The sequence below is a fragment of the Quercus robur genome, chromosome 2 (genome assembly GCF_932294415.1).
Source record: "Quercus robur chromosome 2, dhQueRobu3.1, whole genome shotgun sequence".
Lineage (NCBI taxonomy): Eukaryota > Viridiplantae > Streptophyta > Magnoliopsida > Fagales > Fagaceae > Quercus > Quercus robur.
This window is the reverse complement of record NC_065535.1, coordinates 8,566,741-8,638,829: the sequence shown is the minus strand read 5'-3', so window position 1 is coordinate 8,638,829 and position 72,089 is coordinate 8,566,741. Positions and strand designations below refer to the sequence as shown.

The 72,089-nt window shown below is 35.5% G+C and overlaps 3 protein-coding genes across 3 annotated transcripts; all 3 read right to left on the bottom strand.

The window, feature by feature from the left end:
• Positions 1-26,318: 26,318 nt before the first annotated feature.
• On the bottom strand, positions 26,319-28,361 carry LOC126712188 (anthocyanidin 3-O-glucosyltransferase 5-like). The gene has a single exon (XM_050411414.1). The coding sequence runs from the start codon at positions 28,225-28,227 to the stop codon at positions 26,785-26,787; it is 1,443 nt and encodes a 480-aa protein (XP_050267371.1). The 5' UTR covers positions 28,228-28,361; the 3' UTR covers positions 26,319-26,784.
• A 26,251-nt stretch (positions 28,362-54,612) lies between these two features.
• On the bottom strand, positions 54,613-66,120 carry LOC126694338 (uncharacterized). Its single transcript, XM_050390576.1, has 6 exons — positions 65,921-66,120; positions 59,386-59,440; positions 57,126-59,180; positions 56,574-57,006; positions 56,322-56,416; positions 54,613-56,225 (listed from the first exon to the last, which is right to left on the bottom strand). Exons 1-6 carry the CDS (start codon positions 66,118-66,120, stop codon positions 55,215-55,217), a joined length of 3,849 nt encoding a protein of 1,282 aa, XP_050246533.1. The 3' UTR covers positions 54,613-55,214.
• A 30-nt stretch (positions 66,121-66,150) lies between these two features.
• LOC126694332 (uncharacterized) lies at positions 66,151-67,038 on the bottom strand. The gene is made up of 2 exons (XM_050390565.1): positions 66,828-67,038; positions 66,151-66,596 (listed from the first exon to the last, which is right to left on the bottom strand). The coding sequence occupies exons 1-2, from the start codon at positions 67,036-67,038 to the stop codon at positions 66,151-66,153; spliced, it is 657 nt and encodes a 218-aa protein (XP_050246522.1).
• Between the last annotated feature and the right edge of the window lie 5,051 nt (positions 67,039-72,089).

The window sequence follows — 72,089 nt, the reverse complement described above, 5'->3', positions numbered from 1 at the left end:
TCTTTTCCCATCAATGTGGCTAGGACGTTTGTTGGCGCACTCAATGCGGAGGTGACGTCTTCTCCTTGAACCAATCCCACACTGTACCCCCGTGCGTGTCCCATTCTACTCGTCTTTTCTTCTGGGAGCGCTTTGGAGGTTGCCTTTGATGACGTGTCGTTCTTCCCTTTTAGGCCTTGGGATGCCGAGGACATGGTCATCCTCAGCTGCATTCCTAGACTATTTGGTATTTTAATACTTGTCCTCGGCAACTATTCTCCTCGGCACGGGCCTTAGGCCCTAATGGAAAGTGGGCCGGGACCACAAATTATTTGGCCCCACAATATATAATTTAAATTAAATAAATAGTATATTCATCATCTTTATTTTCAAAAAGATACAGAGGGGAAGAAGATTACCTCTAGTACGCTTCCCTTTTTCAATTTTGAATTTGTTGTGAATTGAAGGGAATCAACAAAGAAAAATTTCAAGCTAGATTGAGTTTATGGAAAAAGATCAAGAATCAAGATGAAAATGAAGAAAATAAAGGTAAGAATATAGATGGAGAGGCAGAGAGATAGAGAGATGAGAGATTTTTATTTTGTTTTTGAAATTTATAATCTCTATTTTAGCATATTTCAAGACAATTACGTTGTATTATTAATGAATTTGTCTGGTATTAATTTTGATTTTAGCATATTTCAAGAATGAGTTAATAAATTTGTCTCCTAAAATTTAATTTTGTTAGCTGAAGTTTGACTATTTTTTGTTTTTTTCCTTTTTCAAAAAGAATGAGTTAATAAATTTGTCTCCTAAAATTTAATTTTGTTAGCTGAAGTTTGACTATTTTTTTTTCTTTTTAATCTTTTGCATTTTAGGATATAATGGGGCCATTTTAATGCATTTTATTGACCAATAAAAGTGCTTAAATTTTTTTTAATTAAAATATATAGATAAATATATTATATATATAATTTTTTTTACAAGTGGGGCCTTCTTTTATTTGGGGGCCTTAGGAGATTCCATCAATTACATCACCTATTGAGCCGACCCTAGATTGGACACGTTTTTTACTTTTACACTTCACCATAGGAGTACAGGCTGGACATCTCACATTTGACTGCATAGGCGCACAACAGCATAGGCTGCATTGCACAGTTGTGCATTGCACAGTGTAACCCACACGCAACACGTTTTCTCACTTTATCAATTATTATTATAAACTAGTCGCACATCCGCATGTTGCACATGATAATTTTTTTAGGATGGTCTCATTACATATTTTATTAATACTATAATCTTAGTTATTAGCCATTGGTTTTTTTTTTTAGTTTTTAAGTTAATAAAAACCTTAAATATACTCTTTTTTTTTTTACCTTTATACATACACATATAGTGAATCTTTACATATACTTTTAAGAAAACTCTATATATTCCACTTTTTTGGATGCGTAAAATTATAGACTACTACTCCATAATGATAGTGGCTAGTTAATTTTATATATATATATATATATATATATATATTTAGTGATCTCATTTGTAACGCTTCTTACTATTATTATATATTTACTAACTAATGATTTGCATAACAAAGACGATAAATGAGAGGTAATTTTGTTCATTAGATTTCAAAACGTAATAGTGTATGAAAATTATATATATATATATATATATATATGAAAATTATATATATATATATATATATTTATATTATAAATAAGGTTAAATGACATGTCAAAAAATGGATTTTTAAATTTTCTAACTTTATTTCTTATGTAATTTCTACCATTATTAGAGAACATCCCTTTTTTAGTTATGATTAATATGGTTTCCATAGTTAGAGTTTGATTAGTTTTAAATTTAAATTTAGTACTATGATTGTATTTAATTGTTGATTGTTGATTTAATTTTTTAAGTGAATTTAACAGTTTATGTTACTATACTATAAAGTTTTTTTTACTTCTCCTTACATCCTTTTTGTTTTCCAATCAACGATTACTAATTGACGTTTTTTTTTCCTTATCTACTCTTAATTACTTTGTATTGATTTTTTTTATACCACCTCTCTCTCTCTCTCTCTCTCTCTCTCTCTCCATTGGCAACCTATCGTTTTCCAAAATTTGATGATGATTCTATAACATTAAATATGCATTATTAGTTTTTTTTTTTTTTTTTTTTTTAATTTAGTGCTTCTAACTTGATTTGTTTTGTATTTCATTTTTCCTTTGATGCATTCGGTGTGAGAATGACTATTTCCCTAGCATTACTCCACTTAATGTGGACAATTTTATTTATTTAATTTAGGTAAAATATTATATTTAAAAATTTTTAAAATAAAAAAAGGAGTGGAAATATAAATAATTTAATGATATATATGAGGGATATGGCTAAATTTAAATGTTAAATAAAATTATATGAGAAAAAAAATACATAACAACAAACACTAACTTATCCAAATAGTTCTATGTAATATAATAATTGTACATTCTTGTAAACTATTTTTAATTATTTATAATGCAATATGATAATATTTAACAATCAAAGTCATAAAAAAATAAAAATAAAAAACTTAAAACACAAAACTAAATTCCATCAACCAAAATAGAGTTCTAAAGAATACAAAACTTTATCAAGCTAAAAAAGAGATGTAAGAAAAATAAAAATAAAAATCCACCTAAAAATTAAGGGAGAAAGAGTGCGAAATAACCATTTTTTTTTTTAGAGAAAATTATGTAAAGAATGGAAGAGTGAATGACAAATTTATACTAAGAGGATGATAATAAAAAGAAACAAAATAAAGTTTGATAAAAGGAAAGAGGAAGAGTGATATCAAGGTAGAATGTTTGTGGAGATGAAAAGGTAAAGAGAAGGAGAAAGGTGGGAGAAAGTGTAAATGTTAAAAAGAAAAGAGTACAATTTGATGAGCACAATTTTCTTTTATTTGAATTTAAGTAAAATATTACATTTTTTATTTTTTAAAACAAAAGGAGAGAGAAAATATAAATAATTTAATGATAAGGAAAATGTGGTTGAATTTCAATATTGAGTTAAATAGAAGAGAAGAAAAAAATAAGAAAAATTAAAAGATATAACAATAAATACTAAATTATCCAAATTATGTTATGTTATGGAATACTATTTTATTTTTATCTACTATCTTTAACTTTTTATAATGTAATTGGATAAAATTTGACAATCAAAGAGTAAAATAATAATAATAATAATAACTTAAAATACAAAACTAAATTGTATCAACCTAAATTAGAGTTCTTAAAAACATAAAAATTTATCAACCTAAAGCAGAGATGCAATAAAAAATAAAAATCCACCAAAACATTTTGAGAGAGAGAGAGAGAAAGGGAAAACCTTTTTGTGAGAGAAAATTATGCAAAGAATAAAAAAGAGTGACAAATTTATAGTAAGAAGGAAGGGATAAGAAGAGACAAATAAAGGAAGATGAAGGGAAAGATGAATAGCAATATTAAAGTAGAGGGTAGTGGGGAGATGAAAAGGTAAGGGAAGAAGAAAGGTTGAAGAAAGTGTAAATATTTAAAAAAATAAGTGAATGTAAAAAAATTATAGGAAAATTGGAAATAAAAAAGAAATATATATATATATATATATATAGATGTTAAAAATGACAAAGATGAATATGTAAAGTCAATAATCTATTTATATATATATATATATATATGTATGTATATATATTGTAAAAAAAAAAAGGAGTAAATTATAAATAATAATTATGTGACGAATGACGTGGCGATGAGGTGGCGCAATAGAAGCTCAGTAGCAATAAATGTCACGTTTCAACTTTTAATAATACTAGTCGCAGACCCGCGCATTGCGCGTGATAATTTTTTAGATAAAATACTATTTTAGTCCCTAGACTTTATAAAGAGTTTTTTTTTTTTTTTTTTTTTTATATATATATATAGTTTTATCATATTTTTCATAATCTTATCTATAACATTTTTTACCATTATCATATATTTATTGGTTGATGATTTGTATAAAATAGACAATTAAATGAGAGGTAGAACTATTCAATAATTTTTTTTAAGTCATGGTGTATGAAGATTGATGGGAGTGACGAGTTTACGTTCCCTTGACGAAGTCAGCACTAATGATGAGGTCATCCCTATTGACGAGGAAATCAGTCATCACTGACGAGGGCAAGAAAATCATTCAATGAAGCCAGCCAGTGACTTGAGCAATTACGAAATCAGCCGAGCAGACCGTTGAGAGCCTATTAAAAGCCACATTATTGGGCAGGAGGCGTTACTAAACAAGGCATTAACACCCCAACGGCTAGCAACCAAAATCACATATATAAAGCCCTCACATTGTTAGCAGAAGGTACATACATTCACAATCTAAGAAAGTATCCATCATTATCTTGTTCTTCCATTTTCATTTCACAAAGTGCTTCTTTGTTCTAACTTTGGCATCGGAGGCATTGTGGCAAGCACCACACCGATGACCCTTATAAAGAATACATTCGCGCTGACAAGGAGTTCAATCTGCCCACCTTGACTAACGAATTCACGCTTTATCAGTTTGGCGCCGTCTGTGGGAACGACATTTTCAGATTCATATTTGAAAACATAGTTTCCATCAACCCTCTACATTCAGATGGAACCCAATCCAGATTCTGCAGCCTTGGCCCAACAAGTCCAAACCCTTGTAGCCACCATTGAAGAACTCACCAAGCAAAACCAGGAAATGAAGCTACGACTCCAGCAGGTCCAACAGGCTCAACAGGAAGAGAACCGGTCCAAGGGTAACCTAGAAGGAGAAGGGGATAGCCACAGGAGGGGTACCCTTTAGAGGCCAACTACTCCGAACGAGCAGAATTCATATCTCCTTCGAGAAATGAGGAAGGAAATGGATGAACTGAGGAGCGCCATTAAGGAGAAGACGGATCGAAGCGTAGACAGAATGATAAGGGCCACGGATTCGCCTTTCACCACGGCGGTACTTGAATGCCCTGTACCGTCGAAGTTTTGCTTACCTCAACTTGAGCAGTTCGATGGACTCAGAGACCCTCAAGATCACCTTAATACCTTCAAGATGACTCTAGGTCTTCAACAGCCACCGGATGAAATACTGTGTCGGTCCTTTCCCACCACTCTCAAAGGAGCTGCAAGGGAATGGTTCACAAAGCTGCCGACTTCATCCGTAGACAGCTTCGAGCAGTTGAGCAATGCCTTCTTGCGTCATTTCATAGGGGGACAGCGTCCAAAAAGGCTGACAGACCAGTTACTCACCATTAGGCAGGGAGAGAAGGAAACTCTAAGGTCATACATGAAACGCTTTACTCGGGAGACTCTAGAGGTGGACGAAGCCGATGACAAGGTGCAGTTGACGACCTTCAAAGCGGGACTGAGATCCAGAGATCTCGTGGCCTCCCTCGCAAAGAATCCACCAAAAACGATGGCAAAAATGCTTCTAAAGGCATAGAAATAGATGAATGCTGAGGATGCTTTGGCAGCCATAAAGGATGTAGGGAAGCAAGAGACAAGGCAAAGAAAGAAGATGACCATAGGGGTCAAAAGAGAGAGCGTCTAGATTGTCGGAACAATGACGGGAATAGGAAGAGAGATGATAAAGGTCCTCGGACGGTAAGATTTACTCCTTTGGTTATGCCTGTTGACAAAATTTTAACACAGATCAAGGACGAGCATTATCTCAAATGGCCAAGACCATTGCACTCATCCCCCAATGTCCGTGACAAGAACAAGTACTGCCGATTCCACAAAGATCACGGCCACAACACGGAAGATTGTAGAGACCTAAAGGAGCAGACAGAGGAGTTGATACAGAAAGGGAAATTACAAAAATATGTGAAGAAGGGAGAATATAGTAAGTTCAGGGACGGTAACAAGAACCAGCATTGGTCCTTTTCCCGAGATGACGACTGCCCATCCCAACCTCTGCAGGATGTGATCGGGGAGATAAAGGTGATTACAGGAGGGCCATTCTCAGGGGGATCATTTAAATCCCTCAAGAAAGCATACTAGAGGCAGGTAAATAGTGTCCACACCATACCTCCGTCTAAGCAGCGACGAATAGACAGGGACATGTCCTTTAATGAAGGAAACGCCAGGGGAGTGAAGCAGCCCCACAATGATCCTTTGGTCATAATGCTAAATATAGAGGGATTCAATACCAAGAGAATCCTCGTGGACAACGGAAGCTTTGCAGACATCATCTACCTCCCCGCCTTCCAGCAACTAAGGTTAGATCCAAGGAGATTGTGCCCATTTGAATCCCCTTTCATCAGCTTCAGTGGAGACAAGGTATACCCCAAGAGCATAGTGACGTTGACAGTAACGGTGGGGGCCTACCCGGTGCAGTTGACCCGTCAATTAGACTTCCTTATGGTGGACTGTCCCTCATCCTACAATGTCATCATTGACAGGCCCACACTCAACAAATGGAAAACGGCCACATCCACCTACTGTTTGAAGGTGAAATTCCCAACAGATAACGGTGTTAGTGAAGTAAAAGGAGATCAAGTCCTAGACAGAGAATGTTATCAAGCTGTCCTGGCTGGGAAGGAGAACCACACATGGATGATTGAAAAGAGGGACGAAGACAAAATGGAAGCCCTGGAAATAGTGGAACTGGCTGAAGGAGAAGTGAACAAGACGACAAAGATAGGGACGATGCTAAGCCCTGAGATGAGAACAAAACTTATCCAATTCCTTAAAGAGAATATAGACGTCTTTGCATGGAGTCACGAGGACATGTCGGGTATAGCTCTAGAAGTCATCCAGCATAAGTTGAATGTGGATCCGGAGCGGAAACCCGTCCAGCAAAGGCGAAGAGTCTTCGCCCCAGAACGAGATCAAGCAATTGCAGATGAAGTTACCAAACTATTAGCGGCAGGGTTCATCTGGGAAGTATACTATCCTGAGTGGCTCGCGAACGTCGTCCTAGTGAAGAAAGCAAGTGGAAAATGAAGGATGTGTGTAGACTTCACAGACCTGAACAAGGCGTGCCCAAATGACAGCTTCCCTCTACCGAGAATAGACCAGCTTGTGGATTTTACAGCCGGGCACAAGTTACTAATGTTCATGGACGCTTTCTCGGGATATAACCAGATAAGGATGGCTAAGGAAGACCAGGAGAAGACTGTCTTCATCACGAGCCAAGGACTCTATTGTTACAAGGTAATGCCTTTCGGATTAAAGAATACCGGAGCTACGTACCAGAGGCTGGTGAACAAAATGTTCGGCCAACAGATCGAAAGAAACATGGAAGTATATGTGGATGATATGCTCATCAAGAGTAAGGAAGAGCTCACACACCTGGACGACTTAAAGGAGACGTTTGCCACCCTCAAAAAATACTAGATGAGGTTGAATCCAGGTAAGTGTGTTTTTAGGGTAGCTTTAGGGAAATTCCTGGGATTCATGGTGTCCCAAAGAGGAATAGAAGCAAACCTAGAGAAAGTACTAGCCATCATCAACATGACGTCACCTAGGACCGTCAAGGAAGTTCAAAAACTCACAGGAAGGATAGCAGCTTTAAACAAGTTCGTCTCCAAAGCTACAGACAAATGCCTGCCCTTTTTCAAGACCTTGAAGTAGGCTTTCACCTGGACCGATGAATGCGAAGCAGCGTTCCAGGAACTAAAGCGTTACCTGAGCAGTCCACCTCTCTTAAGCCCGTCCAAAGAAGGGGAAGACCTATACTTATACTTGGTAGTGTCACCCTCGGCAGTAAGTGCAGCCCTGATTAGAGAAGAGGGCGCGAAGCAGCTCCTAGTTTACTACGTCAGCTAAGCCTTCCAAAGGGCTGAGTCCAGGTATCCAAGGATTGAAAAGATCGCATTTGCATTAATAGTAGCCTCGCGCAAGCTAAGGCAATACTTTCAGGCAAACCCCATCCTCGTAATGACGGACCAACCGATCAAGAAATCAATGAACAAGCTTGAGGCAGCCGGAAGAATGGTCCAGTTGGTGATTGAACTTAGTCAATTTGACATCGAGTACCATCCCAGAATAGCAATCAAGGCGTAAGCTCTGGCGGACTTCATCGCAGAGTTCACCCTTCCGAACGAAGACAGCCTTACTGACGGAGTTGATAGATGGACGATACAAACTGATAGTTCATCAGCCCAAAAGAGGGGGGGAGTAGGGGTTGTCATAACCACCCCAAATGAAGAGGTGCTGAAGTAACTAAAATTTTCGGCTACCAACAATGAAGCTGAATACGAGGGGATACTGACGGGATTGAGGCTTGGAAAGGCACTTGGAGGTAAGAACCTGTTAATTCAAAATGATTCGAAGCTAGTGATCGGGTAGATCAGAGGGGAGTATGAAGCGAAGGAAGAAAGGATGCAGAAGTACCTCAGGTTGATGAAACATCTAACCCGGGAGTTCAATACAGTGGAGTTCGTGCAGATCCCAAAAAGTCAGAATATGGGAGCAGACGAAGTCTCGAAGCTAGCGTCATCAGAAAAAGGGGAGATTAGTATGGATTTGATGATGGAGGTCCAGAAACCCCCCAGCATTGAAGAGGTCCCAACATTTACCATCTAGAGCGCAAACAGCTGGATGACGCCCATAATGTCCTTCCTTAAGGACGGGCACCTCTCTCAAAACACAGAAGAAGCTAAAAAGGTCAAGAAGAGGGCAGCCAGGTTCACGATCCTTAATGACGCCTTATACAAGAGAGGCTTCTCTATGCCTTACTTGAAGTGTGTCGACGAAGAAGAAACTAGATACATACTGGAAGAAATCCATGGAGGAGTTTGCGACGACCACGTTGCCCTCACATCCCTGGTGAACAAGGTATTATGAACAGGATATTTCTGGCCAACTATGCAAGTGGACACTATTGAGATCGTCAAGAGGTGCGACAAGTGCCAGCGATACGGGAATGTGCAACGGCTTCCAGCAGAGAGACTGACGACTATAGCCTCCCCGTGGCCATTTGCACAATAGGGAATCGACATCGTCAGCCCACTACCCCAAGGTAAAGGTCAAGTAAAGTTCCTACTTGTTGCTATTAATTACTTCACAAAATGGGTTGAAGCAGAGGCTCTAGTAACGATCACCGAGGCAAGAATTCGGAGCTTTATGTGGAAGAATATAATCTGTAGGTTCGGGATTCCCTTGACGATTATATCAGATAATAGGAGGCAATTCGACAGCCAAGGCTTCAGAGACTTCTGTTCAAACCTTGGAATCAAGTATCAGTTCTCGTCCCCGGGGCATCCCCAGGCAAACGGACAGACGGAAGTGACGAATCTAACGCTTCTCAAGATTATCAAAACCAAGCTGGACGATGCGAAGAGTGCTTGGACAGAAGAATTACCTAATGTCCTGTAGGCTTACAGAACCACAGCAAGAACCCCAACAGAAGAGACCCCCTTAAGGCTTACCTATGGCACAGAAGCAGTAATCCCAGTCGAAGTGGGAGTAACAAGCGTCAGACAAGGGAAGTTCAACGAAGGGTGCAATGACGATGAACTACGACTCAACTTGGATTGTCTGGATGAGGTAAGAGACAATGCATCCAGAAAGATGACGAAGTACCAGCTGAAGATGGCCGAATACTACAATAAGAGGGTTAAACTTAGACGACTAGACATAGAAGACCTTGTCCTGCGTAAGACCACCACAGTAACTAAAGACCATACCCAAGGAAGGCTAGGTCCCACTTGGAAACCATAGATGGACAAAGACTCCCTCGACCATGGAACATTGAGCATTTAAAAAAGTACCACCAGTAGATGTAACAAACGGATATGTTCATTCTTGAAGTTAATAAAATAATTATTCCTCTAATGTTTTTGTGTAATCAGGTCTAGTCAATCGTAAGGCATATAAAAGCTAAGTAACAAGATTCCACCTTGACGGATGTAAGTTACTGACGATCCCTCCAACGGGTATAAGGCATATAAAAGCTAAGGAACAAGATTCCGCCTTGAAGAATGTAAGTTATTGATGATCCCTCCAACAAGAATAAGACATATAAAAGCTAAGTAACAAGATTCCGCCTTGACAGATGTAAGTTACTAACGATCCCTCCAACGGGTATAAGGCATATAAAAGCTAAGTGAAAAAATTCCGCCAAGACGGATGTAAATTACTGACGAAGCCTAAGTGACAAGATTCCTTAAATGGATGTAGGTCACCAAAAAATAGCTAAGTGACAAGATTCCTTAAATGGATGTACGTCACCAAAAAATGGCTAAGTGATAAGATTCTGCTTTGACGGATGTAAGTCACTAACGAAGCCATAAACGCAACAAATATCCCTTGAATGAGTATAAGTCAAGTAAGAAGACCCCGCCTCGACGAGAACAAGCCACTGACGCAGGCACAATCCTTTAGCTGGTGCAAGTGACAAGATCCCGCTTGACGGGTTCAGGCTACTGATGAATCCACAAAAAAAAGAGGAGAAAAAGAAAAGGGACAAGAACGTTGCAACAAATCAAAACAACACTCAGACTGTATCCAAGCCCTTCTAAATGGTCGTGAGTAAGTAACAGATCATTGACGAATGGAGAGATCGCAACTAAGAAATTTATGCTAAGTACAAGGTATGGACGAACTCAAAACACCACAAACATGTCAGATACCAATAAAAGCACAATCATCCAAATAGGTAAGTGTGAAATCATAAAGTCAATTAGAGCCCAAAAATAGTGGGCAATTATCCTTGTTCTTTCTAAAGACCCATAAAACACTGGGCCAAGAAACATTGTTCTCAAAATAGATTAAAAAAAAACTGCTATCAAAAAGCCCAAAACATAAACGGCATACACAACAAGATAAAATTTTACACAAGTGTTAGGTCCGGGCATCAGTAGGAACGTCAGCAGAAAGATCGTCAGCAACAGGAACGTCACCAGATGGAAGGGAATCACCAAGAGCATCACCTTCAGGGGCCGAGGTCTGGGCAGCCTTGTCCACAACCATCTCTTGATCCACCACTTCAAGGTGCAGGCTCGGCAAGTCAACTCCAATAGGATGCTTGACAAGGTACCTCCGTATGAGCTCGAAGCCCTTGAAGTACCAACTGAAGAGCACTGTGGAGTACTCCTTAGTTTGCTGGAAGGCTTCGACGGACCTAGCAGCAATGGTTTTAAGCTTTTCTTTGGCTGCCTGAAGCTGGTCGTCCTTCTCAAGGTTTAGCTGACGCTCAACCCTAAGATCGGCATTCAAGGCCTTGGCGTTTTCCTTTAGAGTGGCAGCTTCATCCATTGAGTCGATAAGCTTCTTCTTCAACGTGGAGTTCTCCTTCTCTAAAGCCTCCATCCTGGAAGCCAGAGACGTCACCTTAGCCTCTTGAGTAAGGCACTCCGAAGCAAGGTGAAGGCTCTCCCCCAACACCTGATGAAGGAAACTAAGTCCGTCAGTAAAAAAAAAAAAAAAAAAACATAAGGGGAACAAAGAGAATGCAGAAGTGTTTTTACCTGGACGATCCTGTGCATGTGCTGACTCTCAACTACATTGAGGGGCACTCCGGAAAAGACGTTAAGGTCCCCAACATTCACAACACCATGTGCTCGCTCCACGGCCACACCCTCGTCATCCCAGACGGACGAACCCATTTTCTCCTTCTCCTTCTCCTTACCCGACACTCGTTGCCTTTTGGAGGAAGGGGTAGGGATTTCCTCAACCGAGGTAGCCGGAGAAGCTGTCCGTACGTTCTCAACTCCAGAGGCGATGGGAGTGGCGTCTGTAGCTAGGGGAACGGACGGACCCTTCCCCGTGATACGAACCCCCTTCTTCCCAATGTTCACCAAAGGTTCGTCCTTCTTGGACCTCATCTTAGCGTACATGTCCTTGTTAAACCTGGTTGTCATCTCTTTAAAAAAAAAAGAAAAAAAAAAACTCAGAGATCCAAGCATAGACGAGAAAATGAATACTGACGAAGTCAATACTTACTCTTCTTTTCCTCAATATTGATGCTGCGCAAGACGTAGGGAGATGGGTTCGGGCCTAAGCAATAGAATGCAAGCGTCTGTGGGTCCACGGGGTCCTCCCAACTTTCAATTGATTTGGCGTATTCAATTGCCTTCTCAACACAACCCTGGTACTTGCTCTTTAACTTGGGGCGTCTTTTAACTGCCAAAAGAAATGACCAAAGGGATTAAGGACGATCACATATGCAAAATGAAGATTAACAGACGAGGAGAAACATTGACGCACCTAAGTTTGGGGTCCCCCACTAACGAAGCAACTTTGGGATATCACCCCAAACCTCGCTAGAAGGGGTCTCAAAATCGTCCCCGGACACGAAAAAGAAACGGGACTTCCAATACCTGAATGACAAGGCTAAACCCTTGACGATTCTAGTCCTCCTCGCCCAAGGGACTAACTCATAATACCCATACTCTTTTGACTCTTTTAGGCGGTAAAGGTAGACAAGCTCACTCACCTTGATCATATCCTCGTTAGCGGCTAACCATATCTCCATACAATTGATCACTATCCTCCATGAATTTGGCATAAGTTGCCCGGGAGCAATACCAAAATAACCTAAAAGCTCCATCACCAACGGATGGACGGGTAGTCTAAGCCCACAAGTGAAAGTAGCCTCGTAGAAGCATACTTCACCAGGGAAGAAATGGCAGGCCCGATCCTCAGTACCGGGTCGACGAACACAGACCTGCACAGGAAACTGAAACCTATCCTTGAACCTAGCCACGGTGTCAGGGTCCAACCCACACTCCTCCCCAAGGGCGTAAAAAGCCCTAACCTGACGAGGGACGGAGACGGCTGTATCGCCTTCCACCGGGCTTTCGCTAGACAACAACCCAGTTTCTAGATCGCTAGATCTCACCTCCGACATCCTTTTCGGTTCGCCCTCAAACCAAGCAAGTGACTGGCCTAATATTGGAGATAGTTCCCCTAAAACTACACTCAACCCACAACCTTCAAAAATATAGTCCCCAACCAAAGGGAAAAAGTCACCGGAAACACCCAAAGCCGCCCCTAAGCGAGCAAAAAAGAAAGAGACTGAGGGGCAAGCTACCCTAACCTCAGCAGAACTGACCATGAAAAGGGAATACAATCCTAAAAACCCAAAAATCAAACACAAAAAATAGCAAAAGCAAAGGGCAAAAGAAAAATCAGGAATTCATAAGAAGATTATTGAGGAAAGGGGAACAGAAGAGGAATAAAAGAGTAGTGTACCTTGAAGAGTAAAACGATTGAAGCTAGGAAAATTCGAAGAAGAAACGTCGCCGGAGCAAGGTCGGAGCAATCGCAAGAATAAACGAGAAAAATAATACTCAGAGCAAAAATTAAAGTGAAGGAAAAGAAAGTTTTTGAAACCAAAAATCCAAGGAAACTGAAAAATAGCTAGAAACCCAAGGGTCATGCCATTAACGTCCTCAATCAGCACGTGCCACGTGGCCACATTGTGTGTTGTGCCGCCACCATGCATTAAATTCGGAGCAGAACCCCAAGAGTCACAGAAACTCAGGAAAACTTTTTATCTTCTATGGTCCTCAAGACACGTCACATACGACCATAGAACCTGGGGGGCAACTGATGGGAGTGACGAGTTTACGTTCCCTTGACGAAGTCAGCACTAATGACGACGTCATCTCTATTGACGAGGAAATCAGTCATCACTGACAAGGGCAAGAAAATCATTCAATGAAGCCAGCCAATGACTTGAGCAGTTACGAAACCAGCCGAGCAGACCGTTGGGAGCCTATTAAAAGCCCCATTATTGGGCAGGAGGTGTTACTAAACAAGGCATTAACACCCCAATGGCTAGCAACCAAAATCACATATATAAAGCCCTCACATTGTCAGCAGAAGGTACATACATTCACAATCTAAGAAAGTATCCATCATTATCTTGTTCTTCCATTTTCATTTCACAAAGTGCTTCTTTGTTCTAACTTTGGCATGAGAGGCGTTGTGGCAGGCACCACACCGGTGACCCTCATAAAGGATACATTCGCGCTGACAAGGAGTTCCATCTGCCCACCTTGACTGACAAATTCACTTTTCATCAAAGATTATGATTTTATACACACACACACACGCACACACACACACACACACACACACACACACATATATATATATATATATATAATTTCCCTAGTTAGAGTTTGATTAGTTTTAAGTTTAAATTTTGTATTATTATAATTAATTGTTGATTTTATTGCATTATAAAGTTTTTAATGTCCTCTGTATAGCCATCTCTATTTTATTTCTTACTCCTCTTTACCACCATTTTATTTTCCAAATAACAGTTATTAATTGACATTTGATTTCATTTCTTTTTTTCTTCCTTCATTTATTCTTTATTACTTTGTATGTTCCCTTGCTAGTTGTAAATTTTACAGTTATTAATAAGAAATAGATATCATGGATGGCTTAAATAGTTATAGATGTAGTTATGTTAGTGGTATGTCAGAGGTTTTTTTTTTTTGGGGGGGGGGGGGTGCGGGGATGTGGCTGAATTTAAATGTTAAATAAAATGATATGAGAAAAAAAATAAAAATAAAATACATAACAATAAACACTAACTTATCCAAAATAATTTCTATGTAATATAATAATAGTACATTCTTATATACTATTTTTAATTATTTATAATGCAATATGATAATATTTAACAATCAAAGTCTTAAAAAAAAAAAAAAAAAAAAAAAAAAAAAAAACTTAAAACTCAAAACTAAATCTCATCAACCAAAATAGAGTTCTAAAGAATACAAAACTTTATCAAGCTAAAATAGAGATGCAAGAAAAATAAAAATAAAAATCCATCAAAAAATTGAGGGAGAAAGAGTGGGAAATAACCACCTTTCTGTGAGAGAAAATTATGAAAAAATGGAAGAGTGAATGACAAATTTATACTAAGAGGATGATAATAAAAAGAAACAAAATAAAGGAATATAAAAGGAAAGAGGAAGAGTTATATGAAGGTAGAATGTTTGGGGAGATGAAAAGGTAAAGAGAAAGAGAAAGGTTGGAGAAAGTGTAAATGTTAAAAAAAAAAATGAGTACAATTTGATGAGCACAATAAAAAATTACATTTTTTTTAAACAAAATGAGAGAGAAAATATAAATAATTTAATGATAAGAAGAATGTGGTTGAATTTCAATATTGAGTAAAATAGAAGAGAAGAAAAAAAAAAGAAAAATTAAAAAAAAAATATAACAATAAACACTAATTTATCCAAATTATGGTATGTAATGGAATACTATTTTATTTTTATCTACTATTTTTAATTTTTTATAATGTAATCGGATAAAATTTAACAATCAAAGAGCAAAATAATAATAATAATAATAATAATAATAACTTAAAACACGAAACTAAATCGTATCAACCTAAATTAGAGTTCTTAAAAATACAAAAATTTATCAACCTAAAGCGAAGATGAAATAAAAAATAAAAATCCACCAAAACATTGAGAGAGAGAGAGAGAGAGAGAGAGAGAGAGAGAGAGAGAGAGAGAGAGAGAGAGAGAGAGAGAGAGAGAGAGAGAGAGCCTTTTTGTGAGAGAAAACTATGCAAAGAATGGAAAAGAGTAACAAATTTATAGTAAGAGAGAAGGGATAAGAAGAGACAAATAAAGGAAGATGAATGGCAATATTATAGTAAAGAGTAGTGGGGAGATGAAAAGGTAAGGGAAGAAGAAAAGTTGAAGAAAGTGTAAATATTTAAAAAATAAGTGAATGTAAAAAAAATTATAGAAAAATTGGAAATAAAAAAGAAATATATATATAAATGTTAAAACCGACAAAGATGAATATGTAAAGTCAATAATCTATTTATATATATATTTGTAAAAAAAAAAGGAATAAATAATAAATAATAATCATGTGGCGAATGACGTGGTGATGAGGTGGCGCAACAAGAGCTCAGCAATAATAAATGCTACGCTTCAGTTTTTAGTAATATATAGATATAGATTATTATATCAACTAGTCGCTAACCCGTGCGATACATGGGATTGTTTTAAATCAAATATTAACATGTTCTGGTTTAAACATTTCTCTAATTTCAATTATTGAAAGCTATATTGGCTCTAATATAAGATGAAATATGTAATTATAATGAAACTATCAAAATATTACACATAAAATCATTAAAAATGAGATAAATACAAATATTATGAAGTAATATATTACAATAATCATAATGTGCTCTTACATTTGGTTTAATAAGTATTACAAAAGAACCACTAAATAGAATAAATATACAATTGTGCTTGCATCTTCAAGCTTTATATGATGCTTTTCAAGAATCTATTTCCTCCCTTTCTTAGGCTCTCCTCTTTTCTCAACTTCTTCAAGCTACTTAATTTTTCGCCAAATTAGTATCAAGTTTAACACCAAATTATACTAATTCATCAAAGATTTACAATGTAACACCAAACACTCTTAATGTCAATAAATTTCATAATAACCCCACTCCAACTATTGAATTATTAAAAAAATTCAATATGTCTATAATCTTCATGAAAATAAGTATTCCATTGGCTTTCATCATGAAATTCAGAAATAAATAACAAAATAGATTATTCACATACAAAAGAACTTCAATATATCCAAGTTATAAATAAAATACCAGTACGAATTGTGCTAAGGTGAAAAATGGTATCATCTTTTGCTATATATAAATACAACATAACCTAAGACCTCAAAAGCTTATGTGAAACATGTTTAAATTGTACTATATGGTTTTATTCAAACATTAAGAATACAAAAGCCACAAATCTAGATATTTTTGGCATTTGTTTCAAAATTTTATGCCAAACCAAAACTAAAGGCATGCCTGAGTGCAGTTCACAAAGGCTTTGTGGCTTGGCAATGTTGTCAAAATTTGTGCAGTCTTCCAAACAAAAAAACAATTCCCAAAAAAAAAAAAAAAAGTCAAAATTTGTGTGGTCTTCCAAACTAAAAAACAACCCTAAATAAATAAGGATGCATATAATATGTAAAAAGATGGGTATTTAATAATGAAAATTAAAAGGGTGTGAGTTAAAAGGGAAAAAACCTTGGGGGTGCCTACTATATTTGCCATTTATTTTTAAAAAGTCACAAATTTTGGCCAATAACAAATAAAGTAGAAAACTTCTAAAAAATTAGTTCAAGCATTGCACAATGTAGGGATGTGTGATTAAATAATGCATATATATTTGTATGTTTCAAGAAGTTGCAAGGGTACCAAAAAAAGTAAAAAATAGTGATGCCAATATCACATTGCACAACTTATTATTGATAGAACCACCAATATAGAAAAATAGAACTCTGTTGCTCATAATTTGGCTAGACATGCTATTAATATTCCAAACTTTTTAGTGTGGATGGAGGACATTCCACCACTACTTTTTTCTGTATTTTAGGCTGATTTAGTTGATCTTTTTTAATAATATCATTTAGCTTCTTTCTCAAAAAAAGAAAAACAGAACTGTGACGCAACTTTGATAAGTATAGTTTACAGCTTTTGTCATGTTAGAGAATGAATAGAGCATCAAGCATAATTGTAATCGATCTTACCAACACAAATTAAGTTTGACTCCATGACATCTAAATTGTAGTCAAATAGCACTAAGAAAAGAATTGCTCTAAGTCTCAAAACACTGACTAAATTTGAGAAAATATTATATAATAAAGAATTTAATACAAAACATTACCTTGTGCAACATTAGTGACAGAGGCAAATTGAGAGTGGTGATGGATTTGGCTAAGATTAAAGATAGAGGATAGGGTCTGAGTTTGAGCCCTGAGAAAATAAAAGAGAAACAAATGAAACAAATCAAAGAGAGATTATAAGCACTGGTTAGCTACGTCCTCTAATGCTGAGGTGAAATTTCAAACATGATACAATACCTCTTTTAGGCATTTTGTCATATAGATGCGTGCCTGAGCATATAGGGTTCGATAATTCAAATAAATTACTAACTATAAGAGATATTATAAGGTAAAAAAACAATTTAACATATGGGAATCGAAATTTAACATACCTCCACTTTTTGAAATTCCAATAGAAGGTTTATCAGTTCCAAAGCTAGTCTTTATTGCAACAATGCAAGAATTAGTGCTGGAATATGTCATGAACAAACTCATAGGATTCTTTTGTATTTAGATTTGGACATGTAAATATGTAACGAACAATACTATGAAACCAAATAATGTTGTACCTAGAAGGAGTAAATATCTAAACCTTTTTCCTCTCTGTTTTGCACAATTATTGCTGCTCCTCCTCCTCTAATGAAGTGGTCATGATGTGCACATTTACTGATAACCCGCAATCATCAAATCACAGCTGATAGCCAAGCCAATAATTTGAACAAATTACAAAGTTTATTATTACAAACGTGATACAATATCTCTTTTAGGCATTTTATCGAATAGCTTCCCCTACCCAAGCATAAAGTGTTCACATAATTCATATAAAATACAAACTATCTGACCTAAAATTCAAAGTGCCATAAGTTTAATTGTTAAAAGAGGGAAAATAAATAAATTTAACATACCTCCATGTTTATAAATTCCAATTGAACGTTTAGCAGTTCAGAAGCTAGTCTTCGCTGCAACAATGCAAGAATTAGCTTGAGTTAGTGTTTGAATTATTAAAATCGTATTGTTTAAATACAAACACAGAGGATCCATTTAACAAACAAAAAATCAATTGAAAGATCTAAACTTATATGTATGTATATTATTACTCATACCCAAAGAGACAACAAAAACATGGGTAGGTATATAAGAGAGAGAATCAGATCAAACATGTATTTCTATTTTTGCTTACTTTGAGATTGAATTCCAGGACTGAAACTTAAAATCCAGAATTCCAACAACAAAAACACACAAAAACCTCTTTATCTAACAGATCAGAAAATAGAAAATCAAAATTTTTATATATAAAATCAAAATTTTTGTTTTTTTTATAAAGCAGGGTTTTGATCGCTTACCGTTGCTGGGAAAAGATTGTCTTAGGTGGGAGTGGCAACCAAGGAGAAGGATTTGAGTGTAGGGTTTTCAGTTTTGGGTTTCCTGCGTATTCTCTTGCACACTCCAATTGTGTTTCCAAGCTGAGTTTGTGTTTGTGCCAAACGCTTTTTTATTTTTTTTTTATTTTTTATTTTTTTTTTAACCAGGTGAGTTTGTAATTGTGTCTAACGCCTTTTTTTTTTTTTTTTTTTTTTTTTGCTATTAATATTCCAATATTGCAAAATAGAACTCCAATCGTGTTTTCAACCCTAGAGTTTTTAATTTTATTTTTTAAATTTATCAAAAAAAATTATTTTTTAAATATTATGCTGACATGGAAAAATTATTTTTTAAATATTGTGTTGACGTGGAAAATTGTGGGAGTTTCAAAAGTTTCGGTTTTATATATATATATATATATATAGATTAATAATTTGATGTGTATCATATCAACTCATTTGTATTATAGTGACACTAATTTATTGAACCATGTAATCAATTAATTTTTATTTGTGTACGTTTATAATTTAAAATGGTCATGGCATTAGAAAAATTACAAAAACTTAATTAGTAATTTCGCATCTCAAAAAGTAAGAAAAATAGATTTTAAATAAAAAATTCAATATATATTATTTGATTAATATTTAAATATAAAAAGGCCCCACTTAAAATATTTGCCTAAGGCTCCCAAAGTTGTTGAGCCGGCTGTGGGTATAATTTTTTTTTTTTAAGAAACAAACACACACACAAGAGATTCTAACACAAAAGTACATTACAATTCCACTCAAAAGTCATGGTGGCCGTAGGTATAAATAGTAGTTCATGTTCATTTGAAAACTAATTTCTAGTTATTTTCTCTCCCTAAAATAGCTTCTAAAAAACACAAAAAATTCTGTGAATATTCTTAAAAATTATTATTTGTAAAACCTAATAAATTTGATTATATCCCAAAAACAAATATTATCTAAAGATAATATTTAATTGTGTTTCTAAGTCAATCATAATTTTTATTTACTTAATATGTTATTTTATCCTTTTATTATTACTCACTGGTTTGGTAAAATCCCAACAAAAGTACGTCACAATAATGCACCAAGTTATCACTCTCATTTTAGCCTAAAAAAAAAAAAAAAAAAAAAAACAAAAAAAAAACAAACGTAGTACTAAATCTATCAGTAAAAGTGGGTACCCAATGCCATAAGCATTAATTGAATCTGACATACGGGACAAATAGCCCTGGCTTTATCTTATCTTCTCATAATTGTGAAATTTTCATATGCTAAGATGCATGTGATAGTGAGAGGGATGTCTCCCGCACAGAGTCCATAAGATACCTCTTTTTTTACCAACCAAAAAAAAAAAAAAGATACCTCCTTTTATAAGTACGTAATTATTAATTATGAAAAATTCTAAAGTTACATTTTATACTGGTAAATAGTTATTGATAAATAGAAAAAGTAATAGTAGTATTGGACAGCAAAAACTTGCCCTGTTAATAATGTAAAATAATTTAATGTAAAATAATTTATAGAGAGTAATGTTATAAACATAAACTATTTTATAATATTTTTATAAACGGTTGATGTGGCAAATTCTTACTAATTCTAATATGAGTCCATTATTAACATCACATTTTTATTTAGCACAACTATTTAAAAAATGCTAAAGCCACCTCAACAGTTTATAAAAATATTATAAAATAATTTATATTTGTAACATTACTTATTTATAGGTAGTATTGCTTATCAACTATTAGAGCATTCAAATTTGTTTTTATAAGTATTTTTTATTATCTATTTTAGTATTAAAATCTATTTTTTTTATTTAACATAATCACTTCTCAAAAACACTCCTATGTATCTATTATACACATTATTTTATTTAAATAATATATTTTTTTTCTATTTTCATTAATACTTTCATTTAGTACTTTCTCTCTCTCCTGTCTCATATCTCAAAACCCTCATATATGGCCTCTCACCTCCACAGCCTCACGCCTTTCTCTCTTCACCGTTGTTGCTGCTACTGCTTATTCTTCTTCTTCGTCTTTGCAATTTGGGTTTGATGATTCTTGTATATGGGATTGATAAGTTTGGGATGAGTTTGACAAAGGAATAGAGTCAAGGAAGATGGTAGAGGAAGAGAGAGAATCTAATGGGGAGAGCGTAGGAGAAGAGAGAGAAGCTTTTAAGGGAGAAGTGAGAGAACAAATAATAAAAAATTAAAATAGAAAAGTACATTAACCATGCATGTATATTCATTATTGTAGCAAAAATGTATATAAAAGAGAAGTGAGAGAAAGGATAATAAAAAATTAAAATAGAAAAGTACACTAACCAGGTTGTTGATGTGGGCCGTATGGCTTGTATTGCCAAGCCCATGTCAACACAAGTTGACCGTGTTATATTAGGAGACTAATGTGGCCGACTTAACATATATTTCTATATATATGTTATTAGTTACGGCAATAGTGATTATTCCTAATAACCTAGCAAGTGCAGCCGTGTGAGAGAAATTCCTAAAAACCTAGCAGCCGCAGAAGAAGAAGAATAGAGTTTTTTCTTGTCTTGTGGGTGAGAGAGAGTTAGGGTGTATTGGGATTTGGATTTCTTGAGAGTGTTATTGTGCACTATTGTATCTCCCTAATTTTATAGTGAAATTTCTCCGTCGTCTCCGTGGAGGTAGGCAGTTTGCCGAACCACGTAAATTCTTGTGTTCTATTGTGTGTGCTTGTTATTTAATTTCCGCTTATTTACTGTTATTGATTTGAGTCCTAGGGTGCTATTTGCACAACAAGTGGTATCAGAGCCAGGTTAGGATTCAATCCTTTGAATACAGTAAAGATGTCAAGCACAAAGTATGATGTAGAGAAGTTTAGTGGTAAGGGAAATTTTTCACTTTGGCAAAGGCGAATGAAGGATCTCCTAATTCAACAAGGAGTTCATAAGGCCTTGCTTGGGAAGGAGAAGAAACTGGAAACGATGAAGGATGTAGAATGGGTAGAGATGGATGAGAAAGCAGCTAGCGCTATTCGTCTTAACCTAGGTGATGAGGTCATTCACAACATCCTAGAAGCAAAGACCGCAAAGGAGGTTTGGGAAAAACTAGAAGGTCTTTATATGAGAAAGAATCTAACGAACAAGTTGTACGTGAAGAAGCAACTGTATAGTTTGCATATGAAGGAGGGTTTTGATCTGTTGGAGCATCTCAACACGTTTAACATGTTGAACACCCAACTGTCAAGTTTTGGGGTGAATTATGAGGACGAAGATAAAGCGTTACTCTTATTAGCGTCGCTTCCTACTTCTTTTGATCATCTAATGACTACGTTGATGTACGGGAAAGAGACTATAGTACTCGAGGAGGTGACTAGTGCTCTCTTGTCACATATAAAGATGAAGCAAGATGGTAATGGTTCTCAGGCTGATGGACTTATTGTAAAGTCTGAGTTAAGCAATAGAGGTAGAAGCAGGTCAAAAGGACGGAACTCCAACAGGAACAGATCACAGTCTAAATCACGTGCAAAGAAAGACGTAGAGTGCTTTTATTGTCACAAGAAAGGGAACTATAAGAATCAGTGTAAAGAGTTGAAAGAGCATTTAGAGGAGAAGAAGAATGGAAAGAAGCCCCTAGAATCAGCTAGTGTTGCTGAAGAAACATCAGATGATAGTGAAGTTGGTGCAGATTTACTTTCAGTTTCATCAAGTAACAATGTTCTACTGGAATCTTGGGTTTTAGATTCAGCATGCTCATATCATATGACTCCAAAGAAAGATTGGTTTGACACGTATAAGCCTTACAATGGTGGTATGGTCCAAATGGGTAATGATGCTACATGCCCGGTTATTGGGATTGGTACCGTGAAGATCAAGATGTTTGATGGAGTTGTGAGAGTTCTTAGTAATGTCAGACATGTTCCAGATCTTAGAAAGAATTTAATTTCTTTAGGAGTGTTGGATGATTTGGGTTATTCATACTCATCAAAGGGTGGAATCATGAAGATTACCAAAGGTGCTTTGATGGTGATGAAGGGACAGAAAATAAGCACGCTTTACAGATTGATTGGGAACACAGTTGTAGGAAGAGTTGCAGTCACCACTCCGGTGGAGTCCAGCACTGATGACACAAAATTATGGCATATGCAACTTGGCCATATTGGTGAACGTGGTATATTAGAGTTGCACAAGAGAAATTTATTGAAATGGGTGAAGACATGCAAGCTAGACTTCTGCAAGTATTGTGTGTATGGGAAGCAGTATAGAGTTAGTTTCAAGATAGGCTCTCATACAAGTAAGGGTGTTCTTGACTACATTCATTTAGATGTTTGGGATCCAGTATCAGTTTCTTCTCATAGCGGTGCTCAGTATTTCGTCAGTTTCATTGATGACTACTCTAGAAAGGTATGGATTTATTTTATGAAGCATAAGTCTGATGTGTTTGGCATATTTAAAAGGTGGAAAACACAGGTTGAGAATCAGACTGGCAGGAAAATAAAATACCTTAGAACAGATAATGGACTAGAGTATAGAGATAAAGAATTCATAAGATTTTGTGAATTAGAAGGCATTACTCGTCACTTCACAGTTAAAGGAACTCCACAACAGAATGGGGTTGCAGAGAGAATGAACAGAACCTTAGCAGAAAGAGCCAGATGCATGAGATTGAATGCAGGGTTGCCTAAGGTGTTCTGGGCAGAGACAGTTAACACAGCAAGCTTCATTATTAATAGATCTCCATCATCAGCCATTGATTTCAAGATTCCAGAAGAGGTTTGGTCAGGTAAACCAGTTGATTATTCGAGTCTAAAAATCTTTGGTTGTCCAGCTTATGTGCATGTGCAGAGTGGAGAGCGTTCTAAATTGGATTCGAAGTCAAGAATATGTGTATTTCTTGGTTTTGAAAAAGGTGTTAAAGGCTACAGGCTTTGGGATCCAATCTCAAAGAAAACGGTGACCAGCAGAGATGTCATATTTGATGAAGCCTTTATGTTGAAACAGAATGAAGCAGAGACATGTGATGATAGTCCACAGGAGAAATTAACTGTTGAGGTGGAGCTTGACGAGAATAGTTCACCTAATGATAAGGGTGATGTTGAGATTGATCCACAGCAGCAACAAGAAGAGTCTTATTCAATTGCTAAAGGTAGAGAGAAGCGGGTTCACAAAGCACCACAGAGATATGGCTTTGAAGACATGGTTAGTTTTGCTCTCGTAACCAGCGGTGGAGATCCATTCACTTTGAAGGAGGCTACAAATAGGAAAGACAATGATAAATGGCTTGTAGCAATGTCAGAAGAGATGGAGTCACTACAGAAGAATAAGACTTGGGAATTAGTGAAATTGCCCAAGGGAAAGAAGGCTATTGGTTGCAAGTGGATATTCCGTAAGAAAGAAGCATTGTCAGAAAAGGAAGGTGAAAAATTCAAGGCACGGTTAGTGGCAAAGGGTTACTCACAGAGAGAAGGAATTGATTATAATGAGATTTTTTCACCAGTTGTGAAGCACACCTCAATTCGAGTAATCCTAGGATTTGTGACAATGCATGACATGGAGTTAGAGCAGCTAGATGTGAAGACTACATTCCTCCATGGAGATTTAGAAGAAGAGATTTACATGCAACAGCCCGAAGGCTTCAAAGAACCTGGCAAGGAAGATTATGTTTGTCTATTGAAGAGATCATTATATGGCTTGAAGCAGTCTCCCAGGCAATGGTATAAACGGTTTGATTCATTCATGGTCACACATGGGTACATGCGTTATGAGTATGATTGTTGTGTTTATTTTAGAGTACTTGCTGATGGCTCTTATATATTTCTTGCTCTATATGTTGATGACATGTTAGTAGCTGCAAAGAGTAAGCAAGAAATTGTGAAGTTGAAGTCTTTGTTGAGTAGTGAATTTGACATGAAGGATCTTGGAGCTGCCAAGAAGATTCTTGGGATAGAAATTCACCGAGATAGAAGGGCTGGCAAATTATGGTTATCTTAGAAGGGATATCTTAAGAAGGTGTTAGAGAGGTTTAGTATGCTTGATGCAAAACCTGTTAGTACACCGCTTTCTGCCCATTTTAAACTGTCCTCACAGTTGTGTCCAATTTCAGATGAGGAGTCAGAGTATATGTCTAAAGTGCCATATGCAAATGCAGTTGGGTGTCTTATGTATTTGATGGTGTGCACAAGGCCTGATATTTCTCATGCAGTCAGTGTGGTTAGTAGGTATATGGCAGATCCAAGCAAAGAGCATTGGAATGCAGTAAAGTGGATCTTTCGATATCTTACAGGCACTCGTGATTTCGGTATCCTATTTGATCAGAGAGCTAGTACAGAAGCTGTGGGTTATGTGGATTCCGACTATGCAGGGGACCTTGATTCTAGAAAGTCCACGACAGGCTATGTGTTTAGGTTTGCTGGTGGCCCAATTTGCTGGAAGTCGACACTACAAGATGTAGTTGCTTTATCCACTACAGAAGCAGAATATATGGCGATGACAGAGGCAGGAAAAGAAGCTGTTTGGCTTAGTGGACTGGTTAATGAGCTTGGTTTCAAGCAGGATAGCATGGTGCTACATTGTGATAGTCAGAGTGCAATTCATTTGGCAAAGAATCAGGTATATCGTGCAAGAACAAAGCATATTGCTGTGCGGTATCACAAGATCAGAGAATGGGTTTCGTCTGGTGATATTTCTTTGTCGAAGATTCTCACTAGTGAGAATGCCTCTGATATGTTAACAAAGCCAGTTCCCGCAGACAAGTTCAAGCACTGCTTGGACTTGATTGGTGTTTGCAGCTTGTGAGCCCTAAAGGGCTAAGGTGGAGGCGATGGAGGAGTTTGCTAGTGTAGCTTGATCAATTCAAGCCAAGGTGGAGATTTGTTGATGTGGGCCGTATGGCTTGTATTGCCAAGCCCATGTCAACACAAGTTGACCGTGTTATATTAGGAGACTAATGTGGCTGACTTAACATATATTTCTATATATATGTTATTAGTTACGGCAATAGTGATTATTCCTAATAACCTAGCAAGTGCAGCCGTGTGAGAGAAATTCCTAAAAACCTAGCAGCCGCAGAAGAAGAAGAATAGAGTTTTTTCTTGTCTTGTGGGTGAGAGAGAGTTAGGGTGTATTGGGATTTGGATTTCTTGAGAGTGTTATTGTGCACTATTGTATCTCCCTAATTTAATAGTGAAATTTCTCCGTCGTCTTCGTGGAGGTAGGCAGTTTGCCGAACCACGTAAATTCTTGTGTTCTATTATGTGTGCTTGTTATTTAATTTCCGCTTATTTACTGTTATTGATTTGAGTCCTAGGGTGCTATCTGCACAACATATATTGACGTGATTACCGTAGAAAAATGTATATGAAGAATAATATTAATAAACTGATGTAGATAGTTTTTTGCAAAATTATGCAAAACTAAACACTTTTTTTTATTTCACAGATACAAGCGCTCTTAATCACATCAACAACCATAGTTCCGCATTGTAGAATGAAAGGGAACAAATCTTGCCAAATTAACAACAACATCAACAACAATTAAGCTTATTATTTGGTCATTTTTTGCCTGTCCACCTAAAAGGACATAACATAATGATTCTGAATCAGACTTCTTTCAACCACCGGAGTCTCTCAACAGTCTTATTCCGATTCCACGAGAACTCTGAAGTCTGAACAAAGCAGAAAGCCCGCACATGCTACATGATCTTTTATTTAGCAGACAACTCTGCAGGCTGTCCGAAGCTAATACAGACACCGACCAACAAACAAGAGCGGAGGTACTCTCAAACTAGAACAACACTACAACACACTTGACCTTACTACTTAGACCCATTTTTTTTTTTTTCTCTACTTTTACTACAAACTTAATTTTAATTAGACTGAGATTTCATTCTCAATCTTCCATTCTTTGATGACACTGGAAAGTGACTGATGAGAAGAGCCACCAAATTCCAACGCTTTCACTGCACTCACTTTCAGCTCTCTTGCCTTACGCCTCATCACGTTCCCTTCTTCACCCTCTAACACCAACCTCACCACCTTCTCAATCTCCTCTCTATCAACCACTCCTTTTCCTGGTATTCCCACTGGCTTAACAGCCACACCAACCTCTTCAACCAACATCGTTGCATTCATTCTCTGCTCTGCATAAAGAGGCCACGCAATCATAGGGACACCGTGAGTCATGCTCTCCAGCGTCGAGTTCCAACCACAGTGAGACAAAAAGGCACCAGTTGACGGATGTTGAAGCACTGAAACTTGTGGTGCCCAAGTCAGAACCACCAAACCCACCTCCTTTGTCCTCTTTAAAAATCCATCAGGCAAATAAGCCTTTGGATCATTAACGTTAATATCTTCACCCACATTGAAAAATGTAGCTGAAGCACTCGCATCAGTTGGCTTACGAGCCACTAATAGAAACCTTTGTTGACTCAGTTCCAAACCCCAAGCCAACTCTGTGAGTTGTGCAGCTGAGAGAGTCCCTCCACTTCCAAGTGCCACAAAAAGAACAGAATTTAATGGTTGTTTGTCTAGCCAAGCTAAACACTCATCGTCTAGTTCAGGATTGTCGTGTTTTATAAGCGGACCAGCTGGAAAAACAGGTGGTGTAGGAATTTGCTTATAAAATGGGTGCTTTCTTATAGCTTCATGCGATGTGGGTTCAAAATCCTCCCACGAGTTTAACAAAATCCCATCTGACATAGGCAAACGGCTGATATGGAACAAGAACCACTTGTACTCGTCAATCTTTCGGTTCCGAACCTGGTCTAGCAAGTCCTCGGTTCGAACCGGGGAGCAACCTGGGACCTGAACTGGTTCAGGAAGGTCAATAAACTCGCACTCGACCTCACGGTCCAGTGTTGGAACATACAAACAGAAAGCAAGGAAAGAAGTGGAAGGAGTGAAGAAAGTGTAGGTGGGGATAGAAAGCTCTTTGCAGACATCGAAAGCTTGGGTACAGAAAAGATCAATGAGTAGAGCCTGTGGCTTGCCCAGCTCGATGAGGATAGACTTTAGAGGCTTCAGGCTTTCCTCTACGTTGACAGATAACCTGGCGACGATGGGAGTGTCGTCGCTGACCAAAGCTGAAATATCAACAGCTGGGATGTCTATAACATCAAGGCCAAGAGGGAGTGTTGGTGAGTGGAGGAGTTGGATTTGGGCCGTGGAAGCTTCGGTAGTGATGTTGAGGAAGCTCACATGGATGCCATGGTCGATGACGAGACACTTGGCGAGCTCGAGGAGAGGGATGATGTGGCCCATGCCTGGACTTGAGAGGACTGCAACGTGTGGTTTATTGGTTTCAGCTACCACCATGGTTCTTAGTTTGTGAGAGATGCGGTTGAAGATCAATGGTTGGGTGCTACTGGCTGAGGAGGAGATGAGTAGTGGAGTTATGTGAAGGAGCTTGAAGTATAACTAGCACAATACTAGTGTTGCTCGATCCATGCAGTGTGATGGCTTTTAATAATAACTAGTTAGGGCAGCACGTGTACACGTACTTCTCGTGGAAATATAGTAATTAAAGTAAATTCTAGTTTTTATTTGTATTATAAAACAAAGATATGTATCATTTAATTTTTAAAGTATATAGAAATTTACATTAATCAAAAGAGACATTAATTTTAAAATTTTTGATAATTATGTCATAAAAAGTTAATCTTATTCGTTTAAGAATTTTGATCAATCACAAAGTTAGGGTAGCTGTAGGGTGACGAATTTGAGGCTCAGGCCCAACAGGTGGGAGATTCTGGCCCAAAAGTCCCTCAACAATGAATTTGTAGAGAGTAGGTTATAGAACTAGATCTTTGACAGGAGAAACGAAGTTACGACCAAGCCATGCAACCAGTTGGACGTAGGGATATTCCTTCAAACTTTTGGAGGAACGGTCCCTGAGGCTGTTCCTGCTACTTCTCTCTCTTTTCTCCTTCTTTATCCTTTCTTCTTTCTGCTTGCGATCCCTTTTCCATGGGGATCTCCTTCCCTTATATAGCATCCTTCCTGAGATCATGTCCCTACACTTGTCAGTCATCCGATCCTCCACTCGAGTGCCTGTCCCATAGGTTATCCTCCCTCCTTTCTGTGAGTTGCACTGGCCAAGATCATTCTGCGTTCCTGTCCCTTCCACATTAATGCGGCTGGAAAAGTAGTTCCTTGGCATTTAATGCGGCAGTTGTGATTGTCCCCCCCCCCCTTCCTGAGTGTCACGCACTGTTTCTTCGTATTGGGTGAACTTTCGCCAAGTATGGGGTGCAAATTGGACACTTACTTGGTGAGTCCGAGGAGGTGTTCCTCCTCGGACGCCCCTTAGCAGGCCCGGCCCATCATGATTGGGACGGGATATCCTACGCCCATGCCTTTTCTTCTTTATCGTGGCTGGGCTTGGTACATGAGCTACGGCCCAACATCAACTGACAGACTTTACCCACCACAGTAGCTATTTAACATATAAATATTTATTTAACTATAATAGTTTTTTAGTATCTACTTGCTAAAGACAATATATCTATTCTCTAAAAACTTCTAAGAATGATAATGAATATTATCATCTTCCAACAATAAACAACTTAGTTTTGCTAAGAAATTTATAAATAAATAAAAATTAAAAAAAAAAGATAACAAAAGGCTTGTGTCATTGAATATCATCATTCTAACTTTCTAAGAATTTTTATCATTTAAAACTCGAAATACGTAAAGAAAATTTTTAGGATGTTAAAATTTAGCAGGAGTAATTTAGACATTACACAATAAAATATTTTAAGAATCATAAGATTTCATTAGGGTTTAATTGAGATAATAACAATATGACATGTTTGCAATTTTCCAAAATATTAAGGGAAAAATTACTTGATTTTAAAGTTTTAAGGAAGAATTGTAAACTACCCCAAACATAAAGGATGAAAAATATTTTTTTCCTAAGTTTTTGTTTTTGCTTTTGTGTGCAAAACTATGTGTTTTTACTTAAAATAGTGTGTAAAGAAAAATATATACAAAAAGTCAACCCAAGAAAATTGTATGTGGAATAATGAATTTTGGCTCAACAAAGTTGATTAAACCAACACAAAATTTCTAAAAACACAACAGAATGATGCAACATTTTCATAATACCTTTATAATTTTGTTATATTTTATTTTAACTTGTAAAAAATTGATAGCTCAGCAATTTTGAAAATATTGTGACAACATCAAGATGTCTTAACATTTTTCACACAAAAAAAATGTTATGTTTATGACATTTTCACAACAAATCATAAGTAGTAGGTTACTACAATGTTATTGGTGGGCAAAATAATAGTTTTATTGGTAAGTTTAAATTAGAATCAATAACAATTTATCATTTTGATTTGTTATGAAAGTGTTGTGAAAATTATTGTGGACAAATCAAAAATAATATAGCAAATATACTAAAACTTTATGCATTCACAAAAAAAAAAAAAAAAAAAAAAAAAAAGTGGCCAGCAAAACAGTGAAAGTTAAACAAACTGAAACTACTGTAACTTTTCTCATTCACTCTTTTTATATAATATATATATATATATATATATATATATAGAAATATACATTTCACTTACAATGTAAATTTATATTGTAAACACATAAAAATTGGTAAATGTTGTACACATTTGCAAAATTTGTACAATTTTTTTTTTGCAAATGTATATGATATTTGTTACTTTTTGTATGTATACAATGTAAGCTTACATTACAAGTAAAAAGTAAACATATAAAAATCCTTTAAAAGAAGAAGATCAAAGCAAGTTGGTGAACTTGAAGAAAAAAAAAAGAGGAAAAAGATAAGTCACTAAACTAAAAATACTGTTCATAACATTATTCATGAGCCTATTCGCTCTTTTTATATATAGAAAAAAAAAGCACAAATCGATGACTGAAAAAAAAATAATAAAAAAATAAAAAAGCGATGAACAGTACATATTGAACAAACCAAAAGTACTATAGCTTTTACACATTCACCCAACAAGTGTCACAACATTTTCACAAAACTTTTATTTTCAGTTGTGGTTGATCACAATTTCATATTTTATTATTTTATTTTGACTTATAAAAAATTGATGCCTCAATAATTGTGAAAATATTATGAAATTTATTGTATCAGTATAACAATATATATGGTGATTTTTATAAATATTTAAAAGAAAAAAAAAGTACAAACAGAAACTGAAGGAAAAAAAAAAAAAAAAAACAAAACGCTTTAGTTTAGCTAGAGTGACACTTGAACAAACCAAAGTGGCACAGTAGCAATTTTGGTCTTTTGTCCCTATTTTATTTGATTTTATCTCTTTGTTAGCTTTTTTGCTCAACTAACTACTTTTTTGATGGACATGAACACAGGACACGCGTTTAAGGGATGATTCACAAGATATTGCATGAAAATTGGAGTTTTGCAACCAATAAGCTAACCAATATCCTTATTTACTTGACAATGAGGTAAAATAAAAATTTTATAACATTATACATTGTCCAGGTTATATAGGGTTCTTTTATAATATTAAATTCCAATTTGCAACTTTCAAAGTGCGAGTATTTTAGACTAATCCCGACCAAATGTTTATGTAGGCAAGAAAAGTGTGTAGGAAGGAAAACTGTATCACAAATCCTGAGCAAAGTGCAAATGTTGGTCAGGAGGCTAGAGATAATCTCAATAGCACATAATGGGTGAGAGTATTTCAACTTCTTCCTCCACACAACCCATTATTGTCGCTCTGTAAATTTTATTGTTATTTTAACACAATTTGTGTCGGTCCTAGAACTCATTGATGAAGTAGTAGGGTCCCTTGTCAGCAAGACAACCTGCTGTTGTTGGCAATGGCCACAAGAACAAAGTCCCACTTGCTATATTAGCTATGACTAGAATGATATCCCACTACCCATTATTGTCGCTCTGTAAATTTTATTGTTATTTTAACACAATTTGTGTCGGTCCTAGAACTCATTGATGAAGTAGTAGGGTCCCTTGTCAGCAAGACAACCTGCTGTTGTTGGCAATGGCCACAAGAACAAAGTCCCACTTGCTATATTAGCTATGACTAGAATGATATCCCACTAGCTGATGTTGCCAATGGCTCAAACGATGTAATTGTGAACGAAGATCTAAACATCTAAGCTCACTAGGTTCGAGATAACCTATCATATATGAATACATGTAATACCACTTTCACCACTTGCACCGTTCATAATATGTAGTGTTTGGTCTTCCGATTATCTTTATTATGTTTGTATGTAACAAGTAAACCAAATGTCTTTGTTTTTGTTTTTGTTTTGTTTTGTTTTTTTTTTTTTCTTTGTAGTTAGCTTTATTTGCGATTACATTGGATCATTGATTTTTAGTGTATGAGATTTGATTGATAGTTGAAAATTTTATATTCTTATAGAACAAAGAAAAGTCTGAAATTTTGTAATTTATTTGGGGCTTAAATATTGAACCGTGAGAATAAATTATTATTATTATTATTATTATTATTTATTTATTTTTTTGTAGTTTGTTCTTGAAAAGTTGAGCTGATTTAAAATATTGATATATGGATATTACCAAAGAGCTCAACGCCATGCACACCAAGGTTCAATTCTTTTTAGAGTGTGATAGTGATGGGGACAGGGTTGAAGTATTGGTGGCTATGTTGAAGGTAATCGTAGATTTAGTAATAGATCATAATATTTTGAAACATTTGATGGTATAATTTCATACAATTCAATAATCAAATAATTATAAATAAATTAAAATTCTAACCGTAATTGCAATCTTTTTACTAGCTAGCACATGCCTTGCACGTGCAGGCCATACTAGTCTTATTTATAAATGCGTTCAATTATCTATTTTGAGAAATTTGTTATGGAAAATTGAAAAAATTGTCAAAAAAAACTAATTACTTTTTGAATAATACTACAAGCACAAACTATTTTAAAACATTTTTACAAAATGTTGAGGTGACCAACTTCTTATTGGTTTTCATCTAAACCCACTATTAATATTATTTTTTCATTTACCAATAATCACTCACCACTTCAGTAATTTGTAAAAGAGTTTGTATCTCTAGCATTATTCTTACTTTTTTGTTTTTCCATAAAAAATTTCTTAAAATAGTTTACTGATGTATATATTAGTAAATCGTTGTATAAATTTTTGAAAAATTGCTAGCTATAGATAAAAATAAGTCAATTTGGTATGTGCAATTCTTTCGAATATTGAAAGTATAATTGCAAATAGGTATTTTTCCTACTCAAAAGTTTTAAAAATGATAGGAACTATTGACTTTCTGCTTAAGAATAAGCACCTCATTCTACTTATCATTTGCTCCACTTTTGCAAGATTCTCAGCTACTCTTCTTGGGTAGTTGAGCAATTTCCTTTGTTCGTTAAGGATCCATTTGGGATCCGCTTATTTTGTTGAAATTGAAAACTTTTTGCTGAAACACTACCAAAAAAAAAAAAAAAAAGTACTATTGCAGTAGGCTAAAACCACCACAAAAGCCCAAAAAACTACCGCTAAAGGTCCATTTGACCTTTAGTGGCGAGTGCTATTGCGACGGTTCTACTCGCCATTGTTGCAATGCTGCTATAGATCTATTGTGGCGATAACAAAAAGCACCGCTGTAGATGCACCTTTTAGCGGCGCTTTTGGTTTATTGTGGTGGGCTAAAAACGCTATTGTTGCAATGCCACTATAGATCTATTGCAGCGATAACAAAAAGTGCCGCTGTAGATGCACCTTTAGTGGTGCTTTTGGTTTATTGTGGTGGGCTAAAAACGCTATTGTTGCAATGCCACTATAGATCTATTGCAGCGATAACAAAAAGTGCCGCTGTAGATGCACCTTTAGTGGTGCTTTTGGTCTATTGTGGTGGGTTGAAAACCGCCACCATATAAGGTTAGAATACGGATCAATTAACCTTTAGCGGCGGGTTATAAGCGCTGCTATAGGGCTTAATGTAAAATAGAACATATGCACCTTTTAGCGGCGGCTATGACTGCTCTATATGTTTGAAGCTTTAGCGGCGGTCTATAAACATTAATATATGGCTACATTTAAAACTTAGTTTTAGATATTTAGCGACGGTTTTTGCCTGCTGTTGTAGGTTAAATATTTTTTTTCCCCTGGGTTTTAAAACCACAGATCTATTACAAGTAACCTGTAATAATTTTAGTTCCACTAAGGCAATACCACAAATGTAACTAGATAACACCACAAATGTCTCCAAACTAACATTATATTAACATAGAATTATACTATCAAATACATAACATTGTCTATAAACATCATCATAAAATCAACAAAAAAAAAAAAGGATGTGGTCCTCTATACACAAAAAGTCCTTCAACACTTAAATTAAACTAATACAATAATCAAAGTTTCAAAGTGTTTCAAAATATTTTTCAACACTTGCAAAAAATGTGGTTGTTCAAATGTGGTTCTTTGTACACAAAAGGTCCTCAAATACCAACATAAAACTTATAAGCTGCTTAGTTGATGGGATGTAGCTGAAGATTTTTGGAGAGCTGGGGATTGTAGGAGAGCTAGAGATTGTTGGATCGGAGGAATGTCCTACATACAAAAAAAAAAAAAAAAAAAAAGGCAATAATTAGGACACAACAATATCAAATATTGGAATCCAAAATTGCTTTGCAACATCAAAAACAAGCAATAAGCTTCTATTGGTTGACTCAGTTCAATCAAATTCAAGATTGAATCTTGAATATGTTGATAGCTGGTTAGTGTTATAACATTGCATCTCAAACTTTAAAACTTGCAATCAAAACCCCAATTTTAAGACACACACTTATGACCATATTCTTTCATGGATTAACCCAACCTAGAATCAGAAGGGTACCACATTCACTAACAAGATACAAAGAACCAAAAGCTCTTAACATGAACTACAAGTTCACACAAGGCCAGAACAAGATTAAGAAGGCCAGAACCCATTTGTTTTCCAAGATGCCCATTAAACAAAAAGTATTTTCTTTTAAACAACCCTTAACAACAAATTATAAGACAAACCCAGAAAGAAAATAGCATGATCAAAGGAATTAAACATATTTGAACTCTTCTAATAGTGTTATAGTGCTGACTGCCATATTTAAAACCCAAAAAATAAATAAATAAATAAATAAAAAAGACATTACATGCTAGCTGCTGTAATTAGGGTGGAATGTAACTTATCAAAATAAAATAGGGTGTTCTAAAGACAAAAAAGCAAAGAACCTAACATAGTACAAACTGCTACTATCATTTAATAGCATCCAAAATTGTAAACATACTATAAGTATGTCCATCACATTCCAAAGTAGGCTAAGGAGAGTAGTATTATATCTATGCTGGCCTAATTGACTAGTCAAGTGACCCAACAACCAGTTATGTTCCTAAGAAAACAATGAATTTAAACACATATAAAAGTTATCAACACATTTAGTAACTATAACATCATTACTAGCAATATTCTTTAGGAATTGACATCTCTTTAAATATCTCATTTCATTTTAGTGTTCCTCATGTGTGAAAAAGATAGAGAGAAGCCCCTAAAATGAATTAATCAAATAAAAACAACTCAACAAGAATCATCCAATATTACACAAAACAGTCAACACTCCCAATATCATCTAAAATCACCTTATATCTGTATGCAAGCCACCTTAAGTCTAACACAAACAAGTTCACTTGCTTTGTTCACACAAACTTGTAATACCTCTTCTTTTTTGCAATCTGCCAACAAAGAAAGAATATATATATATATATATATATATATATAAACATAAGTTCATTTGTAATGTCATTTTCTTCCTCTACTTTAAGTGAGAACTGAACCTACAATCTTTCCTTAGTCTCTTACCACCTTAGTCAATGCCTAGGGCCTGTTTAGAGATAAGTTTCCTAGAGTTCCAAAAACAACCCCAATATCAGATTGCAAAATTACACAACTTATAAACATGATTGCAAGAACTGAACCATACTCTTTGTTGAGGACCATTTTTTGGGCCCATGTGACCTTACTTCATTAGCAACCCATGCCACATTAAAATATTATTGATTTTTTTGGGTAAATCTATTTAAAACCCAAAATAAGCTCATATCTCATTCAACTACATGAATTGGGCTCACATGGCGCGTGAGATCCTTACTTCAAGAGGCGGATTCATGGTCCACATTTCCTCTTCACCAATTGGGATCATAACCCCACAACATCATCAACATTAACATATGGGTCGGGCCTAAGCAATGAATCAAAACTCACGACCCATATTACCTCTCTTACACTCATGGCAAACGGCTTCTTCAACAAGAGCCCATATTTACACAAAATGACAATAAAACCCGAGGTACGTCATCTCATCTTCGGCTTATGATCCAAGCTCATAAGTCTCTTTGGGGAAAATTTGGAAGTTGTGATTTGGAGGGCCAAGAGGTATGTTCAGTAAAACTCCAGCGGTTTAAAGTTGATAAAAGAAACATGTTGTTTGGCATGTCTTCTTCAACTCTTTGAACTCTGACGAGTCCGTGTGTAGCGGGTAACATATGGTAAGCATCTCTTATCACGTAACAGTTAAAATGATAAAATTCCTCATTGCTCTTTTCCTAAAACTTAATATTCATCATGTGACAAATGCTCAATATCTCCAGCTATCTAATTGCTAGGAAAATAACTGTTCATCCAATCCCCAGCTATTGCTATACAAATTTAGAAACTTTATTATATTATTCTACATAAACTACATTACTACTTTCAACTAAAATCCAACTCAAACACATGGCCTAATCTAATTGGCTATCTTTAATCTCCAACTATATACAAAATATGCATGATATCTCTCATACCCAGCTGTTGTCTGCCACAATCAAACCATATATTTCTCTGCCAGCTACCAGAGCAGAGCATTAAATACTCTTCTTGCTCACCAAGATTATGTCACAACATAATGAGGCCTTGACTAAATCTCTAAAACTTCTTTAACTTTCAACCAACCATTCTATTATTTACTAGAAATATATTGTAATGGAACCTTGCACTAAAAATACAAACATCCAAAAAAGGAAACATTTTCAACTGAACCCCAGTAGTGTATTCAGCACTTGACACCTGGCTGGAAGTGATATCATCAGCCATTTAATGCTAAAATCCCAGTAACCAGCTGTTATACCCAAAATAGCAAGATACCCTTGAAAGAGATCTTACCATTTTCAGCAAAATCTATGAAATAAATGTTGAATGTCCTCTCCAGCAGTTTGAAATCACCCAACTAACCTCATTTGCTTCTGCCCAAAGCAAATAGCTGTCTTATGACAGTTGTCTCAGGATAGCTGTAACAGCTTTTCCCTGATAGCTGGGACAGCTTTTTCAGAAAAATTCTCCAAATACCTAAACACATCTCCATACTCTTCTCTTACAAAATCTTTCCTCTAGGAAAGTAATCTCTACAACTTCTCCAGCAGTTATAATCCCATATTTTTACTATCTTTAACCTCCATATCTCTCATACTTCCATATATCATACACATTACAAATACTACATCCCACAACACATCTATATCTTTTACCATCTCCACACTTCTCAAGAGATATCAAACACTCATACTCAAAGCCCTTCTCTTAGAAGGCACAACTACTTCTTACAAAAGCCCTTCTCTTAGAAGGAACAAATACTCCATACAAAAGCCATTCTCATGGAAGGCAACACTATTCATAACTTCACAACAACTAAAAGAGCATTGTCAAAGAGGAAAACTCATTTAAGTGCATGATAAGAAGGGCAAGCTTAACCAACCCCTACACACAACTGGACATACTCTCTCTCCCTCCAGTTGCACCCATTTTTTCTCCTCAATCTTGAAGTTATTATGGCAAACTGCCTCTCTACCGCTGGGGTCACTCTACTGGGATATTATCAACTCACAGAAGCTGTACAGCTTGGGCTACAAATCATACAAAGATAAGTGACTTTGCTTCCTTATTTTTAAATTTACATTATTGAGTATATGATTACTTCACATTAAAATAAATATTACTTTATTCCAACTATTATTACAACTATTAACCAAGGCTTAAACTCATTTAAATGCATGATAAGAAGGCCAAGCTTAACTAGCCTCTATTGCTGGCATTCTGCTAGAATCCTATTAGCTCACTGATGCTATACAGCTGGAGCTATAAACCATACAAAGATAAGTGACTTTGCTTCCATATCTTTAAATTTACATCATTGAGTACATGATTACTTTACCTCTAAATAAATACTATATTTAAATTGTTATTACAACTACTAATCAAAGCTATCATATCAAACGCATATTATATATTTATTCAACTATTATCGTGATTCTTAGACTTTGGCTTTAATGGTTTTGTAGGCCTAAAAATATGCTGGTAGCCGTTGGACCACGTGGCCCAATGTTGAGTTCCGGAGGCAACTCCCCAAAAAGAACCCGGGCCTAGTAAGGTCACTAATCTAGTGGATAACACATGGCCAAGCAATCGAAAAAGGCCCCCGAACACCCTTTTTTTCTATTATACAATACAAGGATTGCAAGAACTGAACCATACCCTTGATATTAGATAAGTAGTATTCATAATAAACCAAAAATCCATTTATCATGTCCATATGAATAGTATAACAATCAAGTAACCTCCATCTAATCACTCTTCTAGTAGTTATATATAATTCCTAGCCAACAAAAATTAGCTGGGCTCTTAGATTGTAATATTCAAAGGTAAATGAAGGGGAATAGAAGAAAGAAATCTAATGAAAGCATGAAGAACATTTAAAGCAATTACTTATCCTCTTTTGATTAATCACAATTGCCAAAATAAAAAACTAAGAATAATTAACAAAGCACCTACAACAGAGCCACCATGAATTGGAAATGTAAAGCAACAGAGCACATTAAGAGAAGTAAAATAAGACAAAGCAAACACCTCTTTAATTAGTTTTAGAAAAGATTGTTGAAGCCACTCTTAACTAGCAATTAGATTGCTAGTGAGACCCATAAAACTAGCAAAAATAAATTAAACAATAGTAAAAATAAGTTGAATAGAAAAAAAAAAGCTATTTTTTTCAGCCAATGCCATATGCAACCTAAATATATAACAGTAATAATTGACTCATAAAAGCCTAGTTCATTCTCCTGTTGAGTGTCAATTCACTCCCCAAACTCTTGACTAAAAAAGACAAAAGTTTTCTCTTCAAATAAAAAAAAAAGAAGAAGATAAAAGTCTATGTCCCATCCCATCCCATTAGTCCATGGAAGTCAATGATTTCCACAGATAATTCTCAATGATTTACTTCAAAGAATTTACTAAAAAATGATTCACATTAAAGGGAAAAAAAAAGAGATAAACAAAGTCTCTTATGGCATAAAAAGAATTGAATAGACTATTTTTATCTACAACATTCTTCCTCGTACACACGATGAAAGAACCAAGTATTTTGTATTCAAACAATAGTGGTTAGGATTATTCAGCAAAAAACAAAAACAATAGTGGTTAGGATTGAAGGAAATGACCACTTGTTAGGACAAGGCATACTACACAAAATCCTTTATACTTTCACATATTCCATATGCCTTTTGCTTCACGAAATAAGCTATATACTGGTGATTTAAGAACCACCTCTTGTTGTGTGTCACGTCATGTTCTTAAGCCCAATTTGCATACAGCAAATAGTGATTTTCCCATCACTTCCCACCACCATGGAGTACCTAAAAGACTTGAGCTTTTTGTAAAATGGTAAAGCTTTTGTTAAGGTATCCTACCGACATACCTATATGTTTGCTATTGAATTTGAATCCATTTCTTTTAGCAGAAAACAATGATCTCCAATTGTTACAAAGACTACATTAGTGCAAAAGGAGAGAAAAAAGAAGGGGGAGGGAGTGGATAAAGACCAATCAAAAGGGAAACAAAAATAAGAACTTCTCTATACTCTTGTGGTTGTGGCTTAACATATACATAGCAGACAACCACTACCAATAATCCAACAAAATAAGACCAACTTCCATGTTAAACACCCCACATACCATTTTTTTTTCTTTTTAACTTCCCCCCCTTTTTTTTTTTCTCTTCTTGTTGTTAAGAAACATGTAAGACATCCCATATCCATAATGAACAACACCCATCAATGTCAAGGAGTTTTCCCCATGTGCCCTTACCACTAGCACCATCTGTCCATATCAGTTAAAGAGAAGAGCAGCCGATTATTATACAAGAAAAGGTGCTTTGAAAAGCCACTAATAATAATACCAAAAGCCAAAGTCGCCTTTTTTTAAAGACAAGTTCGTATTTTTTTTCTTCACATGGTTTCTCTTTATGTTTTAAATGTAAAACATTCTAGTGAATTACCACCAATGCTTTCTCTTCATTGGAGCCTTGGTAGAACATAAATCACCACAAAAAAAAAAAAAAAAAAAAAAAAAAAAAAAAAAACTAAAATGAAAAACCTAAAGGACTGTGATTAATGAGAGAATGACATACCTGATTGAGTGGGGGCCTCCTCCAAATGCCTAATTTTGTCTCTTAGATACTTGCAATGAAGTAATTAAAGTTTTGAAAAAATTAGTATCAACAAAACCAATATTTATATATCCATTATTTTGCACTACTTCTAATCAATATAATTAATTAAAAAAACAATAGTATCAGTGTTTTCTTAGAAATTAGAAACGAAAAAAGAAATCTAGATTCAATAGTTGATTCCATATTTTCCTAGAAACCAAATAGAAAATGATTACAGAGAGAGTGAACCTGAAGTGAATCTAGAGGTGAATCCGGTAGTTGAGTGCTGGCCAGTGAGGATGGAGAGAAAGAGAGAAGAAGAATGACGGCTTAGAGAGGGAAACAAATTTTGGGGGAAACAAATTTTGGAAAATTTTGGGTGGGAAAAATAAAATAAGACAGATTTATTTTAAAGAAAAAATAAAAATAAAAGAAGACAATTTTAATTAATTACCATTTTTGACTAGCAATTACCATTTTGTCATGCATTTTGTAATTGTACATGAATCAAACACATCTATATATTTAAGTGAGTTAATGAGTGCAAAATATTAAGAATCTAATATTAATGAGTTATGAAATAAAATTTAAAAACAAAAAACAATCACATATACTCAATAAAAATCACTACACAACTTTCTCAAAAAAAAAAAAAAAAATACCACAACAAAAATTATTACACGTTCTATCTTATTAAAATTTTTTTAAAAAAATGATCATAGCTATTTTTAAATTTATGTAAGAATTGTAATATATAACTAACTCCGTTTACTTTTTTTAAAAAAATAATATGACTAATTGGATGGTCAGATTGAGAGAACATAACCATACAAGTACACAGCACATGTCCATCACACACCATACTTAGATTTGAAGAGTGTAATGAAAGGTTAATTCTGGTAAATTATGATCACAATCAAACGATTGGATTTAAAGAAAGGTGCGGTCAAAATTTAGTCAAAGTTAGTCAAACCCGGTCAAACTAGTCCCGATACCACTGGACTTGGTGAAATTTATATTCATATCTTGATCAATAGGATTGAAGAGTATGGTGACATATTAGTGTTGGTGAAATTTGAGACAAATTTGATAGTCAGATTGAGTAAACATAATCATACAAGTACACAGCCCATGTCCATCATGCGCCATATTTAGATTTGAAATCTAACTGTTAGATTTGAAGAGTATAATAAAATGTTAATTTTAGTAAATTATGGTCACAATCAAACGATTGGATTTAAAGAAATGCGTGGTCAAAGTTTAGTCAAAGTTGGTCAAACCCGATCAAACTTAATAGATGGTCCCGATACCATTGGACTTTGTGAAATTCATATTCAAATCTTAATCATTATGATTGAAGAGTATGGTGACATATTGATGTTGGTGAAATTTGAAACCAATTGGATGGTTAGATTGAGAGAATATATATAGCCATATAGGTACACAACATATGTCCATCACATGTCATACTTAGATTTAAAATCTAACCGTTGGATTTGAAGAGTGTAATGAAAGCTTCATTCTAGTAAATTACGGTTACAATTAAATGGTTGGATTTAGAGAAAGGAGCGTTTAAAGTTGGTTAAATCCGATCAAACTTAATAGATGGTCCCGATACCACTAAACTTGGTGAAATTCATATTCAAATCTTGATCATTAGGATTGAAGAGTATGGTGACATATTGGTGTTGGTAAAATTTGAGACCAATTAGATGGTTAGATTGAGAAAACATAACAATACAGGTACACAACACATATCTATCATGCGCCAGTCTAAGATTTGAAATCTAACCGTTGGATCTGAAGAGTATAATGAAAAGTTAATTTTGGTAAATTATGGTCACAATCGAATAGTCAGATTTAGAAAAAGGCGTGATCAAAGTTTAATTTAAGTTGGTCAAACTTAGTCAAACTTAATAGATAGTCCCAATACCACTAGACTTGGTGAAATTAATATTCAAATATTGATCATTGGGGGCTTCAATCAGCTAGCGGCGGCAGTGAGTGCTAATAGAGAGAGGCCCAATCTAGGGTTTGAGAGTGAGAATGCATGGTAGTGGTGGGAAGATTGATATTTGGGTATTGAGATCAATGATGTGAGATTTTAATTTGAGAGAGAGACAGAGAGTGTGTGTGTGTGTGTTTTTTTTAAAGGGATACAATTAGATGAGAAATGAAAAGGTTAGGGTATAAATTGATAGATTTAGGTGGGAGGGAAAAAAGGGGGAAAAAATTGAACTGGTTATGGGCAATTCAAAGGTCTATTGTGGCGGTCACAAACCTGCTGCTATAACTAAGGAAAAATACCACTAAAACTTACATATTGCGACGGTTTTCGATACCGCTGCTATAGTATCCCTGCAAATGCTATATTTATTGCAGTAGGTTCTCTAGAGCACCACTATATCTATGTAAACACCGCTAAAATACACATATTGCGGTGGTTCTATGTACCACCACTGTAGTGCACTGCAAAATATTAAAACTACTGCGGCAGTCCAAAAAAATGCCACAATATGGGACATATAGCGGCAGTTTTTGCACCCACCGCAATAGTACAGATTTCTTGTAGTGAAAGTACTATAGATAAAGGTAAAAGTTAGCTAAAAAGTTTCTGCTTAAGTTAGGCATTTGTCCCCACTCAAAAGTTTTAAAAATGATAGGAACTATTAACTTTCTACTTAAGAATAAGCACCTCATTCTACTTATCATTTGCTCCACTTTTTGCAAGATTCTCAAGTACTCTTCTTGGGTAGTTGAGCAATTTCCTTCATCCATTAATTTGAAAATTGCAATTATTGGAACTATTCGCGGTCTCTTTTCAAATTTATCTGTAGGGCAGCCGCAGGCACATTAATTGGCTTATGTTTTCAGTTTATAAAAATATATTTACACACATTGTGAAAGAGTTTTTCCCCTTATATATGGATCAAATATATATAATATGAACACAAAATAATGTATCATGCATCCCAAAACAGTATTATTCTATTTTGATTAAAGATTAGAAAAAGCAGTATCCTCTTCCACTTACAACAAATGTGAAAGTTTAGCACCAAACATATTTATCTTTATTAACACATTATCATTAATTCTCAAGGGAAAATGAAAAGTAGTGTGGGGATTATCAGTTCATTTCAAGCTTGTGTATAAGAATTTGAGTAATAGGGTATATATAATCTACCCAATACAAATAAACTTGAAACCAATGCCAGGGTAGCTTGACTCCTCCTGAGTCTTGAAATTAATTTGCATTCCCTCCCCGTACTCTTTTCAATTTTAGAAAAATTGAAAGTGGGTTTTTTTGCCTCAATGAATATTTTATAATTTTTTAGGGTTCGTTTGGTTATGTTATTCTAATAACGTTGTTTAAGTGTTATGAAAATACGTGTTAATGAAAAAGTGTGTGAAAATACGTGTTGTGTTGTTTAAACAACAAAAACTTTTGTTTAGACAACACAATCAAGCACTCCCTTAAAATGTGTGTTGGCGCGCCTTGTATAACCAAAATTGGCTTCTTCTTCTTTTTTTCCTCTACATTTATCTCTACTTTGTGATGTATATTTTCAAATCTCTTTCAAAATCATTAATTAACAATTTGGCGTAAATACACTTTTGATCCCTACATTTTGGGTCATTTTTTAATTTGGTCCCTAAACTGATTTTGCTCTTAGGTCAGTCCTTGACTTTTTAAAATCGTTTTTAAAATGATTCCTACTGTCAACCCAGTTACGGAAAAAGCCGAGGTGGCAAACGGCGTGTCCTACTTGCTAACATGGCGCTGACGTGGATATTAAAATATTATTAAAAAAAACTTATTTGGCATTTTTGAAATGCCACGTCAGATTTAAATTAATAAAAATTAAAACAAAAATCCAAGTTAGAAATTTTAAAATAAATAAATAAACATTAATTTAATTAAATTAAGAAATAAAAAAGATTTTTCAGTTTAAAAAATTGAGTTCCTATCCCAAAAAAAAAAAAATTAAATCTATTTTTTTTTAAATCTTAAATCTTTTTTTTCTTCTAGAAGAACATGTTTTTTGTGTTCTTCCTCATAGTATGATTAATATTCTTAGCAAATTAATATTTATTTTCTTATCATTTTCTGTATCTTTCCTGTGCTTTTTTTAATTCCTTTCATTATTTTTTCTAAACGTGTTCTTGTTCTTTGTGTTCTTCCCCATAATCAATCTCCAGAGCAAAGAACCAAACCCCAAACCCATATCTCCAACAATCAAATCCATAAACCCAAGCAACCAACAAAGCACCACCACCAAATCAATTCTTCCTAAATCTTCCAAAATTTCCTAGCAACTAGCAAAGCCTTAACATCAAATCCACAAAAATCCTAAGCTAAAAACTTCCAAATCAACCTTAGAGAGAGGAAAAGAGTGAGGGTGAGGTAGAGAGAGGTGTGAGAACCACTGATCTGGGCTTCACAACAACAAAAAAACCACCACCGATCTGGGCCACAACAACACAGCACCACCGCCGATCTGGGCCGCAACAACACAGCACAGCACAACACAATCCTTGAAAAATGGTGGATGATGATCTAGTTTTGGTTCATGAAGATCCAAAAGAATGTGAACAAATCCAATCCTTGAAAAAAATCCAATTGAAAGAATGGTCCATGGTGGTGACAGAGACTCTCCCACCAATGATGATTGCTCCATCTTCCCACCAATCAACCATGAAAATCTCCCCATTTATGAACAAAATGAACAACACCCATTATCACCTCCATCATCTTCATCGTCATCGTTGTCTCCATCTTCATCATCACCACCACTGAACCCATTTTCATGTCATCCTCGTCGTCCGATTCCACTGCCTCGGACCCACAACCAGTTCTGCTGCCGTCCGATTCCCAGGTGAAGCAAGCCGACGAGGTGACAAGGTGGATTAGGGTTGGGCTTGAGGTCATACGTTGTAAGGTTTTTGCCTTGGTTTTCTCGTCTCAATTTTTTAAACTGGAAAAGCTTTTTTTTTTCTTAATTTAATTAATTTAATGTTTATTTATTTTAAAATTTCTGACCTGGATTTTTGTTTTAATTTTTTATTAATTTAAATCTGATGTGGCATTTCAAAAATGCCAAATAAGTTTTTTTAATAATATTTTAATATTCACGTCAGTGTCATGTCAGCAAGTAGAATACACCGTTTGCCACCTCAGCTTTTTCCGTAACTAGGTTGATAGTAGGGATCATTTTAAAAACGATTTTAAAAAGTCAGAGACTGAACTAGAAACAAAATTAGTTTAGGGACCAAATCGAAAAATAGCCCAAAATGTATGGACCAAAAATGTATTTACGCCTAACAATTTATCATTTTGAACTAAAGGTTTGTCAATATAAATTCATATTTTGCCAGATTGAAATAGTAAAAACGATCCACATGGATTGAATATATAATAATAAAATTGTGAACAAGACTTGAAATGAGATGTTATAATCGTTTCGACCAAAAGAAATGGAGTCAATATCGGTATATATTTATCATGCATAATCGGGATTGCATGCCATGCAGGGAAAGCCATTAACTTGATGGTGGTGATCATTTCATTTCAATAAAAAAAAAAAAAAAAAACTTGATGGTTAGTGACCTATATGGGGGCCCCCTTTTTCAGACAGTAATCGACATGGGAGCCACTAACATATATGATATGGTAGATAGGGGTATCAATTCAGGTTAACGTGTCGGGTTCGTATCGTGTCGAGATAGGGATATTCGACTAAATGACTCAACCCTAACCCGACCCATTTAATAATCGTGTCATGATCTTTCAACCCTAACCCGACCTATTAATAAGGCGGGTTGACCTGACCCAACCCATTTGACACGCTTAATAAACAAGTCGTGTTGGGATGACACAAATGTAACAGAACCTATTTCAACCTACATAATATTAAATATAACATTCATCTAGAAATAATTTTTTTTACATCCCAAAAAACAGTACATATACTTCAAGTCTTCAACCCACATTCAAAATAATATAGTTTAACAAAAATATAATATTCATCTAGAAATAAATTCTTTACACTCCAAAAGAAGTGCATACACTTCAACCCAAATTTAAAATAACAAAGTTTAACAAAAATAAAATAACATAGTTCAACAAAAATATAATATCCTTGGGACTCGCTAAATGCTAAGTATCAATATTGAAAGAATTTGGGCAAACAGTAGACTAATTTTAACTATGACCACGATTATCATCTATAGATTCTTTGTTGATGTCCAAATTCATAACATCTTCCACAAGCTCATCCAATTTCATTTGTGCAAGTTCTATGCCAAAAAAAAAAAAAAAAAAGTATTAGTAGTTCTAGGGTCTGTAAAGTTTCAATTTTCAATTATATCCCTTATAAATTTTTGTAATTACTCACTTTTCTTTTCAAATTTAAAATATATGTTGGATATAAAAGGTATTTGACAAATCTAAAATAAAATAAATATTTATTTGTTATACGAGTTAAACGGGTTATGTTAAGTAGGTCATTTCGGGTTGACACAAATAAATTGGCGTGTCAAACGTGTCTATTGCGGATTATGCGGGTTGACCCACTTATGACACGTTTCTTATCGTGTCGCTTTCGAGTCAACCCATTTATGACTCAAACCCATTAAGGCCCAATTATAACCCGAAAAAACCCATGTCAGGTTCGTGTCGTGTTCGCGGGTTTGGTCGAACATTGACACCCCTAACTGTAGGTGCGTTTAATGATCACCGCAAAGAAAGTTTACCTTCGTACAGAGTAAATCACCTGCGTGTCTGACTTCATGTCGGGTGAAAGTACGGAACGGTGAAAATCGTACTATAGATTGAGATTAGCACTGTGTTTGGAAAGGGGGGATAGAAATAAATTCTTGAGATCTACCACTTTATAATATTAAATGGCTAATATGTTCTAAATACTTTTAAAAATTGCAAGGGTCTAGTATATGAATTTTTCAATCATTAATGAGGGTATAAAAGTAAAAGTAAACATTTTTCCTTTCCCTTCTCCATGCAAACCAAACAAATGATAAATAAAATTTTCACATTTTCTTTTATCCTTTCTTTCCTATATTCAAATACATCAAAAAGAAATTAATGAGCAAGCAGGGGTAATTACACCCTAGATATTAGACCGGATCCAAATCCCAAACCGTACATGTTTACTCTTTTTTTTTTGGGTATAATAGTACAAGTGTATAGCTAAAATAATAATTGATAATGGTCTAAGTACGTAATAGTCTGATCTCTAAAAAAAAAAAGATAAAAAAAAGTATGTAATAGTCCAATAATAATTGTATTTTTTTGAAGTAACTTTTTTTTTGAAGAAACTCATGATTGCAGTTCCAAGTTTCAACATCACCTCGCTCTCCACAACTATCTACTTATCCCCAAAAAAAAAGTTAGTCACGAAAAAGTTTTCCGCGATTAATGAAGACGCCAAAAAGCATAAAACATTTTTTTTTTTTTTGGGAAAAGATTATTAGCTTAATTTCCATTCTCCATAGCTAAATATTAGTACGTAGCTACTGACTACCACCTTGCCAAGTTTTTTTATACGGTTTGTTTGGTTAAGCATTTTGAGAGATTAAATAAATATTTTTAAAATTTAAAACTCTATTTTGCAATCTCAACTTTTCATAACTTTTTTACAAACACTCATTTTTAATCATAAAATATATCTTTTCAACCGCTTATACAAACACATCGATGATGTCACTACCAACTCTTCTCACATTGCTGACGGCAATTGCCACTCACCCATTATCGTCTACCACTGATTGCCACGTCCAACTATTGATCATTGGTTGCCTTAGGCCACCCTTTGCTCAGTCATCAACATCTGCTCATCATCAATCGCCATCAATTGTTGACCATTGTTGTCATCACCACACGTGATGTAGTTTGAAATAATGGGGATGATGAGGGTTGAAAAGACCGTGTAGAATTCGTTGAAAGATTTTGGCATAATTAAGCTAATTGTATTAAGTTAACCAATTACAATGTTCTTTGATTTCCGATTAACATGTCACAACAATCAAATCACCAAGTAAAGCAATGAGCAGTATTTACCGGTGATTTTTTGTTTGTAGTAAAAGCCAATGGATGAAAAAAAAAAAAAAAAAACCTTTTATTAAAATTAAACCTGTAGAAGTAAGTTCTAGTTAGCTCAACTGAGAAAGTTTCTAATTGTTGAATAAGAGATCTGAGGAAAAATGAAAGTCTTATTTCTATTCTCAAAAAAAAAAAAAAAAAAAAAGAATCAAACCCGTAAAAAATTTCACTATTAATATCAAAGTTTCTAAATTGGAATAAACCTTTTATTTTTAATTTCTTTTTAAAGTAGAACTTACACATTTTATACTACTATGCTCTAAGTTTCTTGAACTCTTCTAATTTGGAACTTCCCTCTTGAATCGTTTTCGTGACTTCAAGGATTTTCCAACACTATACGAACATGAATAATTTTTTAATTTTCTTTCTCATGTCATGTTCTCCTCTCTACTCCCCTTCATCCAAACTGGCCGTTAAGATCGGTCTCTTGTTCTGTTAATGAACCCATACGCCTTAGTGGTCCATTAGATAGCTTATTGTCAAACTAACTAACAAAGGGTTTTCCATCCGTTACCTAATTGCCATTTTTTTCTTTTCATAAGCTAATCTATACTAAGATTTTATGTTGGGTCCAGTTAATCTGTGTCTTTATGGCATATATTAATAATCCATTTTATAAAACTTTTTATGAAAATTTGAAAAGGCTATAAAAAAAAGCCAATAATTTTTTCATTTTTCCTATAAAAAGTTTCTAAAATTGTTTACTAATGTATACCTTAAGGGGGCGTTTGATTCGTTATAATGTTACATTACACCGTAATATTCATTATTATAATTTTACATTAATATAATCTCAATATAATAATACAACAATTACATTATTTAGGAATGTGATAAAATTAAGATAATGTAAAATATTTTGTAGTTTCAAATTATGATAATGTTAGAAAAAATAAAATAAACAAAAAACCTTAACGTTATATCGTCGTAATGTGCATCACCTCAAAGACACATCACAACGAACTAAACCTTCCCTAAGAGCACGCGTTAGTAAAACTCTTTTAGGTTTTACAAGCACGAGAGCTTGTAGCCGTAGGATTTCTTATCCGTTTGGATAAAGGGGGAGCATGGATGGAGCCATGGTTTGACTTGCCCCCCTCAAATTTTTAAAAAAATATATATATTGTTATATATGTGGGAACTAATTTTAACAATTTTGTTTTATAAAATTACACTTTTACTTCCTTAATAATATCGTTAATTCTTTTAACATAGTATTATTATAGTCACAAATTTTTCTACAATATTTTTATAGATTGTTAAGATAGCAAATTTTTATTAGCTCGCATTTGGGCATACCACTTACATTATTTTTTACTTACCAATAATCACTCATCACATCAACAATTTGTAAAAAAGTTTGTAATTCTAACATTTTCCTCATTTTAAAGACTAAATCTAAAACAAAATATACAAATCCAAAAAAATTAGTCCAACAACAAAATTACCAATAGTAAAACTAAACAAAATTAAGCTTAGTCAACAAATTTTACTCAAAACAAACAATCTGACCAAGCTAAACAACAGTAGAGTTAGAAATCGAAGTCACTGCACACAACTAGTAACAAAACTACCCCCTAACTTTAAGTTCTGACTCCGTTCCCGAGGAAGAGACAGGAGAGTATAATAGATTTACAGAATATATTTAACCTAAAATTAACTTATTTTCAGTTAATTATGCTCTATTCTCCTCTCACCCCTACTTCCGCCTCAATCAAAACAGCCTTCATTAATTTGGTTACGGTCTCATTTGGCATTGTTTGTGCTTTAGAATATTATAGCTCATAGAGGGAATTCAGGTTTTTTAACCGTCAATACTCATAATGATTTTACAGAGAAATAAATTTAAAAAAAAAAAAAAAAAGTGCAGAACTGAGAGGGGGATTTGCATTGCCATCCCATCCCACCTTTGTCTCCAAAGTCCAAACCGTTTATCTCGTGGATCTTTTTTTTTTTTTTTTTTGAGAAGATCTCGTGGATCTTTAAAGATTGATATCATATATCTTTAATGATTGATGATATATTAGCAGTGGGTCTAAAATTATTGTATAAAAAAAAATCTCACCTCCAGATTCAAAGCTTCCACACCCCGATGGGCAATGATCGATCTTGTCAATCAGTGTCTGACACAGTGGGCAGAAGCCAAGTGCTGGAAATGTATTTTTTTAGCTGAATGGATAAGCGCACCAGACTTTTATGTCTTCTTAGCGTTTTCATTTTCACCCAGGTGGAAATGGAGAGAAAATCCAGTTAATAACTTTGAACACTTTTTTTACCAAAAAAAAAAAATTTCTCCTTCTCTTTCTTTTCCTTTTGCAAATTAAACAAACAAAAGAATTCTTCTCTCTTTTTTTTTTTTTTTTTTTTTCTTTCCCTTCTTATTTCCAAACATATAAAGGAGAAGTGCTCCTTCTTTCTTTTTCTTTTTTTTTTTCGTTCGTTTTCCTTTCTCTTCCCTTTTTTTCACTTTTCGACTAGACAAAGTGTAAGAGGAAAGTCACATAAAAAAAAAAAAAAATGTAAGAGGAAAGATTCACTTACAAAGCAAAACAGAAACAACAAAAAAAATCACTGTAAGCCGAACGTGTTTTTTTTCCGTACTATTTTGCAGGTCCACGAGATTTAAAAAAATCTTGACAAAGTTTTTTCGTTCGTTTTCCTTTCTCTTCCCTTTTTTTCACTTTTCGACTAGACAAAGTGTAAGAGGAAAGTCACATCAAAAAAAAAAAAATGTAAGAGGAAAGATTCACTTACAAAGCAAAACAGAAACAACAAAAAAAATCACTGTAAGCCGAACGTGTTTTTTTTCCGTACTATTTTGCAGGTCCACGAGATTTAAAAAAATCTTGACAAAGTTAAATAATGTTGTTGTGTTTTTTTTTTTTTTTTTTTTTTTTTTTTTTTTTTTTTTTTTTTTTTTTAACACGGAACTAATGTCTTATTAACGAACACTTTAAAATATTAATTTATGAAAATTTTTTTAAAATTTTTTTATGGAAAAAGTAAAAAATTTGATTTTTTTTTTTATATTAAAAGTTTTTTAAAATATTCTATTTGAACATTCTCATCAAAAGTTTTAAAAATTTTAACATTTAACAACTAAAAAAGCCATTTTATAACATTTTAACACATCACTTACAATACACCTAACATCAAAACTTCTATTTGTTTTACCACTTCATTTAAATATTTTTTTTTTAATTGAAGGAAAGAAAAAGAGTATGAGAGATAAATTCTTATTTTAATTGAAGTGATAATATATATATATATATATATATTTTAAGATTTCAACTATAGTAGGATGTCAAAGATGACATTCTATTGTAGCTAAGATGTTAAAACTTTCAAGAATAGCACCCTTAATGTAGTGTGTTTTTTTAGAATAAGATGTTAAAAAATAGCATATTTAAGCATTTGAAACCTTTGATGAGAATGCTCTTGACAAATTTCCTAAGAGCACTAGCATTGGAAGTGTAAAAATCCCCATAGTTTCTATTTTAGCAACCAACAAGGCCAAATTGCCCCACATTCAGGGGTGGGTTTTTATATTTTTGGGTAAATTTCACAAACCTATCCTGAGGTTTGTGATAATACCAACTAGGTCCAAAATATTTTAAACCTGCCAATTTGATCCTCAAAAGACAACTTTGTCTCTAACGGACCAAACACTGTTTCTCTTCTGTCTTGTTCCTCTCCTCCTTTCTTCTCTAAGTTCTCTCTCAAAACTCTCTACAAAAAAAAAGGGGAAAAAAAAAAGCACAAAAAATGAGGAAATACAGTCCAAACTTGCTACAACCATTACCATATTGGAGATCCAACTTCGACTATGTACTCCATGGATCTATATATCCTATATGCATAGATAGAAAGGGAATCCAAACCCTAAATCCTAATTGATTTATTCTCTCTCTCATTTGAATACCCAACCCCTATTTTCTGAATCAAAAAAAGAAAAAGAAAAAAAGAAAGGTGAAAATGCACTTTTAGTCCCTACATTTTGACTTTTTTCCATTTTAGTCCTTACATTTTATTTTTACCACTTTTAGTCTCTAAACCAATTAACGCGGGACATTTAAGTCCTTAAAGCACCATTCTGTCACCAAACTAATGGGAAAGCTGACGTGGCTGACGAATCAACTAAAAAAATCATTATTTAAAAAAAAACAGAAATAAAAAATTATCCTTTTAATTCTTTTCTTTTTCGTTAACCTTGATTCTTTTTCTTTTTCTTTTAACCTCATCAGCGATCAGACCCAAACTCTAAACTCTCTCTATCTCTAATTCGTTGTTGTGTGAGCTCGAACGAGTTGACTCAGAGCAAGAAAAAATGTCGTTTACACAGCGGGCCGTGAAAGTACCACCGAACTTAGTGAGTTTGGAGGAAGCTCGCTATCGATTTCTTCAAAACAGCATGTCGATCCATCCCTAACATCATTGACATCTACAACCTCGACGAAGTCGCTACCGTCTCTATCTCTAATTCTCTCTTTCTCTCTTCACCCTCGACGAAATATCTCTCAGACCCAAACTCTCTCAAAATCTCATCTCGCCAATCTGCCAAACTCCAATCTGACCCAAACTCTCTCAAATCTCAGTGATGAGGTCACCGCCGTCGAACTCATTCATTTGTCGATCTGCCAAACTTTGATCTGACCCAAACTCTCTCTAATCTCAATGATGAGGTCACCTTTTCCGGTGATTATGGAAAATGGGAAATGACATTTAAGATTCGGTGGGAGTGGTGTCTTGTTTTTTGTGGCTTGTTTTTGGATCGATGGTTGGGTTTGCTAATGATTTTGGTTTGGGTTGTGATCTAGGTTTCGTTAGTGTTTGATCTCTATTTGTGATCTGGGTCTGTGTTTGTGTTTGATCTCCGTTTTTTTTTTTTTTTTTTTTTTTTTTTTTTTTTTTTTTTTTTTCCGCTTGTGTTGTTGTGATCTGGGTTTTGTTTGTGTTTGATCTCTATTGGTGATCTGGGTCTGTGTTTGTGTTTAATCTCTATTTCTTTTTCTTCCCTTTTTCGTTTGTGTTGTGATCTGGGTCTGTGTTTGATCTCTATTTGTGATCTGGGTCTATGTTTGTGTTTGATCTCCGTTTCTTTTTTTTTTCTTTTTTTAATCTAGGTTTGAGTTATTGGTTACTGGGTTTGAGTTCTTCGTTGCTGGGTTTAATTGGGAAGAACAAGAAGAACCAGTTGTAATAGTCTTATGAAAATTAATAATGATAAGTAATAATTTTTTTTAATTAAATTAGATTTAAGGTTTTTTTTAAAATTTAATTTCTTTTTTATATAAATTTTCTGACGTGGGTTTTTTTTTTTTTAATTTTAAATGCTGATGTGTCATGTAAAATAATGGTTTTTTTAATTGATCTGTCAGCCACGTCAGCTTTCCCGTTAGTTTGGTGACGGAATGGTGCTTCAAGAACTTAAATGTCCCGCATTAATTGGTTTAGGTACTAAAAGTGGTAAAAATAAAATGTAAGGACTAAAATGGAAAAATGTCAAAATGTAGGAACTAAAAGTGCATTTACGCCAAAAAGAAATTAGCAACTATGGATATGAAGGAGACTGGAGCTAGTTCATCGATGATGTCAAAAGCGGGAAAATGATGAATTTAAGATCATTTTCTGTGGTTATAATCCGGCCAAATCACGTGGTGTTCTAGAGACGAAGTGGTATCGCATTAAGCTCTCAGACTCACATTGCTGTAGTTCATAACTTCATACCCACATCGCTGCAAAAAAACCAACAAAAATTCCAGCCAAACAACACAAAAAATCAACACAACCCAAATTGTACACCTCATATGAGAAACCAAAAAACATACCATATTATAAGAAGCACTACCCAAATTTGAAATCTAAAGGTCAGGCCACAATCCACCACGTCATCGCAAAGAGGATGAGGGAGTCTGTTGAAGGCTGCAGTGGACCTTCTGGTAATAGTGCAGTAAAATATTGCAGTAGAACAGAAATTGAAAGGGAAATAATGGAGAAAGTGAAGAAGAATGTTGACTGGTTCGAGGGAGTCACCCTCCAAGAACGTAGAGAAGGAACATGGAGAAGAAAAGGAAACAAATTGTAGTCTTATTTCTGCTTTTTCTCTAAAAGGTCAATTACAAGTATTTAAGCTAGGCTCACCTTTACAACTGCCAATAGGGAGCCAGATTTAGTAATTAATTCCCCAATAGTCCAGCTGTACAATTAACCCCACTACTAACTAACTAATACTCTATTAGTGGAGAGTGGAGACAAACCACTTGAGCTTCATTACAATACCCCTCCTCTTAAAGCACCTTGCCCACAAGGTGGGGATATTGCTGCTGGAGATTATGCAAAAGCTCCTAAGTTGCATCTTTAATAGGAGTGTCTTGCCAGTGAACCAAGACCTCAGTGACAACTCGATTGTGAATTTTCTTCATTCTTCTCTAGAGAATAGCTTCTGGTTCAGGGCAAAGAACACCCTCAGCATCCACTGGAGGTAGTGTTGGTATAGGTTTAACTTGAGCTCCCAACTTAGGTTTCAAACAAGAAACATGGAAAACAGGATGAAGTCTTGAACTAGAGGGCAAATTCAACTTATAAGCAACCTGGCCAATCCTTTGGAGAATCTGGAATGGCCCATAGAATCTTGGAGAAAGCTTGAGATTAGTCCTAGTAGCCAAGGATTTCTGTCGATACGGGAGGAGTCATAAGAATACCCAATCTCCCACTTGGAACTCTCTATCAATTCTATGCTTGTTAGCTTGAGATTTGATTCTCTCTTGAGCTGTAACTAGGTTGTGTTTAAGTAAAGCCAATGCTGCTGTTCTGGACTTTAGGTGGACATCAACTGCTTCTAGCCTTGAGGTACTAGGTATATACTGTAGTAATGTTGGAGGAGAATAGCCATAAAAAGCTTCAAAAGGGCTGGTTTTGGTAGAAGTGTGGAAATTATTATTATACCAAAACTCAGCCAAAGCCAACCAAAAGGACCACTGTTTGGGTTGTTCCCCTGCATAACATCTAAGATAGTGTTCTAGGCCTTTATTGACCACCTCACTTTGTCCATCAGTTCGTGGGTGATAAGCTAAGGACAAGGCCAAGGCAGTACCTTGTAACTTGAAGAGTTCAGCCCAAAAATGGCTAGTGAATGTGGGATCCCTATCACTGACAATTGATTTGGGTATGCCATGGAGTTTGATGACATGTTGCAAAAATAAGGAAGCTACTTTGGCAACAGTATAGGGGTGAGAAAGGGGAATGAAATGAGCATATTTAGTAAGTCTATCCACCACAACAAAAATGACATCAAAGTGATGAGACTTTGGCAATCCTTCAATCAAATCCATAGAAATGTCTGCCCAAGGTTGCTCAGGAATAGGCAGTGATTGCAAGAGTCCCATGGGAGCCAAGTTCTCTACCTTTTGTCTCTGACATGTGTCACATTCCTTCACATGCTTCTTAATGTCTTTTTTCATTCCCTTCCAAAAGAACTCTCTCTTAGCTCTTTGATAGGTTTTCTCAAAGCCTAAATGACCCGCAGAGGGGCTATCATGAATATAATGCAATACCCTGGACTTTAAAGGAGAATTTTGTCCTAGAACCACTCTGTCCTTATACACTAAGACATTGCCATTGTAGGAATAAGCTTGGAAACTAGAATTTCCATTTTGGATGCCTTGAATGATCTTGTTGAGATCTGGATCAGTAGCATAGGACTACTGTAATTCATCTAACCAGGACAATTGTGGAAAGGAAAGTAAAAACATGGCTGTTTGAGGTGGATCTTCTTTTCTAGATAAAGCATCAGTTACTTGATTATCCCTCCCCTTTTTATACTCAACTTGGAAGATGTATCCCATTAGCTTAGCTATCCATTTCTGTTGAGCTGGAGTGCCAACTTTCTGATCTAATAAGAACTTCAAGGACTGTTGATCAGTTTTAATAAGGAAGGGTTTGCCCAATAAGTAAGGCCTCCATTACTAGAGCTAGAAGCTCTTTTTCATAGGTAGATAAATGAATATTCTTGCCTTTCAGAGCTTGACTATGATAAGCTATGGGTCTACCTTCTTGCATTAAGACAGCTCCCAAACCATGACCACTAGCATCACATTCTATAAAGGCTAGAACTGGGGGACTAGCCACCGCTGCCTTAAGTTGATCAAAGGAGTATTGAGTAGCGGCATCCCAATGAAGAGCATTCTTTCCTAAGAGGTCAGTCAAAGGGCTAGCTACTTGGCCATAACCCTTAATAAACTTTCTATAATATCCTGTCAAGCCAAGAAAACCCCTCAAAGACTTGAGTGAAGTAGGGGCAGGCCAATTGAGCATAGCTTCAGTCTTCTTTGAATCAGTTCGTACCCCTTCTCCAGAAATAATATGCCCCAAATATTCAACTTCCTCACAGCCAAAGTGACATTTGGATTTGCATAGAGTTGATTCTGTTGCAAAACTTCTAGTACCTGTTGAAGATGCAGTAGATGGGCTTCTAAACAAGTACTATAAACCAAGATATCGTCAAAAAATACCAAGACAAATTTTCTTAAAAATGGTTTAAAAACTGCATTCATTAAGCTTTGAAAGGTGGATGGGGCATTGGTAAGTCCAAAGGGCATTACTAAGAATTCATAATGACCCTCATGTGTTCTAAATGTTGTCTTATGAATATCTGATTCTTTCATTCTAATTTGATGATAGCCAGGCCTTAAATCTAACTTAGAAAATTTTTTAGCACCACATAGCTCATCTAAAAGTTCATCTACAACAGGAATAGGAAACTTATCTTTCACTGTTTCCTTGTTGAGAGCTTTGTAATCGATGCACATCCTCCAGGAACCATCTGCCTTTCTGACCAAGAGCACAGGTGAAGAAAATGGACTCTTACTAGGCCTTATTGCCCTTGTCTCCAGCAAGTCTTTCACAATTTTCTCTATTTCATTCTTCTGATAAAAAGGATATCTATAAGATCTAACATTGATAGGTTGAGTGCCCTCTTTGAGCACTATTTGGTGCTCATGCCCCCTGCTTGGTGGTAATTCTTTTGGAGTGTTAAACACAGAGTTAAATTGTTGCAACAACTCTTTCAGGGCTGAATTGGTTTGAGGTTGATCTTGAGGTGAATCCAGCATCATGACTTGGAGTACCAGACCTTTCTTAGGAGAGTTCTTGAAGAATTCATCCCCTTCTTGGAAGCTAGGCCCTTTTGATTGCACCCCTCTTAGTAGAATCTGTTGCCCTTCATATAGAAATCTCATAATAAGGTTCTGGAAATCCCATTGAATCAAGCCCAAAGTTCTAAGCCAATGTATTCCTAATACCACATCATAACCATCCATAGCTAGAGAATACAAATCAACTTGGAACACATGCCCTTGCATTTTTATCATTACCCCATGACAGATTCCCTCACTTCTTATCACGGACCCATCTACAATCTTAACTTCCAAAACCGATGATTGCTTCGTTAAAGTAGCCTTGGACACAATAGTTGGATCAATAAAATTGTGATTACTACCAGTATCAAGAAGAATTGTCACCCTTACTCCCTTTATGAACCCTATTAATCTCATGGTTCCCGGATTTGGGCTTCCTAAGAGGGCATATAAAGATATTTCAGGGTAAGCAACAGGATTTTCTTCCTTCCCCCCACCTATTGTTTCTGTTGTGTCTAATTCCTCCAATGGTACCCCTAGCTGAACCTCATCGTTGGGAACTGTTTCCATTAGAAAAAGTTTTGGACTAGTTTTACATCTATGGCTTGAATTCCATTTCTCTTCAGAGTAATAACACAACCCCTTTTTCCTTCTTTCTTCCATCTGTGTAGGGCTAATTTTCTGGATGGCTACTCTAGCCTTGGGATCTGGTTTAGGTAGACCAAGAATGGAAGACTTAGCTTGAGAGCCCACTTCCATGCTTGTTTTAAATGAAGCCCTTCTAGTGCTAATCCAATATTCTTCTTGAATTTTAGCCAACCCAAAAGCTTGATGCAAGGATGTGGGATTTAGCATCCTAATAGCTAATCTAATCTCATCCCTCAACCCACTTAAGAAGCAACTCAATTTATGTGGTTCAGATAACCCTTTAATTCTATTAGAAATGACCTTAAATTGTGACTTATACTGCAACACAGTGGAAGTTTGTTTAAGTTTGGTAAGGCATTCCATTGGATCATCATATGCACTTGGATCAAATCTAGTATGGAGTAATTTTAGAAAAGATTCCCATCCATCAAAATCATGCTCAACATCTTGAAACCAAACTAAGGCTGGGCCTTCCATATAATAGGAAGCCATGAGAATTCTCTCATGATTAGGGATCTCATAGTACTTAAAGTACTGATTCGCCTTATAAATCCATCCAGTGGGATCTTCTCCATCAAATTTAGGAAATTCTAATGTTACTTGCTTAGGGATTGGAATCTTACCTCCATTAGATATAGAAGATTCGACTCTGTTATTGTTGTCGAGAGGCCTAGTGGGCAAAACTGCTCGAATTTCCTTGACAGCTTCAGACAATTGGGCCAGCTGCTGTGTAATGATCTCCATGGATTTTTGGTGTTGATCTTGCTGTAGCTTAACCCCAGTAATTGTATCCGAAAGTTGGGAATACCTTGTATTAGGACCATCAGCCATTGTAAGATCGAAACTGCTCTTATACCAATTGTAGTGGACCTTCTGGTAATAGTGCAGTAAAATATTGCAGTAGAACAGAAATTGAAAGGGAAATAATGGAGAAAGTGAAAAAGAATGCTGACTGGTTCGAGGGAGTCACCCTCCAAGAACGTAGAGAAGGAACATGGAGAAGAAGAGGAAACAAATTGTAGTCTTATTTCTGCTTTTTCTCTAAAAGGTCAATCACAAGTATTTAAGCTAGGCTCACCTTTACAACTGCCAATAGGGAGCCAGATTTAGTAACTAATTCCCCAATAGTCCAGCTGTACAATTAACCCCACTACTAACTAATACTCTATTAGTGGAGAGTGGAGACAAACCACTTGAGCTTCATTACAAAGGCGAGATCTAGATCGAAGCACCACCATCGCGTGGGTTCCGATTTGAGAGAGTGATGAGAGTCCTTTGACGGTGCTGATGACGTCAATGTTGCGATGGGAATTGGGATGACCCTTACATGGTGGTGTTGCTGAATGACCAAGATCATGGGTTTTGCTATGACTGATGTTCAATGAGAAAGAGAGTTCTGATAGAAAACTCGGAGAAGAGAGAATGAAAGAAGAGAAACGGTGTTTGTTTTGTTAGGGGAAAAATTGTCTTTTGAGGACCAAATTTGTGGGTTTTAAAATGTTTTGGATCTAGTTGATATTATTACAAACCTCAGTTTGTGAAATTTACCCTACATTTTTTTACCAACTATGAATAGATGGTTCTTGTACATGAGAACCAACTATTCACAAGGAGGTAAAAAAAAAATTATTTTAATGAGGAAAAGAGAAACCAAAAAGGTATTGAGATGGAAAAAAGGGAGAGAAACTAAATTTTTTATATTATTTATTGGTTTAGTTTATATTATTTTAATTAATTATATGTAAAAATAAAAATTAAGATATTAGGTGAGTTATAAAATGAGATGATAAAATAAATAAGGATGTTAAGTAAATTTTGAGAATCTAAAAGTGACTTTTGCTTTGTAGCTGTCTAGTGGTTCGGTGGTACCTATTAAAGTGGTAATTGTTAAGCCAATACTGATTGTGGGTCCCACTTTTTTTTTTTTTACAAGGGGTCCCACTTTTATGTTTTTGGTAAAATATTTATGTCTAATTAATTATTTGTGAGTCATGATTTTTGCTCAAAACTTTCGGTCTTTTTTATTTATTATGGGTTTTACTTTACCTTTTTTGCTATAAGTTTTAGAAAAAAAAAATTAATCCATTTATTTTATTTAAATTTTAGCATTTGATTCATATCAAACTAGTATTAAAAACTAGATAAGCTCTTTGAGAGAATTTTTTTTTTTTTTTTTTTGATGAACCTGAGAGAAAAACATCAAACATTGGTATTTGAGTACTGTTCATGGAACCATGTAAACAGTACTGCATCTAATAATAAAGGTGAAAATGGTCAAATATCACAATTTTCAGAAATTTGTAGCAAAAAAACACTGTTTCGGAACTAAATGGGAATCTACCACTTTTTATGTACCTGAGCTCACTAAACTCAAGTTCTAAACAGTACTCGAGTTTAGTAAACTCGAGTTCCTAGTTTCATTCTACCGTGGCGCTGCTGACCTGGAATTTGTGCAATAAAAAATAAAAAAAAATAGGTACTCGAGCTTGGTAAACTTGAGTTCCTTGTAATATGGAATTCGAGCATACCAAGCTTGAGTTCTTTGTAAATAAAATGCTCGGTATTGTTTTTCTAAGGTACTTGAGCTCACCAAGCTCGAGTTCCTTACATTTTTTTTTTTTGGATAATCAACAAATAAACATAAACATAAAAATAAGTAATATGGAACTCGAGCTTGGTAAACTCGAGTTCCTTATAATTTTTTTTTTTTGGATAATCGACAAATAAACATAAACATAAAAGTAAGTAGCATAAAATTATTTTCTGTTCAGCATTATTTAAAAAATTGTTCACTCTCTTTTCTGCATAAATTATTTTTTATTCACTATTTAAAAAATTGTTCACTGTTTTCTTATAAAACACCTCCTGCAATTGTGTTCTCTAAATTTAAAAACCAAATCTGTATGCTTATTCATGTTTAAATTTCACAATAATCAAATCTGTTTTTCTACATTGATAAAATCTGTTTCTACATTAATAAAATTTGCTCTTTGCACATCATGTTTACTGTATATTCAAATCTGCTTACTGCATTCATAAATCTATTTTCTACATTAATTAAAACTATTCATTGTTTTCTCATAAAAATTGTTCATTGTTTTATGTATAAACTATTTCTAGCATTCTACATAAAATTATTTTCTATTTAGCATTAATTTGTCACTGTTTTTATAAAAATATTTTAAACTAAATGAATAAACTTAACTCATTGGCTCTGTATTAATTATTGACGCACACAACCACACTTATTCATCCATAAAATAATACATTACGTGTAACCAATTAAATTCTTGAACAATCACTAACTTTACAATTTTTCTTCTTGAATTTTTATGACTTTATAACAAAAAGTTATTATAACATGATAACAATACACACACATGTAATAAACCCTCTCTATTTCCTAATTATTAAATTATATTATATTATATTATATTTATACTTTACACACAAATATCCACACACACATTATTCACACAAATAATATTATAACAAAAAGTAATGCACACAATTAATATTAGATACACTCACACATATATAATATAAATTTATAGTAAAGAGTTACACTTACATCACAAACACTTATACTCTTAGAGTTGGAAATACTTGTAGTAAGAGTGTATAAGATTTAAGTTAGGATGTGCAAAAATATTTTTAAGAATAAATTAAAGTATTAAACTAACAAAAATAATTATTATAAATATATATATATATATATATATATTTTGAAGTCATGTGGTTCATTTGAACCTCTGAACAAAGGGTAGAGCCGCCCCTGGTCAAAATAGCCAAATATAGGAACAACTATTTCCTCTCACATCTTGATGTCATAAAATATTCAAATAGAATCCCAAAGAGGCCTATCATTTTAAATATATATATATATATATATATATTCAAATGTTGGTAGAATAAATTTCATGTCTTCTAATGTTTGTATTTTTACAAAACAAAGATATTCATGAGTACAAAATTATTCTTACGTTTCTATATATGTTTATGTTTATGTTTATTTTGTTTATAAAAAAAATGTACATTTTTATTTTTGTTAATTTAAATGTTGTCTTCAAAATAATAATTTTATATGTGATATACCTATAACTTTTTTATAGGCTTTTTTAATATATGGAAAGAACACTACATTTTTCTAGTGATTTATTTTAGCTATATACATAACGTAATTCCAAATGCGTCTGGTTTGAAGAAACCATTTTATTAGAAGGGCAGAGGTGGAAAAAAGGCAAAAGATAAATTATTTATACATACATACATACACGAAAAATTATTGAATACTCTGGGAGTACGCACATCATGTTTACTATATATTCGAATCTGCTTATTGCATTCATAAAATTTGTTTTCTGCATTAACTAAAACTGTTCATTGTTTTCTCATAAAAATTGTTCACTGTTTTCTGTACGAACTATTTATAGTATTCTGCATAAAATTATTTTCTATTCAGCGTTATTTAAAAAATTGTTCACTCTCTTTTCTGCATAAATTATTTTCTATTTACTATTTAAAAAATTGTTCACTACTTTCCCATAAAACACTTAGTGAAATCGTGTTTTCTAAATTTAAATGCCAAATTTGAATGCTTTTTCGTGTTTGAATTTCACAATAATCGAATTTATTTTTCTGCATTGATAAAATCTGTTTCTACATTAATATAATTTGCTCTCTGCACATTATATTTACTTTATATTCAAATCTGCTTACTGCATTCATAAAATCTGTCTTCCGCATTAATTAAAACTATTCATTATTTTCTCATAAAAACTATTCATTCAAGTACCACATTATTTTTTTTTATTGCACAAATTCTAGGTCAGTAGTGCCATAGTGGAATGAAACTAGGAACTCAAGTTTACTAAACTCGAGTTTAGTGAGCTCGAGTACATAAAAAGTGGTAGATTTCCATTTAGTTCCGAAACAATGTCTTTTTGCTACAAATTTCTGAAAATGGTGGTATTTGCCATTTTCACCCGATAATAAAACTCAAATAGGAAATTGAATTGTCAAAAGGAAGCCTTCAACCATTACTTGACTCTTTTTTTTTTTTTTTTTTTTTGGGTGATAATCTGCAATATATCTATCAAATCAGAACAGATGAACAATCCCCCTTACAAGCAGAGTCTATGACTCCAGAGAGATTGTCCTTATTACAGCATAAAGGATCTCTATTGCGGAGAGTGAATTTTGCAGCAACATGTGCAGCTGAATTGCACTCCCTCTTGAGTCTTGACCCAACGAAAAAGACAGCCAGGAAAAGAAGATATAAGACTTAAGATACTACTAACTTACAACTAATAGACCATTTGGATGCTTCATCATCAGAGGTCAAGGGATCAAAACATTTCTTAGCATCTCCTTTGACTAAGATGTTATCCCAACGCTCCTAGCTTGTGATTGGCAAAGCCTATAGAGAGGATGGCATTTGCTTCAGAAATGAAGAAGCTTGGAACAAACCTTGATAACTTCGCCTCTGCCATCCCTTGCTACCTTAGCCAGGGCTGTGCAAGACTCGGCTAAGCTTAGCATTAAACCTTAGCATAACCCGATTGATGGCTGCAGTGAATGCCCATTTCGCCAGCAAATGAGTACCAAGAAAACTTTATCCTAATTCCTATCTTCACTTATTACCACAGCTAGCTCTCATTGAGGATGTAGCTTTCTAGCAACTATTATCACTTTCGAAAGTGTCTTTATTTTTAACATTACCTTCATAACTTAAATTAAATGATGAAAAGTAACCATTGTAGAAATACCACTGATGATGGCATACAACGAAAAAAAAAATTCCCCATTTCGGCCGTGTTTAATTTGTGATATTGTGCTTGCAAGTTACAATTGCAAGTTTGTAACTGACAATATATATATGCATGGACATTCATGATTCAAAAAGTTATAATATTTACCAGATTACAATAACTCAACATGAATGATTTTCTTTCAACTCATCACATGTTAACTAATTTTTTCAACCTAAGTAATCCGACCTAATCCACATGGTTTTAAAAAAATGTGTTTTAAAGTTATCGGTTTTATTTATTCAAGATCTTGATACTTGATTATGATTTACTTTGATATTTTCATAATTATTTGTTATAAAGTTGGAATATTGTATCAAATTGTAATAATTTATTGAATAATAAGTTTAAATAATTTAATAAAAGTTTTTTTTTTTTTTTTATTAGGCTTGAAGAATGACTCAAACTCAATGACCCAACCCAACCCAATCCTTAGGGATTGGTTTATTTTTAGAGCTGCCATGGATTGTGTTGGCAATTTCTCAACCCAACGAGATCCAGGCCGAAAAATATCATAAACCCAACCTTAACTTAACTCGACCCATTCAAACCACTTGTTGTTGAGAAAAAATAAAAATTAAAGGGAAATGTTGACCAATGCCATATGGGCATTGGTTTATGAGCTATTTTTAAAAATAATTTATTTGAAGAATGATAAAATAATAAATATTATTAACAGTGTTTTATATTTTTTATAAAAGTTGTGTCAAAATTTTTCTATTTTACTTTATTAATAATTGCTTTGAAGACATCCATTAACTTGACCCAAAATTAAAAACGATGTATGACCACAAAAGATTGGCACGGCCTGCAGGCCCATTGGCGCTTTGATTGTTACTTGTTCCTCAATAGCACACTTGGATGATATCCGAGTGTCAATTAGCCCATTGTAGTTACCCGAAATGACAAGCGCACTTAACATGTTACATATAGTATCTCTCTTTGCTTCCCCCAATGCAAAGATAAAAACTTAATAAATCCAACTACATTGAAGTTTGGTGGATTCTTCTCTTTTTTTTTTTTTTTTTTTTTTTTTTTTTTTTTTTTCCTTATAGTTTCTTGTTAATAAAAACTTAATAAATCCAGCTACATTGAAGTTTGGTGGATTCTTCTCTTTCTTTCTTTTTCCTTATAGTTTCTTGTTAAGTGAGTATGACATTTCTTTATAATTTAGAGGTAATTTGATCAATCCTACCAACCTAGCCAACTTATTAAAACCACATATAGATATTTGAATGAGAAGTACTACTACGTCTACGACATTTACACAACAAATTCTAGAGATAAGTTTTTACTAGTTCTAATTTAAACTTACCATTGAAATTACTTTTTTGCCCACTAATAATAGCCATTAACAGCATACCACTTAAAATTTATTGTAAAAGTGTTGTGAAAATATTGTGAACATAGTATTTCTCTATTCTAATTCTCAAAGCAACTTGGCCACACATACATCCATCAATCTCATAAGTTTCATGGGCTTTTAACTTTAGGGCTCCTCTCCAACTTTGAAGCCCATCGCATTTGATATTTCTAAAGATGGGCTATGACTCAGTCCATCTTTAAGCATTTTCGAGAATAGACCAGGTCATATTATATAGTTGTTAGTTACCCACTATTGTATTTGTTTCCCTTTTTTGGTAGAGAGACTTTAGATTCTTTTTTTTGATGGGAAATGCTCATACTTTTTAAACTAAACGTTGAAATAAAGATACATCTTTTGCACACGCATGTGCCACTTGACTGGGACACTCCTCCAACCAAACTACCAAGCTCTCAACCTTTTAAGCATGCTGAGCTAACAAGTGGGCAAGTACATTTCCCTGCCTTTTAGTATGTAGAAAATCAAATGTCCTGAAGCACTGAGCTTTCCGCAACACACCTTGTATGATGTTCAGCACTGATGACACTGCCTCTCCAGTGCTGTGAACAGCGTTGATTATCAGCTGCGAGTTACCTTCAAACACCACATCCCTAAGTCCCACCTCCTCGGCAAATGTCATCCCAATCTCTAGGGCATTCGCTTCTGTCTCTCACACACCGAGAGGTAAGTCCAGCTTCCTACACATGGCCGCGACCACGTTACCATCCTCGTCTCGCACGATCACACCCACACCAGATTGCTTAGATTTTGCGAATAACGCTCCATCTACATTGACTTTGAAGTAACCCGGCGGAGGAGGCTTCCAGATAGCTATGTTTTGGGTGTTCGAACTAGATTGGCTCGACTTCACATTGGCAGAATGGTAATCCTCCAAAAGTCTTAGAGCATTTATCACAATTATCAGCCCTGGACGCTTCTTTCCTCCATGCCAAACCTCGTTTCGACTCTTCCAAATGCCCCAATAAATCGAGACCCACCTTTCCAGCATCCCTTGTTGTGTTTCCCAACAAATCCAAAGTCTACTAAAGGTATCCAAGAAACTCCATGACTCTTGAACGTTGAAAGGTAGGGAAAGTTTGCAAGAACTCCATACCTCTGTACTACAGTTACAAAAACAGAGCAAGTGCATGGTAGTTTCAACATGCCTACCACAGTCTTCGCATATATTGTTGGCAGTGATCTTTCTTTGAAAGAGAGATTCTTTAGTGGCCAGGATACCGTTATAGGCCTTCCAAGCAAAATGCTTGATTCTGTTTGGCAAGTTCATCCTCTACACCCCTCTCCATACTCCATGCAATTTTGTTGGGTCTGAGCAACTGGCGTTACCACCCTCTGCCTCAATTTCCCTAGCCAGCCTATAAGCACTCTTCACGGTAAATCTTCCTTTCTTATCTTCAGCCCAAACCATTCTATCAATAGCAACCAAATCACTGATGGGAGTGCTTAGAATTGCCTCTACATCCTGGGGTAAGAAAAGCCTCCTAACTAGCTCTATGTCCCGCTCCTTACTCCCCTCTTTCAGTAATTCACAAACCATTTTAATTTGGTTCCCAGGCCGTTTAGGTGAGACCACCTTATAAATGCTCCGAGTAGTGAGCCACTGGTCTTGCCAAACATGTATGCGACAACCATCACAAACCTGCCATCTTAAACCACGTTTTACTAGATGTTGGGCTGCCATGATGCTCCTCCAAGCAAAGGAAGCATTCTTACCTATCTCAGCCTCCACAAAGTCCCCATTAGGGAAATATTTAGCCTTGTAGACCCGAGAAAAAAGGGACGATGAATTCGTTTGAAGTCTCTAGCCCTGTTTAGCTAAAAGGGCTAGGTTGAAGGATTCAGGTCTCTAAAGCCCAACCCCCATTCTTCCTTCGGGCGACACATTCTATCCCAGCTCATCCAAGCCACCTTCTTTTCATTCTTCACTTGTCCCCACCAAAATTGTCTCACCATTCCAGTCATCTCCTTACAAAGCCCATTGGGAAGCTTGAAACAACTCATAGTATAAGAAGGAACTACCTGTGCAACTGCCTTGATCAATACCTCTTTCCTCGCATTTGATAAAAGCTTTTCCTTCCAACCCGCTAGCTTGGAAGCCAGTTTTTGTTTCAGCTATGCAAATGTGTTCTTCTTAGACTTGCCAATCAACGACGGAAGGCCCAGATAAGATTCATGAGGTTTGATAACCTGGGCACCAAACATGGTCTTGATGAATTCCTGTGTGCGTGTAGGTGTATTACGACTAAAGAAGAGGGCCGACTTGTTCCTATTTAATTGCTAACATGAGGAAGACTCATAAACTTGCAAAATTCTCTGCACTTTAGCCCATTCCTTCTCCATTGATTTGCAAAATATCAAACTATCATCCGCAAAGAATAAGTGTGAAATTCTTGGCCCCCTAGCCGAGGCAACCACACCATTCAATTCCTTCCTCATCGACGCCTTATGCAATAGAGCCGACAAACCTTTAGCACACAAAAGGAAGAGAAAAGAGGAGAGAGGATCCCCTTGTCTAAGGCCTCGGGTAGGAGTGATTAATCCGCAAGGTTGCCATTAAGTCTAATAGCATATGTAACAGAGGAAACACATGCCATTACAATACGAATCCACCGCTCATGAAACCCTATCTTCTCCATTATTTTTTGCAAACACCCCCACTTCACCCGGTCATAGGCCTTACTCATGTCCAGCTTCAAAGTCATTTCACCAACCCTGCCTTTCCTCTTCTTGTGAATATGATTCATTAATTCATGTGCCACAAGGATATTATCAGTGATGAGCCTATCCACTACAAAGGCACTTTGGTTTTCACAAACTATATCCTTCAACACAACCCTCATTTGGTTAGCTACTACCTTGGAGGCAAGCTTATATGCCACATTACATAAAGTTATAGGCCTGTAGTCAGTGACTCTAGAGGGGTTTTTTGTCTTAGGAATGAGCACAATGTGGGTTTCATGAAACTTAGGGGGAGCAACACCATGATTAAGAAAGTCTACTATAGTTTGTATGACAATAGAATTTACAATAGGCCAATAATGTTGAAAAACAATGGAGGCATACCATCAGGACCTGGAGCCTTCAGCGGGTGCATTTGCTTAAGGGCTCTCTCAACCTCGGCAATCCTAAAATCCTGCAATAAGACTACATTCATTCTGTTAGTAACTTTAGGGTGTACAGCATCTAACAAATCTTCACTAACTGTTGGGTTTGAAGAAGTGAAGAGCTCTTGGAAATATTCAACAAGAATATGACCCATGATATCTTCCTCATCCTGCCAGTTACCATTAGAGTCCAAAAGCCGAGAAATGGTGTTTCGTTGATGCCTTTTTGAGGCTTTCTTATGGAAGAAGGACGTATTACTATCTCCTGACTTCAGCCAACAGTTCCTTGACCGCTGCTTCCACATCTCTTCCTCCGCCAAAAGCATCCTGTTAAGCTCCCCTTTTGTGTCATGTATCACTTCCATGTTTGCCTCACCCCCTGGTAAGCACTCCAACCATTGAAGCTTCTTAGAGAGTGAAGCTATTTTCCAACCTACATGGCCAAAGTTTGTCCTGTTCCAGCTTTGCAGAAAAGACCTACACTCATCCATGCACCGCCCAAATTGATTTTGGCCTCCAAGAATTCGGCCTTTCTCCCAAGCCTCCTTTACTACTCCCTCGCATTCTTCCTCCTTAATCCACATAGCCTCGAACCTGAATAACCACTACCTTTTTTTGTTCCTACTTTTAGGTGGGAAGGCTTTAAGAATCAGTATGTTATGGTCTGAAGAGCAAGTGGCCACATTGTATAGTCTTAACTCAGGAAACAAAGAAGCCCAGTTTATGGAGACCAAAGTCCGATCAAGTCTCTCTCGGACCCATCCACGTGCCCCTAACCACCTACTCCAAGTGAATTCTGGGCCTACGAAGCCCATGTCCGTAAGTTTGCTTTTGTTGATAGTTGATAAGAATGCTCTCATCTGCCATTCAGGTCTCTCACCCCCTCCTACCTTTTCTCCCCTATGACATATCTTATTGAAATCTCCCATGCAAACCCAAGGAAGCTCACACCTAGTGCTCAAATTTACTAATAGCGACCAAGACTCCTCTCTTTTGTTGGTTTCAAGGTGGCCATACAATCCGGTAAAACGCCATTTCTTTTTCCCAGCATCCTCCGTGATAATCACATCTATGTGTCTCGGGGAAAAAGTTTGCACCTCCACTAGCAACGACTCCTTCCATAACAAGGCCAAACCCCCACTTCAGCGAACACTAGGAACTATCATGCCTTGGCTTCTTTCCAATTTATGCTTAATCTCAACCATTTCCTCCACATTAAACTTGGTTTCCATAAGGAACACCAAGGTGGAATCTTCCTCCAAAACAAATTTTTGGAGAGTGCTAACTGTCCAAGGGTTCTCAAGCCCTTGACAGTTCCAACATATAGCACTCATTGTTCCCAGCGGGGCTGTAGCGCAGTCGCCACCGATCCCATTTGTGTTGCCAACAGTTTACCAAAAGCAGCAACTTCCTTTACTAACTTGGGTTTCTTTCTAGCCCCAGCATTCTCCAATACTTCTTCAAGGGGAGCACGTGACTTACGTTTTAGCCCCACCTCTACCTCCTCTATATCCATTCAAGTTATCTCCATCAAGGCATTCACCTTCTGCAAGTTGGACGTGTGTATCCCCACATTTTCTTTTCTGGGCTTGCATACATGTGTGTGAGGCTTTTTTCGGTTTGGGCTCTTGGCTTTTCTAATAAATCCTCTTTCATTTGCATTTGGCATCTTAGGCCCACTTTGGAATAATTGTAGTTCATTCACTTGGTCCAGTGATTTATTTATTTCAGCAAGCCCATCATTGTCTTTTGTATGGCCCATTACATCCTGCGGCCCACTTGAAAGTAACCCAACTCCCAGGCCAAGCACTGACTCGTCACTCACCACCTTTTCATCTTGGTTTACTGACACTGACTTCTCCGACTCCAATATTCGTACCTTGGAAACCATCTGCACGTTACCTCCCATGTCAGCTTTACCGAAAATCTTGGCGTCAATCTCCCTTAACTGCTCCTCGAAATCTGGTTTTTCTTTTTCCCCAATCAGCTTTTCCTTGAATTTCTCGCTTTGCAATATCATGCTTTCCACGTCAGCCCTTTCCTCGTTAGTCTCCACATCTCCTTTGTATTGACGGCGCTCAACGGAAGCTGCCGTTTGCTTACCAGACTACCTCACGCCTTCTGTCATCTCCACCCCCATCTGCCAAAGTCTTGCTCTCTCCCCTGCTTGCTATCCCATCACCAAATGTGATTTCTGCAACCTATCTGGAGTCGAACGCAGCCAAGGACCATATTGCTTGTCCTCTACTTTTATCAGGACTGCCCTGCGTATCCACTCTATACATTCCTTCACATCATGGTGAAGTCTACCACACAAGTAGCAAAATACAGGTAGACATTCATACTTGAACTCAACCCATCGTGATTCCAAGCCTCCCATACGCACCAACCTCCCCCGGATTAACGGTTGCGATATGTCCATCGTTACTCTAATTCTCAGATAACATCCCAGATTCAACCCTTTATCCCTTACATCCACCTTTTCAACCTTGCCCAAAATTCCTCCAATACTTAAACCCGCTTCCCTTGTCTGGCTCAAGGTTGGTAAGCCGTGAATCTGAACCCAAAAAGTAGCTTCATGAAAAGTAAGAGATGAGACCGACTCACTCACTTTTAACTTATGCGGCAGAAGAATGTACTTGTCAAAGGACCACGGCCCTTGCAAGAGAACCCTGTCCAGATCTTCCTTTACCTGGAATGAGAATAAAACTCTATTCTATCCCAAATCGCTTACCTCAAAGTCCCTTTTGGTTCTCCACACTGATTGTAGGGCCCGCCCTATAGCTTCTAGATTCACTCTCCGCTTGGTGTAGAACTTCCCAACAAGAACCAAGCCTTGGTCTACCCCAGGAGGAGCTAGATCAACTTCGCTTCTTTCCCTCTCTGAGAGTTTGATGTTTGTGCACTTTGTCGTGATAGCATCCATTCGTACTGAGTCACTAATTTCCACCGTCAAGCGGAGAAAAGAAATTGCCTAAAGGCAAAGGAGTTTCACCCCCAGGTTACGCCGAACCTAGAGAGAAAAAATTAGATTCTTTGTTAACGGTAAGGAACTTCCCCACCAAAGTAGAGGTCACACGGCACCCATTTTACATTACCAACTGAATGCGACACATAGCCTAAGGTTTGCTTGCTCTTCCTACCGCCACTTCCCCAAATTTCTCCTATACTTTTTACTTTTGACTCCAATACCATACATATCCTTATAACTTTTGCAATTTACTCTACCATGCATCAATTCAGTCTTACATTTTCTTCTCCCAAAAAAAAAATAAAAAAAAATAAAAAATTCAGTCTTACATCTATATCCCAATTTAATATCATTATTTAATAAATAAATAAAAATCAGTCTTACATCCTAAATAATTAGTTGCTGCATGTTGACCATGGGATGTAAAATAGCATTAGTGGTTGAAAAGTTTACTAAAAAATACATGATTGATTAACATAATGAATAAAAATTCAAACTAGCAAAATTAAAAAA

What these genes read in the sequence shown, in the direction of transcription:
- LOC126712188 (XM_050411414.1), bottom strand. Translation starts at nt 28,227, where the DNA reads ATGGTGGTAGCTGAAACCAATAAACCACACGTTGCAGTCCTCTCAAGT.
- LOC126694338 (XM_050390576.1), bottom strand. Translation starts at nt 66,120, where the DNA reads ATGACATTTGCCGAGGAGGTGGGACTTAGGGATGTGGTGTTTGAAGGT. An exon ending in GGAAATGTACTTGCCCACTT is followed by an intron (nt 59,441 to 65,920) that starts GTTAGCTCAGCA and finishes TTAATTGTACAG; the next exon opens with CTGGACTATTGGGGAATTAG. An exon ending in AAAAGGGGAGGGATAATCAA is followed by an intron (nt 56,226 to 56,321) that starts GTAACTGATGCT and finishes GAATTACAGTAG; the next exon opens with TCCTATGCTACTGATCCAGA.
- LOC126694332 (XM_050390565.1), bottom strand. Translation starts at nt 67,038, where the DNA reads ATGGTTTGTGAATTACTGAAAGAGGGGAGTAAGGAGCGGGACATAGAG. An exon ending in GGAAATTGAGGCAGAGGGTG is followed by an intron (nt 66,597 to 66,827) that starts GTAACGCCAGTT and finishes ACTGTAGTACAG; the next exon opens with AGGTATGGAGTTCTTGCAAA.